This window comes from Globicephala melas, chromosome 10 (genome assembly GCF_963455315.2).
Source record: "Globicephala melas chromosome 10, mGloMel1.2, whole genome shotgun sequence".
In the NCBI taxonomy this organism is placed as follows: Eukaryota; Metazoa; Chordata; class Mammalia; order Artiodactyla; family Delphinidae; genus Globicephala; species Globicephala melas.
In genome coordinates, this window is record NC_083323.1 from 60,540,093 (window position 1) to 60,611,435 (window position 71,343).

Consider the following 71,343-nt stretch of genomic DNA (forward strand, 5'->3'; position numbering starts at 1 on the left):
ACCTCAGTGGGGATTCATCTCCCAGCCCAGCTCCCCCAAGTGCCTGGTGTTCTAACTCTAGGCAGGGAGAAGAATCCTTCTTGGGCATTAAGGGACTAGTTCTGTGAGCACCTTCACCCCATCCTCCATGGGAGGCTGGGTTCAACTCCTTCAGGCAACTGGGAGCCATTTGTAGCCTCCCAGAGGCTCTAGAAAGGATCCCACAGCCTCCTGGAGTGGCCTGCTCTCTGCCTGCCTTCCTGTGGGGGTGGTCCCATGTCCTTTCCTTTGGGATCCTGGGGACACAGTTGCTGAGAGTCCCAGCTCTAGCCCTGGCAGCTGTGTGAGGACCACAGCAAGTGCTGTCTCTGCTCCTTCCTCAGGCAAGTCTCTCTCCTCTTGGTGCCCCTTCCTTGCTGAAAGCTAAGGTGGGTGAGGAGGAATCATCTCTAACTCAGGTCCTCAAAACTCCCTCGTCCTAACACTTGACTAACACTGATGCTTCCCATTTCTCCCTTGGGGATATGTTTGGTCCCAGCAGCCTGAGGTGAGGCGGCGTGGAGGAGTGTCTGCGATGTGATTTGAGGAACCCCCTGGCCTTTCTGGATTGAGCACTGGGGCTCCGCGGGCTGGGAAGACTGGGGTGTCCATAGGCCTCTTGGGGCTTTTCTTGGACACTTACGTCTTCCTTTTTCTTTTTTTTCTGCTGCACTGTGTGGCATGAGGAATCTTAGTTCCCGGGAGCCTGGGCAGGGACCCTCTTCTGTCTTTGTATCCCCTTTGCCCAGCACAGGATCTCCACCGAGCAGACAGTCTGCCAGCGTATGACAAAAGATCAGGCTGCCTGCCCTATGCCACCCCAGGCTGTCACCTGTGCCCCTACACCCTGGACTTGCCAGGAGGCACTGAGGCCATGGGCCGGGAAGGTGGGACTGGAACAGGTCTGGGTACCCTCTTCCATAGCCCCTTGCCCAATGCCTGTGCCCTCACCACCGCACAGCCTGGGCCCTGGGGCCTTGGCTTACCAGAGGGGACTGGGACCAACCCCAGAACAGAGCCCCACTGATGGTGGCCACAAAGCCTGGGTGGGAGGAGGCCAGCCAGTCACTGCGTGGTGGCGGTGGCCATGGCAGCCCCTATCATCCTGTTCCAAGTCAGGAGCGCCCCAGGGGGGAGAAGGGGGTGGCATCCTGCCCCAGACAGTCTCGGCTAAGCCCCAGCTCTGGAGCTCAGGCAATAACTGGGAGCAGCCCCTCCCTCCCGCTATGGGAGAGGAGACTCCCCTGACCAACAGGGCCCCTCCCTCTCTCCAGGGGCGATGGGGCAGGAGTGTCTGTGGAGCCCAGGAGCCGGGAAAAGATAAAAAAGCCATCAGTGGCCCAGCAGCTCACCGTGCTCTTTCCCAGCTCTCCCGGCCTGCACTCCAGCCCTGCTGCAGCCATGAGGTCCTCCGCGTCTCAGCAGACGTACTCCACCAAAGGGGCCTTCAGCTCTAACTCTGCCAGCGGAGGCAGCGGCTCCCGGGCCCCCAGCAGCATCAGCTGGGTGACCGTGTCCCGGAGTGGTGGCAGCGGGGGGAGGGCCCACTGTGGCCCCAGCACGGGCGACTTTCGCAGCTGGAGCCTCTATAACTTGGGGGCCAGCAAGAGTATCTTGGTGAGCGTGGCTGGAGGGGCCTCATCTGGACAGGCCCTGGGAGGCTTCGGCCTTGGTGGTGGGGCCTACATGGGCCCGGGGGCTGGCAGGCAGACGTTCGGGCCTGCCTGTCCTCCTGGAGGCATCCAGCAGGTCACTGTCAACCAGAGCCTGCTGACCTGCCTCAATGTGGAGATCGACCCAGAGACCCAGCGGGTGCGCACCCAGGGGCGGGAGCAGATCAAGACCCTGAACAAGTTTGCCTCCTTCATCGACAAGGTGGGCCGAGGTGGAAGGAGGCAGGGAGGGGCCATGGAGTGCAAGCCAGGCCCCTAAGAGAGGGTGGGCTGGGCGGAGGCTGGTGCAGCCCATGTGCACTGGGGCCTGGAGTGGATGGAATGACCTTTGGAGCACTTCTGGCCTGAGCGTGGGACGCCTGGACCCGAATGGCTGGACCGTCTTTACTGTAGTTGATGGTGAATCTCGAGTCCACTCACGAGGACTGTTGGTCCAGCCTAGCTTGACCGTGTTGCAGCCTTTCTTATAGTCGTCATTAATGGGGTTACACGGCAGCCTTGTCCCCCAATTAAACAGTGGATTGTCCTCATTGCTCTTCTTAGTGGGGTGGCCCTCACTGCCTCTTGTTGTTTTATAGCTGGGAAAACGGGCTCAAGTGTCAAGTCTCCAAGGAACCCCATCTGTTGCCTGTTCTCTTGGTTTTGGAGGAGGTCTAAGGACAAAGATGTGATCAGGACACAATGGTGGGGGGGGTCCTAGGGGAAGTCCCCTTTTCCCTTCTCCAATTCTTCCTCGCTGTTCCAACCAAGGAGCTCAGTTTGGGGTGGAAAATGAGCATGGTGGTCACCAGGTCACCATGACCCGGGGATATGCAGTTTGATCTGTCCCAGATCGGGAGTGTCCTGACTCCTCCTCTGGCCCTCAGGCCAACTAGGGAAGCTCTTGTAGTAATCTCTGGCATTTCCAGGTCCACTTTGCTGCATTGTCTACCTCTACCCCGAGCCCCCCCAGGCAGTGGGACCATGATGAGGAAAATCCTGGTGGATGACCATACCTTGGTTCAGTGATTTGTGGGTTCCCAAAGGATATTCATGTCCCCTTTCTCATATGATACCCACAGTATCTCATGAGAAATCAGTCTAGTGATAGTGTGTTCCTTTTTTTTTTTTTGAAGGATTATTTACTTATTTATTTACTTATTTTTGGCTGCGTCTGGTCTTGGTTGTGGCATGTGGGCTTCTCTCTAGTTGTGGCGTGCGTTTTTTTTTTTCTCTCTCTAGTTGTGGCGCACAGGCTTAGCTGCCCTGCAGCATGTGGGATCTTAGTTCCTTGACAAGGGATCGAAACTGTGTCCCCTGCATTGGAAGGCAAATTCTTTACCACTGGACCACCAGGGAAGTCCCGTGTGTCCATTTTTAAGAAGAGAAAATTGAGGTCTGGAGAGGTTGAGTGATTTGCCCAGGATCATACAGGTACTTGGAGGCAGAGGTAGCCCTGGGACTCAAGTTCGTGGCATAAAGAGGTCTTTTCGTCACTGCTGCCTAGTGCCCTGGGGCCATGTGACTGTGGGCCTGGGGTGCTGTGGAGGTGGGATCTGGAGAGACCTGATGGCAAAGGGTGAGGCAAACTGTTCTGCCCACCTCCTCACCTTTTCCCCTAGTGACTTTTGTTTCTTTTGTGGGACTGTCCCAGAGGTCAAACAAGCAACACCTTCTCAGACTCTCAGAACCATGGTCTGGGAGCTGAGGCCTGACAGGTTGTCCGTGTCTGATATCCTGAAATCCTGGTTGGGCAGAGAACCCCCCTGGGGGCCCATTAAGTTCATGCCATGAGCACCCTTCTGAGTCTGTAGAAATAGGGCTGGACATCCATGTTTTAAAAATTAAAAAAATGTTGGGCTTCCCTGGTGGCGCAGTGGTTGAGAGTCTGCCTGCTGATGCAGGGGACACGGGTTCGTGCCCCGGTCCGGGAAGATCCCACATGCCGCGGAGAGGCTGGGCCCGTGAGCCATGGCCGCTGAGCCTGCATGTCCGGAGCCTGTGCTCCGCAACGGGAGAGGCCACGACAGTGAGAGGCCCGCGTACCGCAAAAAAAAATAAAATAAAAAAAATTTTAAAATGTCAAATTTACAGAAAAGTTGCAATAATGGTACAACATATTCCTATATTTCCTTTCACCCAGATTCACCAATTTTTAGCATTTTGTCACATTTGCTTTCTTTCTCTCTCTTTCTGTATGTATATTTGCATATATCCATATGTACCTATATATACACGTATACTATATATGTATCTGCATTAAAAATTTTGATTTTGATGCAGAATTGAGGCTCAGAAACATTGATCTAGTTTGATTTACCCAGGATAAGTGAGAAAGGGAGACCCAGGAAGAAGTGACTTGACTTCTTCCTGGTTCAGGAAGTAAATGACTGACTGAGCGGGGCTTTTTTTTTTTTTTTAAATTTATTTATTTATTTTGGCCACGTTGGGTCTTTGTTGCTGCATGTGGACTTTTTCTAGTTGCTCTGAGTGGGGGTTTCTCACTGCGGTGGCTTCTCTTGTTGTGGAGCACGGGCTCTAGGCACGCGGGCTTCAGTAGTTGTGGCTCGTGGGCTCTAGAGCACAGGCTCAGTAGTTGTGGCGCACGGGCTTAGTTGCTCCGCGGCGTGTGGGATCTTCTCAGACCAGGGCTCGAACCCATGTCCCCTGCATTGGCAGGTAGATTCTTAACCACTGTGCCACCAGGGAAGTCCCGGAGCTGGGCTTTTATGTTTATTAGCTCTTTAGAGTCCTTGTCATTGGATTGGACTGTCTTTTCCAGCAAAGATTGTTCACTCAGGAACTCCTCCCCACAGCAAGACAGAGGCCCTGCACTGCCCTGTGGTGTCCTGGTCAAGACAGATGGTGACGATGGGCCAGGTCCTTGGTCCCTCCTGGGGCTGGGACTGGCGCCAGCTACCCTTCTTGCTCTGGCTCAGGTGCGGTTCCTGGAGCAGCAGAACAAGGTGCTGGAGAACAAGTGGGCGATGCTACAGGAGCAGGGCCAGAAATTGGGCATCATCTGGAACAATCTGGAGCCCCTCTTTGAGTACTTCATCAACAACCTATGGGGGAAGCTGGACAACCTCCAGAGCGAGCAGGGGAGGCTGGACTCAGCTGAAGAACGTGCAGGATCTCGCTGAGGACTTCAAGAGCAAGTGAGGAGAGCTGGATAGGCTGGGGCCATGTGGGGATGGGGAAGGGTCAGCCTGGGAAATCTCCCCAGAGAGGGCCACCCTATTCTTGGGTCCAGGGACCCAGCTGGGGGAATGTCCAGACAGAGCTGCTTCCCTCGGGGGCTCAGGTCCTGGACCCATTGCCTCCCGGAGGATTGTCACACTGTGTACTGTTGTAAGATGAAAAAATATTATAAGGTAGGGAGAAAAGTGTAATGAACATTTATGTTCTCATTACCCAACTTTAATAATTGTCTACTCATAGCCAATTTTATTTTGTCTACACCCCTACTCACTCGCTTTTCCTCTTCCCTTATTGTCTTGAAGCAAATCTCAGCCATCATGTCATTTCATTCACAACTATTTTTACTGGATATATTCATATAGTTCATCTGCATAACGTGACTTAATAACACACAAACACAATGCCCTAAGAACACCTAAATCTTTACTTTTTTTTTTTTTTTTTTTTTTACGGTAGGTGGGCCTCTCACTGTTGTGGCCTCGCCCCGCTGCGGAGCACAGGCTCCGGACGCGCAGGCTCAGCGGCCGTGGCTCACGGGCCCAGCTGCTCCGCAGCATGTGGGATCCTCCCGGACCAGGGCACGAACCCGCATCCCCTGCGTCGGCAGGCGGACTCCCAACCACTGCGCCACCAGGGAAGCCCCCACCTAAATCTTTTGAAACAATAATCCTCAGTATCACCAACTATCCAATCAACAATTGAATTTCCAATTGTTCCATAAATGTCATAAATTTAAAAAATACAGTTTGCTTGAATCAAGATGCAAATAAGGTTCACATATTATGATTGGTTGGTCTGTATATTTATGAATTTAAGGTATAAACTTTCATATCTTTTCCCATTGCTTGACACTGGCAATTTCTAAACCTTAAATTCTCTGCAAAAACAGTTGGAGAGAAGTTGGTGTTTTCAATGACATCCTATTGTAGAAAGTGAACGCAAAGGTTAATCATTGTTGACACATCTTCAACCTGTTCCCATAAAGCCTCCCAAGGGCTCTGATCCAAAGAGATGGCTGCTCTCAATTGCCATATTATTGCACAAATACTGTGCTCATTTCCTCAAAGGAAGTGGGAGGAATGTTTAAAGACTGTATCCCTGTTTCTTCATTGGTTAGCTGCATTACAGAACTGCTCCCCAAAGGTGTTCTTGGCCATTGTGGGACCCATCAGGGCTTCCTTAAAGCCAACTGGGTTCAATGTCTTAAAAGGCAGAACTGGGGGGAGGCTGGGCTGAGTCTTCCCTGTGTAACAGGTATGAGGATGAAAGCAACAAGCACACTGCCGCAGAGAACGAGTTTGTGATGCTCAAGAAGGTGAACGAGGTGGCAGGGAGTGGGGGCAGGTGGTCTTCGGCTGCCAGGGTGCTGGGCTGACTCGGAGAGAGGTGAGAGCCCTGGGGGCTGAGCCAACCGCCCTGCTCTCTCTCTCGCCCCCAGGATGTGGGTGCTGCATACATGGGCCAAATGGATCTGCATGGCATGATAGACATCCTGATAGAGGAGATGGAGTTCTTGAGGCATCTTTATGAAGAAGTAAGGTAGCCAATGGACAAGGATACTTACATTCACATACAGCTTTGGGGATTCCCCCTGGAAGTCTGATCAGAATTCACTAGTGCAACTTAATTGATAGAATATAGCACCTGGACCTGGATCAGTACTCGCTTCCATGTTTATGTGCTTATGATGGGCCAGGAACTGAGCTAAGCTTTTTACATAATCCTCTCAACAACTCCATAATATAGGTTCTATTACTGTCTCCCTTTTATAGTCAGGGACACTGAGGCTCTGAGTAACTTGCCCATGGTCACACAGCTAGTTAGAGGCAGTTCTGAAATTAAAACCTGGTCCTTGGACTGTTATACTGTTCCCCTTGTTGCCCAGTTTGTAATGGAGCAAGGGATACAGGAGCAGAGATGGACAGAGAGTGGGGACTGAAATTCCATGTGAGAGCAGGAGGTGAGGTGTGGGTAGCAGGTAGATCACAGAATCTACGAGGGGTCCCAGGAAACAAGGGGGCTTTGAAGACCAAGGTAAGAGGGTTGAACCTGACATGAGTTGATGATAGACTCTTAGATTCAATAGGGAGCCCAAGGCCAACCTTATGCTCAGAATAAGAGCCCTTTCTCTAATATCCCTGACGGGGGCATGTAGCCTCTACTTGAATACTTCTAGAGGCAGGGAGCTCACTCTTTTTTAGGGCAGGCATTTCCATTGTTGAACAACCGTATTGGAAAGCTGACTTGAATCTTCTTCCCATGACTTCTGCTCTTGATTGGCCCTGATTCTGCCCTCTGGGCTGCACGTATCCAATTGTCTTCCCTGTGACACATGTCTGTCATATGACAACAATTTAGTGGTCGGGATGATTAGTGAACTGACATTTGTGGCATGTGAGAAAGTTGGGGAAACAGCATCCTTAGTCCAGAATCCAGAAAACAGAGAGGTGGGGAGGAAGGTTACAGATACAGACTTCTCTTCATGCAGCCTAATATTGTACTAGTTTATGTGTTATTTTTAGAAGCCATTTCACAATGTTTGCCCCTTAAAAGCTCCCTGGGTTTTTTTACGTGAACGCCTTCAAGTGAGACATGCATCCCCTGTCCTCCAACTTCCTGTATTTGGGCAGCTGAATTTTTGAAACTGAACGCAAGAGTTAATGATTCCCCTTTTTCCTGTGAAATGTTATTGTGGTTCCATCTCATCATTTTAGGTCACTGTGGGTGCTTTGAAACTTGATTCTCCTATCCATATATTGGAGGTGTCCAAATGGCTAAGTGGATATATTACTGACGCCCCAGCTTTGGGTTATCTGCAGACCTGATAAACTTTCAGTTTAGTTATTTTACAACCTTTCAGTATAAATCATTGATAAAACACATTAAGGCGGACAGAGCCAAGAAAAGAGTCCTCGTCCAAGAGCTAGATCTTCCTTGGTGCCTTCCCACCAGGCTGATCTCATCACTCCACTAATAAATAATTTGTGTCACTAATAAATAATTTGTGTTTCAAGAGGCTCAGTTATTTTAAAATCCAGTGAACCATGGCATCATCTGGCCCACATTTTTCTGTCTTATTTTTAAGAATGTCAGAAAAAAAGCATTTCCAAAGAGAGGGGAAAAAAAGCCGTCTTCCAAAGAAAGTCTTGGTCAAATAGCATCTGTGGCATCCTTGAGTAGTTTGGCAACACAGCCGTGGAATAAAATCTATTTGGTTTGACTTTTCCTTAGGGAAGTCTTGCTGGCTCCATGCCTCTCACACACATTTTAGAATTCATTCTAGAGGTTCATAGGAGATTGATATCAAGTTTAAGTTGGAGAAGTCTAAATCTCTCCCCTTTGAAAATGAGGACGTTTTCATGTCTCAGGCTCTGGAAACTCTTCTACTGTCTATATTTCTCATGGATCTCCAGGGGTGTTTATTTCCTTGGCCATGGCCATGGGGTCCTAGGATTTGCTCCTCTGGCTTGGACCCCTGAGATTCCCAGCAAGGCCAAGGTCTCTCATACCCTCAGTGTCTGTCTTGGCTTCCATTTCTTCTCAAGCATCCTGCCCTTTCCAGTTTGATGACTGTTTTCTTGATGGGAAAGAGCAAATGACATAGCAGTTGAGTTGTTGGCTTTGCCTGGGTCTTCTGTAGGGTTAGCCCAATGCTACCTCCCTGTTCTTCACACCTAGAGCTTATCTAATGACCCCTGTCCACTGGCCTTAGCGTTTTTCCAAGTACATCCTTGGCTGTGTTGTTCTCCTTCAAACATCTCTACACGCCTGTCGGGATGAGCTTGTTGGGGAGTGTTCTGTGCCATCATGCTGATCTCTTAGGTGCCTCCCCAGTTTCTTTTTTAGTGGGATCACCGATGGGCATTCACCATCCGGAGCTTCCTTATTCTCCTCTCTTAGGGTGGACTCTCCTTTAGGACAGGTCAAGGGTGCCTAGCTCCTCTTCTCTGAATGGGTAGGAACTAGCTTTCCTACTCTCTCAAAAAGCTTTCCCTTCCTTTGCTGTTCCCTGTTCATTTGACACATGTGGCTGAATACCTTCCACACGACCACAGAAGGACAGTCTGCCTTTGTGGGTTACCATGTGATGAGAGCCATGTTGGGACAGGGATAAGGTGCATGGGGCAGGCTGTGGCTGACCCTCCCTGGGAGGTCTGGGGGCATTTCAGAGGAGACAGCATTCGTGTTGGATTTTGAAGGAAGGGCGGGACTTCTGAAGGAGGAGCAGCGAGGGTCTGCCAGCCCGGGCCCCAGCCTGCGCCATGACGCGGAGGCACCGAAGAGCACGGTGTGTTTGGGGAGCAGCAGGTGACCTGGCATCAAGTGTGTGGGAGAAATGGATGAGGAGATGAACAGGGAAGGCGAGCTGGGACCAAGCCAGGGTCACTTCCTGTCAGAGTTCCCCATGTCTGTGGGCACCTCCTTGCGGGGGGGAAGAGTGAAGGCCAGAGCAGTCATTCCCTTGCTTGCATACCAGGCGTGATGGCTAACACTGCACTCGGTAATCGATTTCATGGTCTGGTTTTGGTCAAGCCAGATCTCAAGGAAATCCAGAAGGCCAGCCACCAATCCCTGGTGTGTTGTACAGGGCAGGAAAGTTACCTCGTGGCTTCCCTCTTGTCCGGGGGCTCCCTCCGGGATCCAGCTCCAGTACCCTCACTTCGCCCCTCTGGCTCCTTTTCCCATGCGTGGGTGCTCCCTCCCCTCAGGGCCCCAGATGTCTAAGGAGCTCACACCTTTAATCCACAGAGTTCTCTCTCCACTAGCATTAGCTCTTTCTTTGGAAAGCCTGAACTTTTTATCCTGTAGTCCTAGCAAGAACACCTTTATCCACTCTTGATGGTGTCTGGTAGATAGTGTTTGCCTCCTTGTCTTAAAAATTCCAAGTTAATTTTCCTCAGGACCACGCTCTGGCATGGGACTGTAGAGGGACCCTGAGCTGGGGAGGGTGACGGGTGATGCTGCAAGATGATGCTGGCAACGCACGACTGTGACAGAATGACTTTTTCTGTGGCACATGCCTCACGGGCATCCTGACTGACTTTTGGAGAAATCTGGGCAAATGATTCATTTTACTGAGCTCCCCCCATGGGCCACGTATGGATCTGAATCCTCAGATCAACTGCATGAGGAAGGTATTATCACGGCCATTTTACAGAAGAGGAGACTGAGGCCTCGTGAGGCTTAGTGATGACAGTGGTCCCACAGCTGGTAGATGTCAGACTGGGGACTTGAACTTAGCTTTGTCTGTCTTTAGAGCTCATGTCCTTTTTTTAAGAAAAAAATTTTAATTTTTTCTAGTACACTTTGGCCACGCCGCGTGGCATGTGGGATCGAACCTGTGCCCCCTGTTGTGGAAGCGCGAAGTCTTAGCCACTGGACCACCAGGGAAGTCCCTAGAGCTCAGGTCTTTTCACTAAACCATAAATATTTTAGTGATTGGATTTCTGCCCCCTCTCCCTCCCAACCCATTTCACCTTTTAAAAGAGAATCTAATTTGAGAATTTAAATCTATGTCCATACAGATGTCAGTTTTGGCTTTGCTAGTTCTTTCTTTCTTTTTTTATAATTTTATTTTTTAATTGAAGTATAGTTGATTTACAATATTGTGTTAGTTTCAAGTGTATAGTAAAGTGATTCGGGTATATATATATATATATATATATATATATTCTTTTTTCCCCGATTCTTTTCCATTGTAGTTTATTACAAGAGGTAGTTCTTTCTTTCTTTATGCCCATCTCCATCTTAGTCTGTATCATCTCAGGTTCTGGTGTCAAACTCCCTGTGTTTGAGACTGAGCTCCTTGCTTAATAGTTTGTGATTTTGGGCAAGTTGCTCTCTGTGCCATTGGGAAAGGGCAGGGAATGAGTTAGTACCTGTCAAGTGCCTAGCACAGTGCCTGATCACGGGGAACGTCGACTAATGTGGATTGTTCTTGCCATTCTTCTATCTACTGTAATCCCACTGGCAGCAGTGAAGGGCAGCGTGTGAGCAAAGTTGGAGACAAGACCAGAATATGTTGGAAGGTACTGACTTTGAGGCGGAAGATTTTCTTCCCTTTGGGAGCCACTGAGGAGCACTGAGTGGATGAGGGATTTGATCGGAGCTGGGGTTTGGGGCAGTTTGTCTGCAGCCCAGGGCAGGAAGGACCACGGGAAAGATAGAGGTAGAGCCCAACTGGGAGTCAACACAGTCATGACCTAGTGATAAGAGCTGGTCTCAAAGCCCAACATACCGTTCTCGGCATCTTTAAACGTCGTTTTAGGTGTGAGAGCTGATGGTCCTGGAAACACAGGGAGGGTCCAGAACATCAGCATGGACTGTAGATAATTAGTGTATTCCAGAGGAAAACACTTGGGCTTTGGACACTCACCTGACTGGTTCCAGGTTGGGCCCTGCTGGGTCAGACTGGATGACCTTGGATCTTGTGACCCTGGATGTGTCACTTCTTTTCTCCAAGGCTTGTTTCTCACCTGCCTATGTCAGGACCACTGTGAATGGTGATGCAAGTTGTTAAATGCCTGAGCAGAGAGTGGCGTTTGAATCAGGCCCATACTTGGCTGCCTCTGTCCAGAGGAGTGCTGTTTTCTAATTTGCACAGAAGCGCCCTGTGGGCCAGCTGTCTCACAGGGTGTTCTGAGAATTAAAGGTGAATGTGCTGGCTCAGGCCTGGTACCAGCTGGAGTCCAGTCAGCACACATTCCCTTTCCCCTTCTTTAAGCTCTTGGAAGCCTGCAAATCCACACAAAGAAAGATGTCTATAAAACTAGGAGCCCCATTCCAGCTGGAGAGATTGAGGCCTTTCCTGGCAGTTGTAGCTTCCTTCTAGGGCGGAGCCTGGGGGAGAGCACAGGCCTCCTGATGCCACCTGGGGACCCCTGGCCTGGAGCATGGGCACTGGTGACAGCTATTTCTGTTTTTGCAGGAGCTGAGTCAAGTGCAGACTCACATGTCTGACACCAGTGTCATCCTCTCCATGGACAACAATAGCAACCTTGACCTGGACAGCATCATCGCCGAGGTTAAGGTCCAGTATGAGAAGATTGCCCAGAAGAGCAGGGCTGAGGCCGAGGCCTGGTACCAGACCAAGGTGAGAGAATGGCCAGTCCAAGGATGTGGGCTAGGCCCGCACCAGGACCTTCCCCCATTGTGAGAGGCCTGGGCAACTGGGCTCCTCGGAGGTCCGGGGCCAAACACATCCAGCCTACACATCCTGCTGTAAGGGTGGGCCCAGGGGTCAGTGGTTACCCATGGGGGCCTGGAACGATCTGACAGCTCACTGTCATTTCTTTGCCTCCAGTACAAGGAGCTGCAGGTGACAGCTGGGAAGCATGGGGACAACCTGAGGGACACCACGAATGAGATCGCATAGGATCATAAGAGGCTTCTATGAACAACTATATGCAACAAACTGGACAACCTAGAAGAAATGGATAAATTCCTAGAAACATACCACTTACCAAGACTGAATCAGGAAGAAATCAGAAATCTGAACAGATCAATTACTAGTAAGGAGATTGAATCAGTAATCAAAAGTTTCCCAGAAAAGAAAATTCCAGGACCAGATGGCTTCACTGGTAAATTTTCACTGGTAAATTTAATGCCAATCCTTTTCAAACTTCTCCAAAACCCAAGAGGCAGGACAACTCCCAAACTCATTTTATGGGGTTAGCATCAAAGCCAGATAAGCACACTACAAGGAAAAAAACTACAGGCCAATATCCCTGATGAATATAGAGGCAAAAAAATTCCCAACAAAATACTAGAAAGCTGAATTCAGCAGCACATTAAAAGGACCATACACTGTGATCAAGTGGGACTCAACCCTGGGATGCAAGGTTGGTTTGACATACACAAATCAATAAATGTGATACATCACATTAATAGAATGAAAAATTAAAAAATCATGTGATTAAAAATCATATGATCATCTCAACAGATGTAGAAAAAGCATTTGATGAAATTCAACATCCATTCATGATAAAAACTATCAACAAAGTAGGTATAGAAGGAACATATCTCAGTATGTTCCTCAGTATAGTAAAGACGATGTATGACAAGCCCACAGAGAGCATTATACTTAGTGGTAAAAGGTCACAAGCTTTTCCTCCAAAATCAGGAACAAGGCAAGGGTGCCCACTTTCATAATTTCTACTCAGCTAGTACTGGAAGTCCTAGCCAGAGTATTCAGGCAAGAAAAAGAAATAAAAGGCATTAGAATTGGAAAGGAAGAAGTAAAATTTTCTCTATTTACAGATGACATGATTTTATATGTAGAAAATTCTAAAGACTCCACAAAAAAACTGTTAGCTCTAATCAATGAATTCAGTGAAGTGACAGGATACAAAAGCAACATACAAAAATCTATAGTGGAAAAAAAAAAAATCTATAGTGGGGCTTCCCTGGTGGTGCAGTTGTTGAGAGTCCGCCTGCCGATGCAGGGGACACGGGTTCGTGCCCCCGGTCCGGGAAGATCCCACATGTCATGGAGTGGCTGGGCCTGTGAGCCATGGCCGCAGAGCCTGCGTGTCCAGAACCTGTGCTCCACAATGGGAGAGGCCACAACATTGAAAGGCCCGCATACTGCAAAAAAAAAAAAAAAAAAAATTATAGTGTTTTTAAACATTATCAACAAATTATCTGAGAAAGAAATAAAGAAAATGATCCCATTTACAATAGCATCAAAAACAATAAAATGCTTAGGAATAAATTTAACCAAGGAGGTGACAGGTCTCTACATTGAAAACTGTAAGACATTCATGAAAGAAATTGAAGAAGACACAAATAAATGGAAAGATATCTGTGCTCATGGATTGGAAAAATTAATATTTAAAATATCCATACTATCCAAAACCATTTATAGATTCAATGAAATCCCTGTCAAGATTCCAATGATATTTGACATAGAAGTAGAAAAAACAATCTTAAAATTCCTTTGGAACCACAAAAGAACCCAAATAGCAAAAGAAATCCTGAGAAAGAAGAACAAAGCAGGAGGCATCACAAGTCCTGGTTTCAAACTATATTATAAAGCTATAATAATCAAAACGGTATGGTCCTGGCATAAAAACAGACACATAGACCAGTGGAATAGAACGGAGTGCCCAAAATACACCCATGCATGTATAATCAACTAATATTTGACAAGAGAGCCAAGAATATTCGATGTAGAAAAGACAGTCTTTTCAATAAATGGTGCTGGGAAAATTGGATATTCATATGTAAAAGAATAAAACTAGACCCCTATCCTACACCACTCACAAAATCAACTTGAAATTAATTGAAGACTTAAATGTAAGACCTGAAACCATAAAACTTCTAGAAGAAAACAGGAAAAACCTTCTTGACATGGGTCTTGGTAATAATTTTTGAGGTGTGTCACACCTAAAGCACAAGAGAGAAATTAAAAAATGAACAAGTGGATACATCAAACTAAAAAACTTCTGCATAGCAAAAGAAATGATCAGCAAAATGAAAGTTCCACCTATGGAATGAGAGAAAATATTTGCAAACCACATACCTGATAGGGGGTTAATATCCAAAATATATAAAGAACTCATACAACTCAATAGCAAAAACCTCCAAATAATCCGAAAAGGAAGAGGACCAAAAAAAACATCTTTTCCAAAGAAGATATTCAACAGGTACATGAAAAGGATGAAAAGGTGCTCAGCATCACTAATCATCAGGGAAATGCAAATTAAAGCCACAATGAGGTATCACCTCATGCTTGTTAGAATGACTATCATCAAAAAGACAAGAAGTAACAGATGCTAGTGAGGAAGTGGAGAAAAGGGAACCCTTGTGCACTGTTGGTGAGAATGGAAATTGGTGCAGCCGACTATGGAAAACAGTGTGGAGCTTCCTGAAAAAATTAAAAATAGAACTACCATAAGATCCAGCTATTTCACTTTTGAGTATTTATATGAAGGAAACAAGGTCACTATGTTGAAGGGATATCTGCAGTGCCATCTTCATTGCAGCATTAGTTACAATACATGGAAGACTTTGAAACAACCTAAGTGCCCACTGGCAGGTAAAGAAGATGTGGTTTATATAGAAAATGGAATATCATTCAGCCATAAGAAAGAAGGAAATCCTGCCAATGCTACAATATGGATGGACCTTGAGGGCATGATGCTAAATGAAATAACTCAGACAAAGAAAGACAAATACTGTATGATCTCACTTATATGTGGAATCTAAAAACAAAAACAAACCCAAACCCCCCCCCCCCCAAAACCTCATAGAAAGAGAGATCAGATTTGTGCTTACCAGAAGCAGGGTATAGGGAGTGGGGAAATTGGGTGAATGTGGTCAAAAGGTACAAACTACCAGTTATAGGATATGTTCTGGAAATGTGATATACAACTTGCTGACTATACTTAAAAATGCTGTATGGGATATTTGAAAGTTGCTTAGAGAGTTAATCCTAAAAGTTCTCACCACAAGGAAGAAAATTTTTTTTGTAGCTGTAAGAGGTAATGGACATTAACTAAACTTATTATGGTAATCATTTTGCAGTATATCCATATGTCAAGTCATTATGCTGTATACCTTAAACTTTTACAGTGTTTAATGTCAACTGCATCTCAATAAAACTGGAAAAAAATCCACATTTTAATTAGACTTTGTGGTTCACAAATATGTTACTTTGTCTATGACCTTCACAGCAGCCCCAGAATTTAGTAGGGGGCAAATGATGCCCCGTTTTGCAGGTGAGGCAATTAAGGCTCACCGAAGTTAACTTTCACACCTGCAGTGGTATAGCTGGTGAGTGGTAGCCAGGGCTGCCAATTTCAAGCTCTCCACCCTTTCTTCACAGTGGCAACCTCCGTCCTACCTCTGTTTCCGTCACTCGCCAAATCATATGGAGCCTTCCTCCACTGTGTCTCTAGGAGTCACCCCTGTCCCTCTTCATCTCCACACTTCCCTACTCTGAGCCTCAGTCAATTAATTACCCAAGTAATTCCCCAACTGACTGACTTCCCAGCCCTGTGCCCTGCCACACCCCAAACCCTGCTGCCAAATCAATGTGCCCCTCCCTTCTCTGGCAGCCTTAGAGTTCCTGATGGAAGGGACCCTTCTTGATGTCCCCTCCACTCTTAGCCTGGTCACTCAGTCTCCCTAAAAGAGACCAGACAAGCCCCACGAAACTTCCACCAGGGTCGTGGGAGTGCCAGCAGAGGGATTTTGAGCCAAACCCTAACCACAGCTTAGGAACACAAAGGTTAGCACTTAGCAAAATTAACTCCACCACCTAGGTGGTCCCCAGCTTGGGGAGGCAGTCATACTTTCAGTGAGCTTTCTCTTCTCAGGGGGATGGAGTATAGAGCACCCCTGATAGGAATAATAACTAGTATTTACTGAGTGCTCACTGCCTACTGTACTACTGTCAACTCTCTACCTGATTCACTCTTTACAGCAGCCTATGAGAGAAGTACTATTTTCATCCCCATCCTGCGGATGAGGAAACGGAGGCACGGAGTGATTAAGTAACTTGTCTAAGGTCACACAGTTAGTAAGTAGCTGAGTTGGGTATGCAATCCAAGAAGCTTGGTTCCAGAGCCCAACAACTGGGTTATGCTGTTTTATAGAAAAAGAAATTGAGAAGCAGGGATACTGGAGCTGGAGAGATATCTGAGGCAATCTAGTCCAAACGTTTCTTTCTCTCTCTCTCTCTCTCTCTCTTTTTTTTTTTTGGTCACACCACACAGCTTGTGGGATCTTGGTTCCCTGACCAGGGATTGAACCCGGGCCCCGGACAGTGAAAGCATGGAGTCCTAACCATTGGATTGCCAGGGAATTCCCCAAACGTTTCATTCTATAGGTGAGAAAATGAGCTGAGAGAGGGGAAGAACTTGCTAATGACAAAGTAGAACAAGAAACAAATTTTTTCAGGTGGTAATCAGATTTTTTAAAAAAATTGAAGTATAGTTAATTTACAATGCTGTGTTAGTTTCAAGTGTACAGCAAAGAGATTCAGTTTTATATATATATATATATCTTAACAGAGAAACAATTTTATTGAAATTATATTTACGGCTTAAAAAATAGAAACAGTTTTATCAAGTAGCAAAACTCAAAGATTATACTATGGACCATGAAGATCCACTAATGATGTGTATGTTACTTAGAAATACTTGTGTAAAGCTGGGAATGGCCTGGACACGGGGTTTCGATGCTGAATTCCTGGAGCCTCAGGACCCCAGGGGCTGCTCTCAGGGGGTCCAGGGAGAGGCCAGCATGTAAGAAGGTTCACGGTTCCCTCCTCTGCACCAATCAGAGCATCTCTTCTTTTACTTGGTTTTCAAATGGGGCTGTGCATATGTTTTTTGTTTTTGTTTTTGTTTTTGTTTTTGTTTTTTGCCGTACGCGGGCCTCTCACTGTTGTGGCCTCTCCCGCTGCGGAGCACAGGCTCCGGACGCGCAGGCTTAGCGGCCATGGCTTACGGGCCCAGCCGCTCCGCGGCATGTGGGATCTTCCCGGACTGGGGCACGAACCCGTGTCCCCTGCATCGGCAGGCGGACTCTAAACCACTGCGCCACCAGGGAAGCCCGTGTGCATATGTTTTGGATGACAAGAATGGTTTTGCTGTCAAAGCATGTTGGGTAACCCCTGCTGACACAGGTCCGGGAAGTGGGGGGAGACCAAGAATGCTCTCTACCCCTGGGAAAGGGGGGACCTTGTGTACAGACTCCCCCTTCCCGATTCTAAGGGCTCCCCACCCTCTCTCTGCCCTCACTGTCCCCTTGCCGAAATGCTGACTGGTCCTCTTCTGCAGAATCTCTGATCCCCAAGTTGGCTCTGGCTCCCCACAGAGTGACTCTGGGGCTGCTGAGGCTGGTTGACTGAATGGGGTGAGGGCACAACCCGGTCAGGACAGGCGGAGGTGCTTTCCCACACCACACACCAGGTTTGGGGCTAAAAGACTTGGGATCCCTGTAATCCCAGGACTGAATGCAAGGGCTTGCCTCCCTGACCCAGAAAACCCTAGGCAAACACACCCTCCGCTCCGCTCCACACCCCTGTCAGCGGCTCATCCTTCTTTGACAAGATGGGGAACGGCTGCCAGTTGAGGAAGGGTCACAGAGGTTAAGAGTGGAACTGTGGAGGTGGGGTGGGAACCTGCTTTTAGCTGTCACTGCCAGGGGGAGTCACCCAGGAGCTGGCCCAGGAGCTGGCCCAGGAGCTGCAGGAGGAAACCTTCCCTTTCTCAGGGATGGAAACTCTTCTTTGCCTCTCTCCCTCGAGGGTCAACGCTCTCTTGCACACTGAAGACATGCCTACCTTCAGTTTCTCAGGCTGCCGTTTGAGGATTTTGTGAACTTCTGGCAATTCTGACTTCATAATAGAGCCACAGAATATGGCTCTAGTCCAGAGCTTTCTTCCTGTTTGGTTTGGGTTTATTATTGGATTTGTCATTTAGTTAATTTGGACTTAGTTAGTTGGAGGACACAGAATTGGCCCCTCAGGACAGTGTCCTATATTATTGGATACTTGTAAGGACAGGGCCACATGATCCAAACAACCAGTCCTGTGGCAAAAGAAAGGACAGAACAAGCAGAGTGCTGGCCGAGACCGCGTGGCTACTCTGATGCACCATAAGCTACAAGTCTGTCTAAGTTGCTGTATAGTTGTTTTTCCTACAGATTCTGATATACAGCATTGTGGTGCAGAGGTTAAGGTCACAAGCTTTGATGTTAGACAGACAGGACTGGCCTCCTACCTCCACCACTTCCTAGCTATGTGATCTCAGGCAAGCTACATAACCTCTCTGAGCCTCAGCGGCTGTAGCTCTAAACTGAGCATAGCAACTCCTCTTTTTTGCAGGGTTGTTGTGAGGAAGGGAACCCCTACCTGAAAAGCACCCAGTGTCCAGCACGTGATGGCAGCTCTATACGAGAGTTCCTTCTACATGGAAAGCAAGGCGGGCTTTCCCTCATCTAAATTTTTATCTTAGGAATGGCGTCTGCCTCAACTTAGAGTTAGCTTGATGAGAAGTACATCAATTGGGGATCCTTGGTTTGGGTGCCCCACAGGCACAAAATAAGATTGATTGTATATTATAGATTATTTCCCTTAAAGTCCCTTCCACCCCTGCTGGCTTTCTGTTTTAGGCACTGGACACAACTTAAGGACACAGCATTTTCTCCTAGTATCGGGGTGTCACAGCTATAGACTACAAGACACAATGGACACATCACGAGATGCCTTGAGGCTGCACCCTGCAGATGCAAATCCTCCTCCTAGCCCATGAAAGTCCTCATCAACCCCCAGGGAGGGCAGAGTCTTTGCGAGCAGACTGATGTGGGTTCGGGTCCTGGCTCCACCACATGCTACTGTGTGACCCTGGGGGGCTACTTCTCCTCCCCGGGGCTTCCAAGTCATCATTTGTAAACACGGTTGTGATACTGACTGCAGAGAGCTTTTAGGACGATTACATGACCACATGTATATAGAGCATTCAGTACAGTGCCTGGCATGAAGTTGGCATTCAATAAATACTCATTGAAAGGATGAGAGGATGTTCAACCTTGTCCCTCGTAGCAGATAGTCCTGGCTCTAGAATGCTCACTTACTACAGGTGGACGGACCATCCCTTGGGCTCTCTCCCATGGACATTTGACAGGGCCCAGGGGGTCTCCTGTCCTCCCTGCTACAGCACTTCCACCCACTCTCCATTTACTTAGAGGCCACCTAGGCAGGGGCAGGGAGAGCCCAGCAAAGGCTGAAGTAGATGGGGACAGAGGGTGGGGTGCAGCTCAGAGGTAGAGGGAAGAGGAGGGCAGGGAGAGGCAATGAGGGTAGAGGTGGGGAGAGAGGAGCTGGCCAGAGGAGAGAGCTCCCAGCCAGTCCAGCCTCTCCTGCAGCCCGATCCCCAAGACCTGCATCCACTGACCACCCTCTTCTCACCCCATGGGCCCGCCCTGCTCTCTCTCTTTGCACGGGATGGCTTGATCATTTTTGGGGTGGCCAGCTTTCATTCGGTCAGAGTCAGCTCAGGCCTGTGGGAATTATGTAGGCCCTCATCACTGCTGTTCCCCAGATTCAGAATAGCAGTCTCATTAGGGATTGAGAAGAGGGGTGAGGTTTCATCTAATTTCTCCTCAGAAGTGGCAATGGCAAAGCCCGGGCAGGATAAGAATGAATGCCTACCGACCTACTACATACCAGGCACTGTAGATACCTCATCTCACGATCTATGAGGCAGGCGTCCCATATGATAGATGAGAGGATGTGTTGAATGGGTTCAGAGAGGTTAGGTGGCCTGCCCAAGACTGCACAGCCAGTTAGTGGCAACAGGTGGGATTTGAAGACAGATCTGTTGCACTCAGTGGGGAAGAATTTAAGTCTGAGCTTAAAACTAGGGTTTTGTATTTGAAAACATTGCTCTGGGCAGAGGCTCATAGGTTTCACCATTCTGCCAAAGGGGTCCCCAGCACCTTGGAACAAAAAGTTCCAAGCTCCTACCCTGAATGCCGGGAACATCATGGGAAAACAGAACATGACCTGTTCCGGTGGAGCCAAGAAAACAACTGGGCAGCAAACTGAGTAGCATGGCGCGCACAATAAGGACCCAGCCTGGAGAACGCTGACCTAGAATCCTGCCAACCCAGACTGGAAGCCCCGAGAAGGAATGCGAGTCTTGACGGCCCAAGGCAGAGTCAACTTTCTTCTGTCCCCAGCTCCATGCCTGGCACACAGTAGGTTCTCAATAACTGTGTGTCAAGTCGAGGTGAGTCTTGATCTAGGTTTGGAAGGCCAGAAGGCTGGAATATGGATTTCCCCTTTTGTGTGACTACATGGGGCCAAGTGCACATGGAAGAAGAGTAATGAAATTGACAAATGACTGTGCAGCCTCTGACGGTTTACAAAGCACTCATTCTTCTTAATCTCAGGATCTTGACAGAGGTGAAGGAAAATATTTGTAGTATTTTCAATTTATGGGTGAAGCAACTGAGCCCCAGAGAATGACTTGCTTCAGGTTTGCAGAGCATGCATGTGAAGTCAGGCCTGCAGGTTCCATATTCTGTGGAGTGAGCGACAGAGCGATGGGTTGTCTTGTCTGGAGCAGGGAGGCCCCTGGAGGCTGGTGAGATGGGAGTACAGTGGGTGGGGGGCCTGTGACCCAGGAGGCCCTGCATCACCGGTTCAGCTTCTCCCGGCGGAGAGCATGCCCTCCAAATGACTTCTGTAGGTGTGTTTGTGACATGTTCAGCAGGTGTAAGAAGGATGGGCCAGTGCCAAAGGCCAAGCCCAGAGGTGTTTCAGATTTTTCCCTTTATGCCCCTGCAACCAAGCCCTGCTCTCCTGCACATATAAGAGACCCAGGCTACGGCTGTGGCAGTCAGTGGCCTGGCCCTTCTCGCTTCTCCCTGACAGCTCTGAGCGTGTTCCTCTCTCTCCAGCCATGCTCATCAGACAGCAGTGTGTCCGAGGCGGGCCCCAGGGCTTTAGCTGTGGCTCAGCCATCGTAGGTGGAGGCAAGAAGCCTGCTTTCAGCTCTATCTCCATGTCTGGGGGCACAGGCTCCTGCTCTGGGGGCTTCAGTAGCAGAAGCCTTTGCAACCTCGGGGGAAACAAGAGCATCTCCATCGGCACGGCTGGCTGCTGGCGAGGCGCTGGGTTTGGGGCTGCTGGAGGTTTGGGGGCTGGCTGCTTTGGCCTTGGATTCGGTGGCTCCTTTGGTGGACGGGGCGGTGCTGGCTTCCCTGTCTGCCCTGCTGGAGGGATTCAGGAGGTCACCATCAACCAGAGCCTGCTGACGCCACTCCACATGGAGATTGACCCTGAGATCCAGAAGGTCCGGACCGAGGAGCGGGAGCAGATCAAGACCCTCAACGACAAGTTCGCCTCCTTCATTGACAAGGTGAGCCGGCCCCTTGGTCAGATAAGGTGGTAGAAGCCAGGGTTTCTGAGTCCTGGCATCTCAGACCTGAGCCTGCTGTGGACTTGGGAAAACTGTGAACTTCTCTGGGCCGCTGTTTCCCACCCGGTTGAGAAGAGTCATTACTCTTTCTCTTTTGTCCTGTGACTGGTGGGAAAACAGGCTGCTCAAAGCAGTTCAGTTCTTGGATTTCCTGACCTGCTATGTGTTACTGGGCAAATCATTCAGCTTTTCTGAGTCCAGTCACCCCAGCTATAAAGTGGGTTCCTTGTTTCCCTGCTTCTTCTCAGATTTTGGTTTCATAAATAATATGGCTAATAATTTAATAGTTAATTAATTATAGTGAATATAATAGCTTAACGACTGACACTTCTGTTGTCAGAGCAGAAGAAAACCAGGCTGGTTTCCCAAATGAGAAAGGGACTGACTCTAATGGCAGATTAGAGTTCCTGGTAGGACCTTGGAAGGTCATTGTGTTCATCCTCCTGATTCTGGGCAAAATTGCTCATTTCTGGGTCTGTTTGAAGAGGATAGGGGATGGCTCTCTGATTTTCCTTTTTGTAGTCCACTTCCCTACTCCATGCAAGGTTTGGAGGTTCAAGTCTTTTCTGCTGTATGCTGTGCTTCTGTATGATGGATGATAGCAAAGAGATTAGTTCCAGAGAGTTATTAATCCAAAGATGAATGACTGAATAGATGGCTGCAGCACGTTTGGCCCAGGGTGCCCTGGTTCTCTGTGCATCGAAGTCTTACTTCTCTTAGATGATGGGGCAAGAATGAGCAATCTGGGAGTAGATCGAGTGGGAATATTTGCTCTTCTTGCTAGTTTGAATTAACCCATAGCAGCTTAAAAGGGCTTTACTGTGACTCTAGGACCTATAGATGTGAAAGTAAGACCAAGGCTTGGGTGCTTCCTTGTCTAATCTCCCATCATCAGTTTAAGTTCAAACTGTGATCAGTCACCCTTACCAGCTTTTCTTACAATTCTGAAGCACCTAAAGTGGAAGTATCATGCCAAACCCTGGTTTATCTGGCTAGATCTCTTCCTAGAGGGAAAGTTCAGGGAAGTCCTCTTGCAGCAGTGAGTCTATGAGACTCAGAATATGTCTAGGGCTTGATCTTAAATATTTATACTCAGTTGTGCACAGGTTCACAGGGACACACCAGGTCCATTTAGAAGAAAGCTTGTTTAAGACATCTTCAGTGAATTTATCATTCCTTTGCCGTGGGTCAGGATCACTTTGAATGCAATAGCCCTTAGGCTGTGGTTGTATCTCCTAAGCTTGTTTTATTTTATTATTTCATAGAGGTTCAGTATTCTCAGCAACTCATCCCTTCTCAGTAACTCTGGATCCCTGTGGTCGGGAAGTTGTTTTTGCTGCACAGTCAGGCCCCGATGCTTGGGCTCTGCTCTGCTCTCCCCAACACACGTGGCCCACTTGCTGCTGTGGAGCGGGGCTGCCATGTTGACCCCAGCAGATAATGCCTGGAGTTGCAACGTGGTGGCCCTACTCGGATGGCTCTTGGGCTCCCTGGTTAGCTTGGATTGACGGGGATGGTGTTGGCTAGCCCTCCTGCCAGTGATTCAGGCCCTCATCTGTCAGTTGGTCCCTGTGTTAAATACAGGTGCGGTTCTTAGAGCAGCAGAACAAGGTTCTAGAGACCAAGTGGAACCTCCTTCAGCAGCAGGCGACAACCACATCCAGCAAAAACCTTGATCCCTTGTTTGAGGCCTACCTCAGTGCCCTGAGGAAGCAGCTGGATACCTTGACCAACAACAAAGGAGGCCTGCAGTATGAGTTGAAAATCATGCAGGACAGCGTGGAGGACTTCAAGGCCAAGTATTTGGGGAGGGGATGGGACAATCTGCCCAGCCATGCCCCAGGCCCCCCGGGTTCCTCTTCATCATTTAGAATCTCAGGCTCTGGAGAGACCCCAAAGGGTCAGGGAGGACCTCCAGTCTGTTCCCATGCTTCTACATGGTCACTTTTTTAATGGGGTGAGGTCTAGTAACCCTAAGTTGCCCCAAACAGAAAATGAGTGATGTATTCAGAGAGCTGGGCTTGCCATATACAAATAAGATAAAAAACCAAACAGATGGAAAGCAATACAGCAGGGTTAGAAGAATACAGGCTGTAGAGATAGATGGACTTGCTTGGCATACTGATTCCTTCACTTACTAGCTGTGTGATCTTGGGTGACTTGCTTAACCTCTCTGAACCTTAGTTTTCATCATCTTTAAAATGGGGATAATAGTTCTACTTTATAGGTTGTGAGAATTAAATGAAATTAAATGAGTTAGAGAGAGCTAGTAGCATAGTGCCGGACATAAAATGAACATTGAATGCAGAGTAACTCTTATTATGCTCACTATGGGATGGAGCTGAGAAAAATACCAGCTCCCTCTCTCAATTCACTCTCACACCAAAGAAAAAGAACTGGAGTATTGGCAACCCTCCTGAGAATTTAATCCACCCAGTGGCCAAAGGACAGCCCTTCTATGGAAATAAAGTCGACCAGATCATTGCTGGTTCTCCTCCTCACATCTTATCTCTTGCAAACAGTCTTTTTAAAATTTGGTTTTCACTTCTCTGAGTAAACTAGGGTCTAGACTGGTACCTCATATGCTGTAATTACTCAATAAATGTAGGTGGAATGAATATCTGTATGAACGTGGGAAAATGTAGCCAATTAGATGGATTTTTCCAGGTAGTTAGATGTTTGAAAACCAGCAGGAGAGAGTGAGAAACAGTAGCTCACTGTGGGCTTTTTTTTTTTTTTTTTTTGCGGTACACGGGCCTCTCACTGTTGTGGCCTCTCCCGTTGCGGAGCACAGGCTCCGGATGCGCAGGCTCAGCGGCCATGGCTCACGGGCCCAGCCGCTCCGCGGCATGTGGGATCTTCCCGGACCGGGGCACGAACCCGTGTCCCCTGCATCGGCAGGCGGACTCTCAACCACTGCACCACCAGGGAAGCCCTTGTCTTTTTTTTTTGCATCTTCCCATCCCTAGGTATGAAGATGAGATCAACAAGCGCACAGCTGCTGAAAATGACTTTGTGGTCTTAAAGAAGGTAAGGGTTGAAGGCGGGTAGGGATGTGCTCCCACTTCCCTCAGGAGTGGCCTTTGGCTTGAATCATGGGTTCGGTCCATCCCTCTCATCTCCACCCCACTTGGTACTATCCAGATCTCACTGAACTATGAATTAAGGCTGTGAAAAAAAAGCCCATTTGGGTAATTAACTTCCATGTCTGCAGGTGGCTTTAGGGGCAGAATAAGCCAAATGATTAGTCCCCCGCCACCTCACCTGGTGCTACCTTGTGTGTCACATAACACTCCCTGCCCCCTGTTGGAATGCCTGTACCTTGTCTCTTATCCTCCCCCTTCCTCTGCAGGACGTGGACGCCACCTACATGAACAAGGCGGAGTTGGAGGCCAAAGTGGAGGCCCGTAATGATGAGATCAACTTCCTGAGGGTCCTCTATGCTGCGGTGAGGACTCCATTCAGGGAAGGGACTCCTCCATCTGTGAGGCTGCTGGTCGGAACTGACAGTTCGTTGAAAGGACTCCAGCTCCCTTACTCCAGGGCCGTGGGCTCTCAGCAAGGTCATGGATAGAAAGGGTTGAAGTGAGAGATTCAACTGAGTGGTCTCAAAACCAGAGGTTGTCTTAGAAGATTAGGTCTAAAGATTGCATGGGATAGAAGTTATTGCTGTCTAGCATTTCTCTGGTGAAATAGATCCATTCCCTTCCCTTCCATGTAACATACTCAGGGCCCCCTGACCTGGAGGAGCTTAGGGAGCAGTAGGGACTACAAGCATTGCTTTTCTGACTTGAGATATCGCCAACCACTTGATTTCTACATAGAAATTTACCCCTCCTCCTTCTCTGTATGCAATGCCAAGTTGGCTTCCATCTGAGCCTGTGGCATGGCCATTTCCATGGTGATGGCAGGTCTCTGGTGTCAGAGATTAGGGAAGACTCTCCAGGAGGCCTGATGTGAGACATTTTCCCTGCAGGAGCTGTCCCAGATGCAGACCCATGTCAGCGACATGTCTGTGGTCCTGTCCATGGACAATAACCGCAACCTGGACCTGGACGGCATCATCGCCGAGGTCAAGGCCCAGTACGAGGACATCGCTCAGAGGAGCAAGGCCGAGGCCGAGGCCTTGTACCAGACCAAGGTGGGTGTCGGGGGTCTCTCAGGGGCCGAGAGTGGCTTCTGGGGCTCTGCTTTTGATGTCTGTGAGCAGATGAGCATCAGCTCGAGCCCAAGAGAAGTGAGGGGTAAAACTGGTTCTTCTGGGTGGCACTGATCCTGGTCTGCCTGGAGATAGCATGACATTTTGTATCATTCCTGCCACCTGTGGCTATTCTTGCTGAGTCCACTTGAGAATAGACTCTACCCAAACACCCCTGATTCCCTGTGTCTCCTGGGTCTCAGGTCCAGCAGCTCCAGGCCTCAGTCGAACAACATGGTGACAGCCTGAAGAGCACCAAGAAAGAGATTTCAGAGCTTAACAGGATGATCCAGAGGCTGCAGGCTGAGATCGAGAATGTCAAGAAGCAAGTATGTGTCACCTCTACCCGGCCTCGGTACAGGGCCAGGGGCCTGAGGCAGATGCCTCCACAGTAGACAAGCGGATAAGGCATCAGCCCAGAAGATCCTGAGCTAGTCTGCGGGGGATTTGTAGCTCTTTGCATAAGTCATACCCAGATCTTTTCAGCAATATCCTAGTTAACATGACACGATAACCTCAGCAGATAAGTTTTCCTGGCTCTTTTTCATTGGTTTTGCTCATTTTGTCTAATCAGTCTGGTGGGGGCATCGGTGGACCTTAGCTGGAGTGAATAAAATACATAAGAGTCAGGGAAGGTGGGGAGAAGGACAGACAGAATCCTGACATCCTAACCCAAGCAAAGCTGCTACGGGAGAGGGGACAGGTTTAGAGGTCTTGACAGCAGGACCCTGGTGATCGCCTGTCCCGCGCCCCTGTCTGCAGTGCCAGACCCTGCAGGCATCCATGGCTGGTGCAGAGCAGCGTGGGGAGGCGGCCCTGAAAGATGCCCACGGCAAGCGCACAGAGATGGAGGGCGCCCTGCAGAAGGCCAAGGAGGAGCTGGTCCGGATGCTGCAAGAGTACCAAGAGCTCATGAGTGTGAAGCTGGCCTTGGACATTGAGATCGCCACCTACCGCAAGCTGCTGGAGGGCGAGGAGTGCCGGTGAGGGGGGCTAAGGCAGGGTGGGAACAGGAGGAAGGAAGGGAGAGGGTCCAGAGCCATGGCCAGTCCGGGACACCTCTGCTGGACCACTTGCTTCTGTGCTGGTGTGTTATGAATCAGGACGGTGTTATATAACAGGTTCACATTCAGGCCTCAAATCTGGCTGCTGAAGGATGGGAGGGTGCTTGATACCTGCTTGTTGAACCAAGTGTGGCTCCAGGTTTGCTGAGGTTCACTGCTCTTTCTGTTGCCCACAGAATGTCTGGAGAATGCCAGAGTGCCGTGAGCATCTGTAAGTACCATCTGCCCCCGCTGTGGCCATTTGTTCACCCTGGTTTGGGGTGAGATTCCTGGTTTCCAGCACTGTTGGAACGACCATGTCCTTGTCTTTCTCCCGCAGCTGTAGCTGGGGGTGCTGCCAGTGCAGGAGGCGTTGGTGGAGGGTTAGGAAGCTGCTCCGGATTTGGCCTGGGTTCTGGCTCCGGAAGTGGTTTTGGGTTTGGTGGTAGTGTTGGTGTCGGCGGTAGTTCCAGCAGCAAGATCATCTCTACCACCACCCTGGCCAAGAGATCCCACCGATAGAGGAGGTGAGGTCCCTGCAGCCGCCTGAGGCCAGCCTGGTCCATTCCTGGTGTCTCTGCTTCCTTCACCTCCACCTCCACCCTCCCTTCCTGGGGCTTATCTTACCAATGCCACCTCAGTGCCAGGGCATGGACTCTGCTCTCTTGGAGTTTGGTAGCTTCTTCCTAATTTGGGCTTGCTGACCCAGCTGGCATGGGAGAGGTGTCAGCTGACTCTTCACCTCCCACGGACAGAGGAGAATCCAGCCAGGCGCTTCATCTCCAGAATTATTAGGGTCGCATATATCCCCACCCAGCCCAATGCCGCCTCCTACCAGATCCCGGATCTCCCTCTGCAGCAGGACCAAGCTCCTTCTCCATCACTTGGCAGCCTCTGACCCTGCAAGGTCAGGACAAGAGCCACTCAGTACCCTGTCCACCTCTTCTCCTTCCCTCTGTCCATCTTTGGGTGAATCTTCAATAAAAAGCTTTTGTCATTCACTTTGAGCAATCGTGTTTGTTCCTTGGGGAGAAGCCTCAAGAATTCAGGTGAAAGTGAAGGAGGCTGGGGCCTGAGGGGTCTGTCTGTCTGTCCAAATCAAGGTTATCAGCTAATTTCTCAGATCTCTACTTCTAAGTTGCCCAGATTATTAGGACAGAAGGGTCATGTGTGGAGCCTGAAGGCTGCCTACAGAACAGGAGCACAGTCTCAAAGCAACCAACAGTTATCCAAAGATCGCGCATCGCAGGCCGTCAGGGTGGGGCCGTCTCAGTGCTGAGACCCAGGAGTATCTGGCGGGAAGGGGTGCAAGTCTGGAGGTGTGGGGTATAGGGCAGGTATGGGGACAGGCAGTCAGAGGTCTCCACTGAATATAGAACAAGAGGTCAGGGAGCTTATGCTCAGCGTCTAGCAAGTCCCTGTCTTCACGAAACTCCAGGCATGGGCTTTCCCACCAAGCCAGCAAGGCTTTTGGGAACTTGTTCGCAGAATCAACAAGGTCACGACTGTCGGATGGAGAAATGAAAACATGTTGCTCTCACAGAGCTTTCGTGCTGAGCTCACTTGCCCTTGTCCTCAGGTGATTGTGTCCGAAGTTATGTCTAGTGGCTGTCCCTGAGTGGTGGGAGAGAGGGGGGTGTGAGGCAGGTCTTTGGGGGCACTGGAGGGTGTAGCTTCCTGTTTGGGGCCAGCCCTGGAGATTCCGGTTGGATATTCAGAGGCGGGGGTCTGGGTATAGCCTTTGTGGACATACTGTTTTTATACTGGACGGATTCCAAGATACCTGGAGCATCACAATCTTGCCTTCTTCGGAGGAAGTCCGCACAGCTCCCCTTGTGCAGTCTGACCTAAATCCCTCCTACTACGGTTGCAGACTGCACTCACTCCCCGGGCCGTCAGTTGGTGCCTCCCACCCTCGACTGCCATGGAGTGCATGCAGACTCCAATCCCTCCTCATGCTACCTCCCACGGGCCCTTACTATGTGCAGAACAAAGGGCACGCCGTTTGCCCAAGGCTGGTCTCTGCCCATGGGGCCTTCGCCGCATGCAGGCAGGCTCAGGGCAGCAGGGCAGAGCAGCGAAATGTTAACCTCAGGGGTCTGCGCTCCCAGGCAGGGGCCTCCTGCCAGAAGCAGCTGCTTCCTGCTCCCTGGGCTGGCCAGCTGGTCCTCCAAAAGCTAATCTCCCCATAGACCTGGGGCTCACCCCGTGTGGCAGAGCAGGAAGTCTTTGACTTCTTTCCATCACTGCACCCCTCCCCTGGGAGAATGCTGAATCGGCTCTTTTCCGAGTTTCTGGGGTGGGGAGGAGGAGTCAAGGGTTGGAAGCAGGGGAGGGGCTTCTCAAGTTCACCCACCGGGAAGTTGTAGGTCGCGACGGGCCACGCCGCCGAGAAGCCCAGAAGCCCAGAAGCCGGGCAGGTTACTGCCTTTTTTGTGCCCTCTGAGCGGGTGGAGTGCGGGAGCGGGGAGTAGCCAGCCTGAGTATCACTGTCGGGTCTCTCAGGGCCTCCTCAGTTGAATTTAATGACTTACACTCAAAGTTAGATGGTAGAAATAAAATTAAAGGTCCCTGCCATCCTGTCATTCTGAGCCTGATGGAAAAGACATAGAAACGTGTGATCACAGTACAGCGTGGTAAGACCTACAGACTGGTGTGCCAGGGGCTCTGGGCACAGAAGTGCACCCAAGCAGGGAATCAGAGAAGGCCTCCTGGAGGAAGTGACTCTGCCCTGAGTTGGAGCTGGTTAGGGAAAGAGGGAGGACGGGTGGGGGGATATTTTCCAGCTGGAGGGAGAGGCTCACGCAAAGAGTCAGAGACTTGAGAGCACATGGGCCCTTTATGGAACCTGGAACTGTTTGGCACAGGTGGAGAGCCAAGTAGGTGATGGGCAGGGGCAGTGAGAACTGAGTCTGAAGATCTTGGTGGATCTCAGATCTCAAAGCACCTTGATGCCAGGCTAGGAGTTTGAATCTGACCTTGACTTTGAAGGGCTATAGGCAGGGGAGTATCATAATCTAAGTTGTGTGTTGTAAAGCTGCCGTGTGGAGAGTATGGGAATTTCAACTGACCTTAAGGCCGAATCCAACCATCAGTGAGATCAACTGTGTTTAAGGCAAATAAATCAAGCCAATGAACGGATGGTTGAGTGGGAGGCAGGTGATAGGCCTGGCGAAGCTGGACAGATACCTACCTCTGCCACACTCCCCAGGCAAAGGCACATTCTGCCAGGCTGAGCTCGGCTCCTTGCTTTGACCCCTCTCCCCGTAGTTCCAGCAGCTGCAGCTGGCAGCTGGCTGGCCTGGGGATGACCTCAAACACACCAAGAACGAGATCTCAGAGCTGACCCGGCTCATCCAAAGGCTGCACTCGGAGATCGAGAGTGTGAAGAAGCCGGTGAAGGGGCTTTGGGGGTTCCTGGCTCAATCCCAAGGGAGGGGTGAACTGTCCATCATATACACTCCCCCATGCCCCTTCTCCTTCTCTGGGTCCTCCATCTCAGAAGCCCCTTCCTCAAATGGAGCCCCTGCTCTCATCGCCTGCACGTAGCTCCCACCTGAACTCTGCAACAATTGGAAGGGCCTTTTCAGAAAGCCAAGGGGCTGGGAATAACAAGCCCCCCAGTCCCAGGTTGACAGGACTCTATCGCCATGCATGGGGTTTTGCTCTAGGAAGTGGAGCAGGACAGGGCTTGGTCCAACCACAGTAAGCACTTGGGGCGAGGGGCGGGAAGGGAGGCTCAGGCTGCCTTAGAACTGAGGGGGCAATGCCACCTCCTGGCCCTCAGTGCTCCAGCCTGGCGATGGCCACTGCTGATGCCGAGCAGCGGGGCAACTGCGCCCTGAAGGATGCTTGAGTCAAGCTGGATGAGCTGGAGGCCACCCTGCTCCAGGTCAAGGAGGAGCTGGCCCGGATGATGCATGAGTACCAGGAACTTATGAGCACCAAGCTGGCCCTGGACATCGAGATCGCCACCTACCGCAAGCTGCTGGAGGGTGAGGAGTGCCAGTGGGTGATGGGAGGGGTCTTAGAATGTTCGGGCTGGAAGGACTTTTGGAATCCTCTGACTCAGTTTCCCAGATTGGGGGGCAGGCTGCTGGAGGGGCTGGAGATGTTTTTTTAGGTCACCCACAAACGTAGCCTTATACAGAATCTGGTCAGATAATAAGATGATGATTTCCTTTAGGGTTCTCTTTCCAGTCTTCAGACTGTGATGGGGAGAAAGTTTCAGTGTAGTGCTGTTGTATCTTTAACACTGCTGCTCTGACACTTGCAAATGTCCCAGTTAGTGAAGAGATGGTAGATCTCAGCTTCACAGTCTCTGGGCAGACAAAAATATCTAGCCAAAATTTTAAAAAATTGTTTCATTCATTATATTATTTTTACTGCTAGTGTTTTTGTCTTTTTTGGTCCAGCAATACTGGTTTTCTGTTTACCCTGGTGATATAAGACTTCCTTTTAAGAGAAATGCATTTTTTATTATAAAAGGCAGGATCAATGGAAAATACTAAATATATAAGAGTATGAGTTATACGTGGTCGTAGCAACAATTGGAAGGGTGGTACCTGAAGCATTGACATTTGAAAAACCCTGTTCTAACCTTGCACCATTTTATAAATGAGACCTAGAGAGGAGAAGTTATTGGTCCTAAAATCATACAGTTGGTTCCTTAGCGGCAACTCCTGATGCTAGCGTTTCTACACGTGTATTTATTCAGGCAGTAGCCCCACAGGGATGAAGAAATGGGCTGAAGAGAAGCATGGCAGGAGGGCCTCTAGGAGGTGGTGTTGCCATGGCGGGGGTGGGGGGCGCTCCAGGGTTGAAATTCGCACATCTCTGAAGGGGAAAGAGCAGATGAGGAGGGAAAGAGAGGTGGTTAGAGTCACACAGGTACACTTCATGCCACCTGGCCAGCTAGAGGGCTTGTGGAGGCTGCAGTAGCCTGGCTGATGATTCCAGGCTGGGGTGAGCATAACTTGGATTCCATGTAAAGGAGATTTACCTGTGCTTTTCTCCCTGTGCAGGATGTCTGGAGAATATACCAATTCTGTGAGCATATGTGAGTACTTCATTCCCTGAAAGAGTATTTTTAGCCCATTAATGAACACAAAGTAAGCAGTCCCCTACCACCAGGACCCCCTGGAAGAGCCTGGGCTCTGCCTGGTAGAGCATCATTGTCCTAATCGCCTCCTTTGATGAGACCTTCGGCCTCTTCCTCTGTGGCGTCAGCTTCCCATCACATTCTGACATTTCACACTGACCCCTTCCCCAGAAACCTCACCCATGCTAGGATGAGACTCTCAGTCCTACCCTCTTGTGTCACTCCCATCCCGGCTTTCCTACATGACGGAAGCTGTGAGTAGGAAGAGGGGCACCTCCTCAATCGGACTGGGACCTGCGCACGGAAACACTACGTGAGCCGGCAAAAACTCCCCTGGGACGAGCAATCAGGAACTGCTTTGAAAAAAATTAAGAATGTCTCCTTGAGTTAAATGCAAGACTTTTTGGCTTATGCGATACTTGGGCATCATCTGTTCTTTGGGGGAAGCCCCTGCTACTAGAATGAGGAGGTTCTGGGTTTGGGGGTCCCGCGGCATCTGGGCTGATCCTCCCAGTGCTTGAGCTGCCCAGGAATTGAGCATATATCACTAAACTCAAGTCCACTGTTGATGTGGAGTGTTTGTGTAAGAGGGACACATTAAAGCTAGTTGGGGCTGGGAGGTTGGAGAGGACTTCGGGTCAGCCCTGTCCTGGGACACACCCTTATCATCCCTCCCTCTGTCCTCCACAGCGGTCATCAGCAGCTCCATGGCCAGGACCGCAGGCGCAGGAGTTGGCTTTGGGTTCAGCGGTGCCAACACCTATGGCTATTGGCCCAGCTCTGTCGGCAGGGGCTATGGCATCCTGTCTGGGGGCTGTGTCACTGGCAGTGGGAATTGCAGCCCCCGCGGGTGGCCAAAACTAGGCTGGGGAGTGCACGTGAATTTAAGGATTGCTGGGGAAGCCCCCAGCTCTGAGCTTACCCACCAAGAAAACCACAAAATAAAGTGAAAGACAGCTGTCCAGACATCTTGCTCTGGTTTCTCCTGGACTCCCTGCTCCAGGAAATTCCTCCATCACATTTGTCATCATCCCTTCCTTGCTTTTCTTCTCCACTGACATGTCCTCTCTTGCAACTCTCTGCCTTAGTCCTTCTTAATTAAGAATAGGGATTCTAGCCCATCTTTCTGCTTTCACACCAAGAGGCCTCTTAACCCAGCCTCCCCTTCCTGCTGCATTGCCCAGGATAAAGACTTGACCCTTTCTCTGGCTGCATGCCCCCTTGCAGATGAAGGTTTTCTCTAAAGGGCATCCCAGGCCTCCTGTTGCTCCTTCCATGCCCCGGCTTAGGTAGTTATTCAGCCACATGCTCCATGGGTACAGGAGATTACAGGTCCACTGATAGACCTGCAAGGACTGTATCTTGCTAGAGCAACGTCAGCTCTGGGGAAACACCTGGTTATTTGTTGTATCTTGCATGGTCCCTGCAGACTATAGCTAGGAGCACCCCTGCAGACTGATCCCATCAATGAAGGGATCTGTGTTCTCAGCATGTACGTTTTTGTCCTGGTTCAGGCCTCTGTCCCTGCTTCCTCGTCTCACCAATAAACTTATACAACTCATGCAGGCCCAGGATGCTTTTCTCTCCTAAGGGAATCCTCATCTTAGGCCAAGTCTCTCCTGTAGGTAGAGGTCAATGACCTGGAGCCCAGGGCATCTGAGGCGCATCTCTCTTCCATAGAGACCCGAAGTATCCTTTGATCTGAGTGAAAGACATCCTTGCACGGATGGCAGGACCCCACCATCACCTCCGCTGGATTTTGTGATACTCAGGATTCATCTCTGTCTCCCATCCCCAGCAGATGCATCTTTTTTTTTTTTTTTGCGGTACGCGGGCCTCTCACTGTTGTGGCCTCTCCCGTTGTGGAGCACAGGCTCCGGACATGCAGACTCAGCGGCCATGGCTCACGGGCCCAGCCACACTGTAGCATGTGGGATCTTCCCGGACCAGGGCACGAACCCGTGTCCCCTGCATCGGCAGGCGGACTCTCAACCACTGTGCCACCAGGGAAGCCCCAGATGCACCTTTGAAGTCATGCTTTTCTCAGATGAATGCACCGGTGAATGGAAAACCTTTGAGAACGTTCAGATTCTCAGCAGAGAGAGGGAGTCAACATTTGTCTTGTGGCAAAATTTAAAACTGGCCAAGAGGCAGAAGAAGACCAGTTCCAGAAAACCTGGGGCTCGAGTTATAGCTGTTCCTTGTTCTCTGGGAAAAGGTCAAAGGTAGATTTTGTTTCAAGTAATGAGCCACGTTCTCTTGGTGCCTGGGGAAGGTTCACTGGGTTGAACATGGTTGTGGATGTATATGTACGAGTTGTGTTTTAAGCATGGGGGGCATCTCTGTTACACGCCACTCAGCTTCCAAACACTCTTGTGCTCAGAGCCTTCTTTTTTTTTTGGCTGCGTTGAGTCTTCATTGCTGCGCGCAGGATTTCTCTAGTTGCGACGACCAGGGGCTACCCTTTGCTGTGGTGTGTGGGCTTCTCATTGTGGTGGCTTCTCTTGTTGTGAAGCACGGGCTCTAGGCGTGCGGGCTTCAGTAGTTGTGGCTCACGGACTTAGTTGCCCTGTGGCGTGTGGGATCTTCCCGGACCAGGGCTCGAACCTGTGTCCCCTGCGTTGGCAGGCAGATTCTCAAACACTGCGCCACCAGGGAAGCCCCTCAGATGTACGTTTGAGACCTTTCTCATAGGTCTCTAGGCCATGACTATGCTGGCAGGACGCGACGGGAAGCAAAAAGCACGTGAGAGGCCAGCACACATTGAGGCTGGGGCTCACAGGTGCATCTGAACAGGGTCCCTGTGGGTCCAGAGTCCTACAGTTCAAGTCAATAGCCTTGAATTCAGACCCAGTCCCTGTGACTAAGTGGTGATCATGAGTGAAGCTCTCAACCCTTTTGAGAGTCATTTCTTTAGCTATAAAATAAGCAGAATTAACCCCCAGCTTGCTGTTAGGCTATGAGACAGCATGAAGATGTTCTGTGCAATTCCTGGTACAAAGTTCATGCTTAATAAATGTTAAATGGAAACAGAATCTTGTTCTTTTTTTTTTTTTTTTTTGCGGTACGCGGGCTTCTCACTGTTGTGGCCTCTCCCGTTGCAGAGCACAGGCTTCTGACGCGCAGGCTCAGCGGCCATGGCTCACGGGCCCAGCCGCTCCGTGGCATGTGGGATCTTCCCGGACCGGGGCACGAACCTGTGTCCCCTGCATCGGCAGGCGGACTCTCAACCACTGCGCCACCAGGGAAGCCCCAGAATCTTGTTCTTAATCTTTGTGGTTCAAAAACAAAATTAGCTCACTGAAAGGGGTGTTTAGCTGCTAGTAAAGCAATTCACAAAATCTAAGCTTTAAAGAAACCATCTTATAAACTACATGCAGTTTATTTATTGCCCAAAGGAGAACTGGCTGGCCAAATAACTAGTCTCAGGGAAGACACTCTTGGGGCCAGTAAAGAAATGGTGGTCAATTCAAGGAATATTTAGTAAGTAGCTATCATAGTGATAGCTATCATAGTGATAAGTAGCTATCATAGTGATATGGAAACAGGTCCATGCTCTTAATGGAGACATAACCACAAAAAATGTAACTATAACACAGGTGAGATATTGGCAACACAAGAAATGACAGAGTCAGCACAGAGGAGAGTGGGGAACTTCAGGGAGGTCAGGGAAGGCTGGCAGAGGAGGCAACATATGCAGAGTTTCGAGAGGATGGAGTTTACTAGGCAGTCAAGAGGAGGCAGTGGGCATGGTACCCAGAGGCACTAGCATGGTGTAAGTAGGTCATGGTTGCTGGAGTGTGAAGAGGAAGGCTGAGGAAGTTCTGCAGGTGGAGATGGAGGGGGCAGTGGCACCTGAAGCTGGGGAGGTTGGCAGCAGCCACATCAGAGGGGCCCTTTCAAGTCTGCTAAGGAGCTGGAATTTCATGCTGTAGAGCTCGTGGGAGAAGCCTACACATTGGATGTCGGATGGACCCAACTGGAGTCCTCCTCTGCCACTCAGTGTGACTTAGGCAAGCTACTTCTGCTCGATGACCCTCAGTTTCTTCATCTGTAAAAAGGAGTTAATAATAGTATTCCCTAAAGAAATTGCCATGAGAATTACATTTAATTAGAGAATGTAGGAGAATTATTTAATTTAGTGACTGGCACATAGTAGGTACTCAATAAATGGCTGCTATTAAACATTGTTAATATTATAGCTCTCTTTTTTTTTAAGCATCTTTATTGGAGTATAATTGCTTTACAATGTTGTGTTAGTTTCTGCTGTATAACAAAGTAAATCAGCTATATGCATACATATATCCCCATATCCCCTACCTATTGCCCCTCCCTCCCCCCCTCCCTATCCCACACCTCTAGGTGGTCACAAAGCACCGAGCTGATCTCCCTGTGTCATGCAACTGCTCCCCACTAGCTATCTATTTTACATTTGGTAGTGTATATATGTCAGTGCTACTCTCTCACTTCATCCCAGCTTACCCTTCTCCCTGCCCGTGTCCTCAAGTCCATTCTCTACCTCTGTGTCTTTATTCCTGTCCTGCCCCTAGGTTCATTATAACTTTTTTTTTTTTAAGATTCCATATATATGTGTTAGCATACGGTATTTGTTTTTCTCTTTCTGACTTACTTCACTCTGTATGACAGACTCTAGGTCAACCACCTCACTACAAATAACTCAATTCTGTTTCTTTTACGGCTGAGTAATATTCCATTGTATATATGTGCCACATCTTCTTTATCCATTCATCTGTCGATGGACACTTAGGTTGTTTCCATGTCCTGGCTATTGTAAATAGTGCTGCAGTGAGCATTGTGGTACATGTCTATTTTTGAATTATGGTTTTCTCAGGATATATGCCCAGTAGTGGGATTGCTGGGTCATACGGTAGTTCTATTTTTAGTCTTTTAAGGAACCTCCATACTATTCACCATAGTGGCTGTATCAATTTACATTCCCGCCAACAGTGCAAGAGGGTTCCCTTTTCTCCACACCCTCTCCAGCATTTATTGGTTGTAGATTTTTTGATGATGGCTATTCTGACTAATGTGAGGTGATACCTCATTGTAGTTTTGATTTGCATTTTTCTAATGATTAGTGATGTTGAGCATCATTTCATGTGCCTCTTGGCCATCTCTATGTCTTCCTTGGTGAAATGTCTATTTAGGTCTTCTGCCCATTTTTAAACTGGATTGTTTGTTTTTTGATACTGAGCTCCATGAGCTGTTTGTATATTTTGGAGATTAATCCTTTGTCTGTTGTTTCATTTGCAAATATTTTCTCCCATTCTGAGGATTGTCTTTTTGTCTTGTTTATGGTTTCCTTTGCTGTGCAAAAGCTTTTAAGTTTAATTAAGTCCAACTTGTTTAGTTTTGTTTTTATTTCTGTTACTCTAAGAGGTGGGTCAGAAAAGATCTTGCTGTGATTTATGTCAAAGAGCGTTTTACCTATGTTTTCTAAGAGTTTTATAGTGTCTGGCCTTACATTTAAGTCTTTAATCCATTTGGAGTTTATTTTTGTGTATGGTGTTAGGTCGTGTTCTAATTTCAGTCTTTTACATGTAGCGGTCCAATTTTCCCAGCACCACTTATTGAAGAGGCTGTCTTTTCTCCATTGTATATTCTTGCCTTCGTTATCAAAGATAAGGTGACCATATGTGTGTGGGTTTATCTCTGGGCTTTCTATCTATATTTCTGTTTTTGTGCCACTACCATACTGTCTTGATTACTGTAACTTTGTGGTATAGTTTGAAGTTGGGAAGCGTGATTCCTCCAACTCCATTTTTCTTTCTCAAGATTGCTTTGGCTATTTGGGGTCTTTTGTGTTTCCATACGAATTATAAAATTTTTTGTTCTAATTCTGTGAAGAATGCCATTGGTAATTTGATAGGGATTGCATTGAATCTGTAGATTGCTTTGGGTAGTATAGTCATTTTCACAATATTGATTGTTCCAATCCAAGAACATGGTATATTTCTCAATCTGTTTATGTCATCTTTGATTTCTTTCATCAGTGTCTTATAGTTTTCGGAGTACAAGTCTTTCAACTCCTTAGGCAGGTTTAGTCCTAGGTATTTTATTCTTTTTGTTGTGATGGTAAATGTGAGTGTTTCATTAATTTCTCTTTCTGATTTTTTGTTGTTGATGTATAGGAATGCCAGAGATTTCTGTGCAGTAATTTTGTATCCTGCAAACTTACCAAATTCATTGATTAGTTCTAGTAGTTTTCTGGTAGCACCTTTAGGATTTTCTATGTATAGTATCATGTCATCGGCAAACAGTGACAGTTTTACTTCTTCTTTTCCAATTTGTATTCTTTTTATTTCTTTTTCTTCTCCGATTGCGGTGGCTAGGATTTCCAAAACTATGTTGAATAAGAGTGGTGAGAGTGAACATCCTTGTCTTGTTCCTGATCTTGGTGGAAATGCTTTCAGTTTTTCACCATTGAGAATGATGTTTGCTGTGGGTTTGTCGTATATGGCCTTTATTATGTTGAGGTAGGTTCCCTCTATGCCCATTTTCTGGAGAGTTTTTATCATAAATGGGTGTTGAATTTTGTCAAAAGCTTTTCCTGCATCTATTGAGATGATCATATGGTTTTTATTCGTTAATTTGTTAATATGGTGTATCACATTGATTGCTTTCTTATACTGAAGAATCCTTGCATCCCTGGGATAAACCCCACTTGATCGTGGTGTATGATCCTTTCAATGTGCTGTTGGATTCTGTTTGCTATATTTTGTTGAGGATTTTTGCATCTATATTCATCAGTGATATTGGTCCATAATTTTCTTTTTTTGTGATATCTTTTTCTGCTTTTGGTATCAGGGTGATGGTGGCTTTGTAGAATGAATTTGGGAGTGTTTCTCCCTCTGTAATTTTTTGGAAGAGTTTGAGAAGGATCAGTATTAGCTCTTCTCTAAATGTTTGATAGAATTCACCTGTGAAGCCATCTGGTCCTGAACTTTTGTTTGTTGTAAGATTTTTAATTACAATTTCAATTTCATTACTTGTGATATGTCTGTTTATATTTTCTAATTCTTCCTGGTTCAGTCTTGGAACATTGTACCTTTCCAAGAATTTGTCCATTTCTTCGTGGTTGTCCATTTTATTGGCATATAGTTGTTTGTCGTAGTCTCTTATAATCCTTTGTATTTCTGCAGTGTCAGTTGTGATTTTTCCTTTTTCATTTCTAATTTTATTGATTTGTGTCCTCTCCCTTTTTTTCTTGATGAGTCTGGCTAAGGGTTTATCAATTTTGTTTATCTTCTCAAAGAACCAGCTTTTACTTTTATTAATCTTTGCTGTTGTTTCCTTTGTTTCTATTTCATTTATTTCTGCTCTGATCTTTATGATTTCTTTCCTTCTACTGACTTTGGGTTTTCTTTGTTCTCCTTTCTGTAGTTTTTCTTTTTTTTTTTTATACATAAGTTAACTCATTTAATGGACTTCCCTGGTGGCGCAGTTGTTGAGAGTCCGCCTGCCGATGCAGGGGACACGGGTTCGTGCCCCGGTCCGGGAAGATCCCACGTGCCGCGGAGCAGCTGGGCCCGTGAGCCATGGCCGCTGAGCCTGTGCGTCCAGAGCCTGTGTTCCGCAACGGGAGAGGCCACAACAGTGAGAGGCCCGCGTACCGCTAAAAAAAAAAAAAAAAAAAAAAGATATTTTTATTTTAGCCATTCTAACAGGTTGTATAATGGTATCTTGTGGCTTTACTTTCCATTTCGCTGATGGCTAATCATGATGAACAACTTTTTATGTGCTCATTTGTCACCCATATATTTTCTTTGGTTAAACATTTGTTCAATCCTTTAAAAAACAAAAAAACCAAAAACCCAAAGGCAGCTGTGGCAGTGAGTTCAAGGATCCCGCTGCCAGAAACCTCAGGCTGCAGGTGTGCAAGCAAAAAGGCCTCGAGATGAAGGGCAAGTGAAGGCTGGCTCTGTGAGCAGAAAGCTGCAGACCTCATCCATCTCCTCCCTGTGTCCTCATCTCCTCCCGCAGGTTCCCTTTGCAAGTCAGGAAATGCTTCCTCCGGAACCACAATCCCAGCCCATCCCCCCTCCCTGTTGTCCTCAGCAGGGCAATGCTCTGATGCAGGAAGTCCAGCCACGGACTCGCTCGGTGAGCCTCTCCTTGGTCACCTTTCACTGGGTCACTGCCCCAAATGCAGAGATAACACACATATCCAGGATGCTTCCCTACGACCAGGGGAAAGCTCATCTGTCCCTGTGCCTTTCTGGGCCTTCACAGCCAAGGAGCTCTCATTGTCCTCTTATTGGGATTGTGTCCAGGTCTCTGCTTCCCCCACAATAAACGATTGATATCATTTGATTCTGAGTGTTGAATATGTTGCCCGGGATGTCGACATCTGAGTTGCCCTGAACAGTTTTGCTCGGTCCAGCTCTTTCTTCCTTCTGGGTCCCTGCGCTGACATGGATCTTTGCCGTCTGGTCCTGGCCAGGTAGGCTTTGTGTGAGAGGTGCTCCGTATAAACAGCAGAGATTTGTTACTGATGCGCCTCTGGGCAGGCTTGGGGCTTCCAGTGCACTGGGGTACCTATTGCACACAATGGACCTGCCAGATGGGCACAGTCACCACCCCCCGACCGTTATAGAGAGGCTCAGGCCTCTGTGATCAAGGAACCAAATCACCCCCAGACTGTCAGGTGTTCGAGCTTCAGCGCGGCTTCCTGCTGCACTTCTCAAAAGCTTCCACAAGGCTTCCCTGGTGGTGCAGTTGTTGAGAGTCTGCCTGCCGATGCAGGGGACGTGGGTTCGTGCCCCGGTCCGGGAGGATCCAACATGCCGCGGAGCGGCTGGGCCCGTGAGCCATGGCCGCTGAGCCTGCACATCCGTAGCCTGTGCTCCGCAGCGGGAGAGGCCACAACAGTGAGAGGCCCGTGTACCGCAAAAAAAAAAAAAAAAAAAAAAAAGCTCCCACAGCGTCACCCGCAACTGCCTCTTGTTGCCAGAGAGTCACTCCTTCTTTCCTCCTCACTCCTGCCAACCCACCCCCAGTCCTACTCCCCCACTCCAGCCTTGCTTTCCTCTTCTTCCAGCCGATTCTTTTCCACCCTCACATTTGAGGCCAGCATGCACACTTGCTTACAGATGCATCTGTATCTACAGTGTCCGCAAAGCAGTGGCTCACTAGACAGAGCTTCGGTGAACCCGGCATTGTCAGGCACCGGGAATTGTGGAGTCAGCAAACGGGTGCACAGAGCCTGTCCTCAGAGAGCTCACAGTCTGGTGGGGAGAATAAAAATCAGCAACTAACAAACGCAGGATACGTTGTCAGGCAGTGATGACTGCTGTGAAGAAAAATTAAGTGGAATAAGAAGGGTGCCCTTTGAAGCACATGTGTGTTTCTGTTAGTGTTCTCTCAGAAGCAGCACAGTCGCCTTGATCAAGGTGCGGAAGGGCAGAGTCCTCCAGGGTGAGGCCACCTTCCGAGGATGAGTGTCAGTCGAGGGTGACTTTCAGGATGCCCATGACCCCTTCTCCTCCCTGTCATTCCCCAGCCTCACACTCCAGTCTTTCTTCCCAGAGGCCAGGACTCTTCACACCCCAGGACCATGGCAAATCTGACTTCCAATCTTGATGCCCATGACCCATTTCCTGAAAGCCCACTCATCCTTCGTGGCTCGGCTGAAATGCCACCTCCCATGGACATGCGTTTTCTGTTCCCTCCAGGTGGACTCCATCAAGTCATCAAGCATTAAATGAGAAGGAACATTAGAGCTGGTGGCAACAATTCCCCTGGTACCCCCACTATATAGGTCAGCAAATGGAGGCCTGGATGCCTAAGTGCTCTGCCCATGTTCACAGTGCTGGTGAGCAGCAGGTTGGGGACCGGAGCCCTGCACATCCACAGCACTGTTCCCGAACCCGTATTACAGTTGTTGCTTTATTTTCCTGGTGTCACGTTAGCTGCGCACATGTCTGTCCCCTCCCCCCCACCACTCACAACCCCGTGTTCTGTTCCCGGGCCCTCAGTCTGGCTCACGGTTGGCACTCAATGTAACATTTGCCACAGATATTCATGGCTCAGTCTCACCGACCCTCACTGGGGAGAACGAGCTCATGGAACACACATGTGTCCTGATGAGTTGGCGTGCAAGTGATGAAACACATTTGTGTTAATAAATTTGTGCTTTACATGCATCCACATGTAGGCAGTTTATAGAATTTATCAACCAAACGGAGACACCTTTATTCTGGACACATGCTAAGCTGGATCTGCAGACAGCAGGCATAAGCCAGGACTCTGTCAGGCACATGCTGTCGTAGGTCTAGTGTCCTGGCTGAGTGTCATATGCCTGGCTTCAAATCCTGGCTCTTCTAATGGCTAGTTGTGACTGGCTGCAAGATCCTGCCCTTACAAAATAGGGTCGATACAAGCTGGCCTTGACTGAGTGCTTTCTATGTGCCAGGTACTTCTCTCAGTACTTTATGTCTGGCAACGATGAATTCTCCCAACAACCTGGTAGGCATAGTTGTTATAAGGTGCAATTCTAATAATACAGATCTCACTCGTGAAGATATTGAGACTCAAAAGGGTAAAATAACCCACCCAACGTCCCACAGTTAGTAAGTGGCAGAGTTGGGAGTTGACCCACAGTCCAATCCCGGAGTCCATGCTTCCAGGCACGATACCTCCTTACCTGTCAAAGTTCTCACCGTAGAGAAGAGTTGAGAATATGAAAAGGGATAATGGAAGTAATACAGTGCCTGGAATATAATTTGCAGCCAATAGATGTTAGTTGTTATTATAATAATTACTATTAATGCATGTTCTTTGGGCCTTTTGTGTTTTGCCAGCTGTGCACTGGTTCCTGAGCAGTCAGTTCACAGCAGGACTGTGCCCGGAGACCTGGCTCAGGCGGGTTAAATGCAGGGCCAGGGCGAACACTGGCTCTCTTCACTGACACACGGTCCCATTCAGTCACCAACTGCTAATTTGCAAGCAGGAAGAGTAACTCCTCGGTGCCAGTATTTTTTTTTTTTTTTTTTTTTTTTTTGCGGTACGCGGGCCTCTCACTGTTGTGGCCTCTCCCGTTGCGGAGCACAGGCTCCGGACGCGCAGGCTCAGTGGCCATGGCTCACGGGCCCAGCCGCTCCGCGGCATGTGGGATCTTCCCGGACCGGGGCGCGAACCCGTCTCCCCTGCATCGGCAGGCGACTCTCAACCACTGCGCCACCGGGGAAGCCCCGGTGCTGGTATTTTTTTTTTTGTGCATACACTGCCCTCTGCCAGCAGCCCCGGGTACTGCACCTTCCAGCCCAGTGCCTTTGGAGGAAAGACTCTTCCCTAAAACGGAGAGGGTGTGGGATGATTTTGGACAGGCTCTGTGCCCACCGTGGAGCTGCCAGCTGGAGGAGATGCTGTTTCGCTCCCTGGCGTGCCCAGGCTGGCCCAGCCTCCTTGTTGCCCAGGCCCTGGCTTCTGTCTCCCCTCCCTCTCCTTTCCCATCTCTCCTCTCACAGGATTGGGGGTTAGGAACTGTGGTAGTGCTGGCATTGCTGCAGCCCAAACCCCTTTCAGGACCTTCCTTGACAGGCACCTGAAAATCTTGGTGCTAGTCAGGAAGTCCGGGGAGTGAGAGCCCCCGTCCCTCAGCAATACTGTCCTCTAGCCTCACCTGCACTGTAGGTAAGCTCCTGCCCTGGCTGCAAGGGGGACCCTCTGAGATCTCAATACCACACCCCGCCCCTGCCCCAGTGCAGTAGATGATCTGGGCATGGAGGCACTGGTGAGACACAGGCAAGGGGCTACAGAGGAAGGAAGGGATCACAGCTGAACACAGACAGCCTGGGAAGGCTTCCTGTAGAAGGTGAAGGGGACATGACTTGTTGGAGAACGGGAGTGTCTTAAGACGTTTTAGGTCTCATCTGGCAGCTGCTCTGAGGTTTGAGCTGCCCTTTGCCAGCTGCCTCTATTTCCCTCCCAGGGCCTCCACCACTCCTGCCATCTCAGGGCGACACCACTTGTAGGACTAACCCTCCATCCCTCAGCCCTTAGACTCACATCCGGCAAGTGCTGCACAGATCAGAGAGGCGCTGAGGGTCTCTCCTCTCCTGCACGCCAATTTCCACCGCCCTGGCCCTCCCTCCCTGCTTGGTGCACTTCCACACCACAGCCCCTTGTATATTTGGTCCCTCTTCGAGCACGCATAGACACGTGCTCATTGGCTCACAGATTCAAGTCTACGGAAGATACTCAAAATACTTAACTGGTATAATCAGGCACCAACTCATCAAAGTAGTTGTCAGCCACAGACAACCGAGACAGCCATGCCAGTCCCTGGGCACCATTCTGCTTAAGTTCGTGTTCACGACTACTCGCATGTAGATGTGGACCCCCACGTGGCCTCTGACACATATGGGAGAACATCTTTCAGCTGGTGAGCAGTGCTCATAATTCATATCATGATCCCGAGCCTGGGTCCAAGGAGCAGAGAGCATCACCTGGCCTCGGAGGGAACTGTTAGGCTGGAGGAAGGCACACAGCCCTTAGGCAATAGGGTTGTGTGAAGAAAGGTGCACCTGACCCAGGGAGGGCTTGGGGGAGGTTTCTTAGAGGAGGGGTGTCTTGGTTTGTCTTAAAGGATAGGACAAGCCTGCCCTGGTGGGCAGGAGGCTGGAAGAACAGCCCAGAGCATGTCATCAGGGAAAAGCATGATGCATGTGAGAAACATGCAATCATCTCATAAGCACACCTACCCAAGTCCCGAAGTTACAATTGTCTTCAAAAGAGTAAAGCAGGCTGAGAAGGGGAGTGGGGGGGGGGGAGGGCGGGGTCAGTTCCGCTGCCTAGAGAGTCTGGGACAGGAAGAAGAGTGAGGGAAAAGTGAGTGCTGGTGAGCTCAGTGTTTCACACCGTGCAGGCGCCTGCACTGGACATTTGCACATGAGAAAGCCAGGACAGTGTAGAGGCTATGAGCACAGATGGTAGCCAGGCTGCCTGGGCTGAACCGTGGCTCAAATCCTGGCTCAGCTACTGACTAGCTGTGCAACCACCAGTAAGTTACTTAACTTCCTGGTGCCTCAGTATCTTCATCTGTAAAATGGGGATAACAACAGTACCTGCCTCACAGGGCCGCTGTGAGCATTAAATGAGTTAATATATGTGTAGTGCTTAGAGCAGTGCCCAGCAGAGCTCACACTGTGTGTTAGCTATTATCATTACCATCATCATTATTATTTACAAGGTGCCTCCCATACACCTCTGGGAGTAGGTGGAGCAGGTATTAGCACCCCCCTTTTTAGGGATGCGGAAACATAGGCTTAGGAAGTTGGGAGACCTGCCCGTGGTCACATGGCAGGACCAAGACCTGGGTCCTCAGAGTCCTGAGTCCACACACTTTGCCAGAGGCTTGGGGTGGGGCTGGAGGAAGGAGATGGCTAGCAAAACTAAAAGGAGATGGTCCCGGCCACGGAGCTGAGCAAGGAGGAAGCGAGGGGGATGGGGCTGCCCAGGAAGGCACCTCTCTGGTAGCCAAACAGCAGGATGGGAGCAGAGCTGAGTGTCTGGCAGGACAGTCCTCCTTGGACTTTATATCCCAGCTCCTCTGGGGTGAGCTGACCTTCAGCTTTGCCAGCTGCAAACCTGCTGAACAGCTGTCCTGCCCCCAGATGTGTGGCTCTGATTGTGGCCAAGTCCCCCAGGGACTGTGCTCCAACCAGCTAGCATGGGGCTGTGTAGTCTTTCCCGAGAGAAGGTAGGTCAATCTCTACTGGCAGAGGCTTGTCAGGGTTACTGGCAGGAGCTCCAAAGAGAAGACAGACCCTTGCTTCTTACTCCTGAAGGCCAGCTTGGTGCTATTGCTAAGCCTGGGTCCATGCAGGCTGTGCACAGGGAAAGCCAGTGAGAGGGAGTCTGCCCCTGATTGGTCAGGGAAGCTGTCCTCCTCCCATCAATTTTAAGCTGATTTCTCCGCTAGTCATTTGACAGGTGGATTGGGAGCATCAGTGTGTGGTCATTCACAGGCGGCTTGGCCACGGGCATTAGTTTTGGTGGGCTAAGGACTCTCTTGAGAAGCAGAAGAGTGTGGTGGGGAAGAGGTCTCCACAGCGTTGTGAAGTCAGACCTGGCTTCCACCTTGGCCCCATCACTTACCAGCTGTGTGACTTTGTGTGGCTAAGCCAGCTATGTGGACACGTGGAGAGTCATTCATCCTGTCTATGCCTCTGTTTCTTCATCTCTACAATGGAGATACTAACCTACCTCTTGGGGTCATTGAAGGATTCACGAAAGAAAATGCATGTGAAGATGTTGGCACGATGACTGACACATACTAAGTGCTCCCCAAATGGCGGTTATTGTTATTGTCGTTTTTATCTCTGAGAGCTAGGGTAGGGGTGTTGAGAAGGAGAAGAATCAAAGGTCTGGAAGAGGCCTCAAGGGATCATCCAGTCCAGATAGGCCCTGACTTTCCATAGATAAGAAATGATTGCTCCCATTTTGCGGTCGGCAAAAGCATGGAAGTAATGCCGTGCCCAAGATCATCTCCAGGGTAGGGAAGGTGAGGTTGGATGACCAGCCTCCTGCCTCCAGACCTAGTACTGGGGACTGGAGGGCTATGCTGGTCACATGACAGTGAGGCACCAAGGACAAGTCAGCCCAGGACAAATCCTATGTTGTGATGGTCAGTGGCCATCAGAGTCTCACCTCCCCACAGCTCTGGACCCTGGCTCGGAGGATTCCTTGCTGCCTCTGCTCTCTTCAGGGGCTGGCACCTTCTCTGTGGCTTCTTACCTCTAAGCCTTTTACCTCTAGGAGATCAAACTGTTCTGAAATTTGAGGTCTGGGGGGATGGGAGTGGACTGACTTTTGGCTGGGCTGATCAAACCTCATTAAGGAGTAAAGTCTGGAGACATGGAGAGAAAGACAAACATGAAGACAGTCACCTCTGTGAAAATTGTGGTCTGCCTGGGGTGAGAGGGAAACAGGCTCAAAAGCCTGGAGGGTTCCTAAATAATTTTATTCTCTAGAGGAGTATAATCCCATAACCCCAGGCAGCCGGAGAAGATGGGTGCATCCTATCGGTCATCCAGATGTGGAGTTCAGATGTGTATTGTGGTGTCCTGGGTGTAGGGTTTTCTCTTTGGTCAATGCTTAGTCTTATGAGTGGACATGAAAAAGTCAGGACTGGTTAAACCAAACCAAATGCTGGAAGATCTGCTGGACGCAAGCTGTTTGGTGACCAATCCCATCTCAATACTGAATACCAGACAGTTTTCTAATGTCCTGTGCTTCTGACTTTAAGGGACACAACCTTGTTTAAACAGTAGCTGCACTCATGTACGATTAAGGGAAGTCACGTTAAAGAAAAGTCCCAAACCAAACAAGAGAGGTGTATGCAGACCCACCAGCTCTGGTCAGTTTCCCGGCCCAGTGAGGACACAGTGGCGTGGGGAGCTCCGTCTGTCCATCTGGCTCCGTAAGCCATGCTTGCTCTAGGGAAGATGGTTCTGAGGAGCAGGACAAAGGGAGGAGGAGGAGGCATGAGCAGAGATGCAGTTGGAGGCTGATGCAGGAATTTAGAACACCCAGAAGTCCTTGGTCCGTTGAGCCTCACTGAGCTTGAGATGTTAGAAAATGAAGAGCAGACTCCCTTCTTTAGAGTGGTCAACCTTTTCAAAGATGAACCTTGCCTGACTCTGTTCCAGTACTTTCAAGCTCACCCCTGCCCTGGGCTGGTTTGGCCACAGCGGGTTCAGAGCGATCTGATGCATGAGTTATGGGGACACATATCTGTGTTCAGTTCTGGGCTCTGCCACTTATTAAACTATTGGACCTTGGAAAGAAGCCCAACTTCTCTATGCCTCAGTTTTCTTTACACAAAATAGGGTTAATGATGCACCCACCTCATGCAGATGTTGTGAGGCGTAAAGGAGAAGATGCAGGGGAGCGCTTTGCAAAGCTCCCTGGGAGTGACAGGTGTGACTGTTTTCGTGGTGGCTCAACACTTCTGGGTGTTGGGCTCCAGGTGTGGATCCTGGAGCAGCAGAACCAGGTGCTGGGGACCAAGTGGGAGCTGCTGCAGCAGCTGGACCTGAACAACTGTAAGAACAACCTGGAGCCCATCCTCGAGGGCTGCACCTGCGCAAGCAGCTGGAGACGCTGTCCGGGGGCCGGATGAGTCTGGACTCGGACCTGAGGAATGTGTGGGATGTGGTGGAGGACTACAAGAAGAGGTGAGCTGGGAGGGGACCCCCTGTAGCTACATGACTGTCCCTGTCCCTTTTGAGTTTGTTAAGCAGGAGTGGGCAGCTACCCCAGCTTAACATTTTTGGAGGTGGAGGGAGGCAGTGTTCCTTGTCATCCCAAGCAGAATCACCCCCAAGAAAAAGGAAACTTGCTCTCCTCCTCCAGCCTGGCACTTAGGACGATGTGAGATTTCCTACAGGACATTCATGCCACACGCTCCTTCCTCATTTTTAAAAATTAATTTATTTATTTTATATTTATTTTTGGCTGTATTGGGTCTTCGTTTCTGTGCGAGGGCTTTCTCCAGTTGCGGAGAGTGAGGGCCACTCTTCATCGCAGTGCGCGGGCCTCTCACTGCCACGGCCTCTCCCGTTGCGGAGCACAGGCTCCAGACGCGCAGGCTCAGTAGTTCTGGCTCATGGGCCCAGCCGCTCAGCGGCATGTGGGATCTTCCCAGACCAGGGCACGAACCCGTGTCCCCTGCACTGGCAGGCGGATTCCTAAACACTGCGCCACCAGGGAAGCCCTCCTTCCTCATTTTTGAAGCTGGATCTTCAATAATCTTCCAAAATTGGTGATCACATCTCCTCCTCCAGGAAGGCTTCCTTGCCTGGCTGGGCCTACTGGCCCTGGACTCTGCAGCCCTGCAGCATCTGTGCCCTTGCTCAGGGTCTTCCCTGGGCAAACGAGGGTTCTCAGTGAGACATATTAACTGACAGAGCACTGGCATTCCTGCAGGTATGAGGAAGAAATCGACAGGCGGACAGCAGCAGAGAATGAGTTTGTGCTTCTCAGAAAGGTGAGGGGTAGGCAGGTCTTGGATCTGGGGCTGGCCTGGGACCTGGAGGAGCTGAGTCTGCCAGTGTGCTCTGCTTTCAAAGAAAGTGAACTGATTCAGAAATAGCGAGGGGAAGGCAGGGGAAAACCGCGATGCAAGAGTATCCAGAGAAGGGAATAAAACCGGCAGAGTGGATGATGGCATTCTTGAGTGTTTAATGGGGTCGGGGTTTGTCCACAGTGAAGAACAGTGGAGGGTGACACACAGGGGCTCTCCCTGCAGTTGCGGGCCTGGCTAGGATGTCACAGTGATGACTGACAGCAGCCTCGATGGGTTCCCTTCCTTAGAGGGGCACCCCATCCCTACTGCCGAGGGAGCCCATTCTCAGGATGGGGCAGGGCTGGGCCTTTTGCTCCTTCCTCCCCTTTCCCACGAACCTCCCAAAGAGAAGAGGTGGCTATTTCCCCATGCAGGGGACCCAGGCTGGGGTGTGTGTTGCCTTCTGGGCTGCACTGGCAGTGATTTGGGGATGGCTGGGATATCTTTCAGAAAGGGGTTGCAGCTTATGCCAATAAGGTGGAGCTGCAGTCCAAGGTGGACTCCATGGACCAGGAGATCATGTTCTTCCAGTGTCTCTATGAAGCCGTAAGTCCGTCTCTTCATTCCACCCCTCCGAGGGCTGCCAGCGGGTAAAACTCTATTCTGGGGCCGGGAGGGGCACACAGGCCCCAGCTCTCAACCACTCATCTCCATTTCAGCCCTCAGAGCCTCCTCATCTCCTCTCTGGGTGGGAAGGAAATGGTCCTGGCCTTATCTCCATAGCAGCAGGACTCTGTCTGGGGCCTGGAGGGAACTCGCTTTGCCCAGAGAGCAACAGCCTTGGTTTGGAGCCTCTAAATTGGCATCACCAGGATTTGCTTACCTTGGGAGGGAGGTTGTTGGCCTCCATCAGTCAAGTCCTGAGACCATCACTGTTTCCCCTTCAAGGGATCGCTCAGATCCAGTCCCACATCAGTGACATGTCTGTCATCCTGCCCATGGACAACAACCGCGACCTGAACCTGGACAGCATCATTGATGAAGTTCGTGCCCAGTACGAGGAGATCACCCTGCAGAGCAAGGCTGAGGCCAAGGCGCTATACCAGACCAAGGTGAGCTGGGCTGAGGCCGGCCCGGGGAGGGTGACCCCAGTAGGCATGAGGGCTGGGCCGGAATGTCTAGTTAAATGTCCAGCGTGGCCTGCTCCCATGACATCACCAACCCCAAGCCACCATGTACTCCCACGACATGCTCATCACCCCCATCCATGGCTCCGCCCTTTGGGTCCCCAGTTCCAGGAACAGCAGCTGGCAGCTGGCCAGCATGGGGACGACCTCAAAAACACCAAGAATGAGATCTCAGAGCTCACCCGGCTCATCCAGAGAATCCACTCAGAGATTGAGAATGTGAAGAAGCAGGTGAGGTGGCTGGTTGCCTTTGCACGGGGTGGACAGGCACAGTTGGAGGGGGATGAGTGGGCCGAGAGTGTCAGCCTCCCAAATCTCTGCCCAGGGGAGGAAAGGGACCAAAGAGGTGACTGTGTCAAACCCTTAGAACAGGTGTCCCTGGGGCATCTCATCTGCAACTCGCCCCAAGGACTCCTGATTTGAAGACCCCTCCCCTAGGAAGACTTCTCTCACCCGACAGGGTGGGCTAGGACCACATCCCTCTGCCCCTCCTGCCCTGATCAATGTGCTCTCCTGGCACTTGTGTCTCCCCTGTACTTGTCAGGCTTCTGTAATTGCCAGACACCTGCATGTCCCTTCTTCCACTGGACCAGAGGGAGGCAGAGAGCTGGCTACTTTGCTCCTGTTATTTGCCCAGCGTCTAGTACAGTGCCTGGCACAGAGTAGCTGCTTAATAAACATTTGTTGATTCAGGGATTGAGGAGAAGGGGGTTCAGAGAGCACCCCTTCAAATCTGTGGATATCTATTAAGGCCTTACTCGGAGTACTGCTCCTGGGAACATAGGGAGCAGTCTCAGTTCTAGTAGGTGGGGAGACAAGATTCTCATATACATTAACAATAGCAGCATCTCTTGTCATTTTATCACACTGAATCCTTCCAAAGACCCTGTGAGGCAAGCCTTACCTGTTGTTACAGATGAGGAAACGGGTTCAGAGAGGTTAAGAGTGTTGCACTGTGGTAAGTGGTGGAGTTGTGATCTGAACCAAGGTCTCCTGACTCCTGGTCCAGTCCTCTTTCCACTCTCCCATGGGTTTTAACACTTAGTAGCTCTGGGACATTGGGCAAGTTACTTGTCTGCACTGCACAGGGTGTTGTGAGGACTGGATGAGTCAAGTTATATAAAAGCCGTGTGTAGGGCTGAGCACAGTGCCGGGCATATGGTAAGCATTTGGGAAATTGTTTGTCCTGGGGTATCTCCTTCCCCATTCCCTCATCTGTGACTCCATGCACCTGAGCAGCCACTGTTGTGGTACCTGCAATACCATATTCCAGTGATCTGTCCTCCTAGACTTTAAACAACTCAAGAGCAGAAGGCTGAGCTTACTCTTACTCATTTTGTATCCTCAGAGCAGGGTGGCCAAATAAATGACTTTGAAAGGTACTCAGTGGCACTGAATTAGCCATCAACTCAGGGGGGCAGGATGCACTATTTTTCATCACCACCAGTGTCTAAACAGAGTGGAGATAAAGCTAAGAAAGGACTTGCCGACCCCAGAAGGGGCTCCAACTAGAAGAGGAACAGGGAGTCTGAAGGGTGGAGGTGGGCATCTCTGGTCCAGAACCTCAAAGAATGAGTGGGACTTGGATGTGGATGATTCCAGTGAGCACTTCCAGTTTCCAACCTCTGTAATTCCCCATTTAGGCTTCCAACCTGGAGACGGCCATCGTTGTTGCTAAGCAGCGTGGGGACAACACCCTGAAGGATGCCTGGGCCAAGCTGGATGAGCTCCTCCAAAGACAAGCTGGCCAGGATGATGCACGAGTACCAGGGACTCATGAGCCTGAAGCTAGCCCTGGACATGGAGATTGCCACCTACCGCAAGCTGCTGGAGAGCAAGGAGTGCCGGTGAGGGAGCGATGCTCTGGCAGGAAGGCCACAGGGGTTTGGGAAGGACCAAAGGAGAAAGCCTAACACATCTTAATCCAGAAGAGATGAATTCTTGGGGAAAGAAGGGGTGGTGATGCTAAGAATAATAATAGAATTAATAATACTACACAGACACGAGTGCTTACTTCATACCAGGCACTGTGCTACGTTGATTGGTTCATTCAGTCCTCACCACTTCCCTGTCTGTACCTGGGTATACTACCCAACCCCCACCCCAAAAAAAAACATTACTCTGTTAGGCCTTCTTGTTCTCTCTTCCTTAATTGTCCAGGTAAAAGATAAGCTTGTGAGTGCTGTCCCAGGGCAGCCACTCCAGCATCACCAATGCCCTTGGGAGAAGGAAAGCCTCGATGCCTGGGAGGCTGACCCTTGGGAGGTGTGCATGCCATCCCCACAAGTACTCCTCATGAGAGCTACTGTTTGATGGATTTTTGCCTGGTTACCCCAAAGATTCAGGGGTGGCCCCCATAGCTTCTGGAGCTCTGCTTGTGCCAAAGGAGCCCTGGTATTTCCATAGGTGCCTACTGAGTTCAGAAACCCACATTAGGCCAGTGGGGGCACTAGCTTTGAGGTTAATAACTTGTGGGTTGAATGACTGTTTGTTCTTATTTTATTTCTCCCCTAACAGGATGTCATGAGAATTTCCCTCCCCTGTCAGCATCTGTAAGTACTTGTGTTCTTGGACATAGAATTGTAGAATGTGTGGACTTGAAAGGGCCTTAGTTATACCCTGTGTGTGGAGATGAGGAATCTAAGGACCAGAGAGGGGAAAACTTTGCCTGAGATCACACAGCCAGATGGCAGGGCATGTCCAGCAATCAGGCCTTCTGACTCCCAGCCCAGCACTCCTTCCTTTTTATCATTCTGTCTCCCTGTTCTGAGGGCAGCTAGGAAGGTTATCACCATGGTGATGGGGAACCAAAGGACACAGTGCAGGAAGGTGAGTATGGGTGTGTGTGAGGCCTGGGGAGCCAGGTTGCAAGTTATGATGAGACCTGGGCTGGGGAATTGGTAAATGGGGGACCTCGGAGGTCAAGCTGAAAGTGTTAGATCTCTGGATTTCTCATCAGGGCTAAGAGTTAAATCATAGCTTCCAAAAGATGCCATCTGGAGGACAGACGGTAGAGGTTGGAAGCTGGGAAGTTTAGAAAAAAGACTAATAGAAGAGGCAGAGTGTTCAGAATGACAGGTGGGTCCATTGGTACCTGGACCAAAGAGGTGGACCTCTGAAAGTTAAGAATCAGCTAGATTGGATGTAAGCTGGGCAAGTCAAGGGCAACGCATGGAGGAAGCTGTCTCTGAGATATTTTCCCCAGTGGGGACGGGGTTGGCTGTGACTGGGTCCCCCACCAAACCCATTGTTCCAAGAAGAGCCCTACCTGTCCTGGGGAAAGGCGGCCTCGTCCGGTCCCACTCCCAGCTGTGCTTGTGGGGTGTTGACCCTGCTCTCCCCCTGCAGCCACCATTAGCAGCACCAGCGTCAGCAGTGGCTATGGCTTCTGGCCCAACTCGGTCAGCGGAGGCTATGTGGTCAACGGCAGCAGCTGCATCTCTGGAGTGTGCAGCATCCGTAGCAGGGAGGGCCAGAACCAGAGCAGCACCACTGACTACAAGGATGCCCTGGGGAAGGGCTCCAGCCCGAGTGCCCCCTCCAAGAAAGCCAGTCCATAGAGAGGGCTGTCCTCCCGCCACCTCTTCGTCCTAGCTCTGGCTCCCACGTGCAATCTCCCTAGCCTGCTCTCAGCGCCACTCCCACCCGGCTGGCCCTGCTTTTGTACCTCCAGTGCTGGACTTGGCCACCCACCTGTGTCTTCCTGAACCTGGACAGGTGTGGATGACTAAGCCTGGTGAAATTCGTCCCCGCACACGCTTGGGGTTCGCCTCCTTGGCTGTGGTCCCCGAGCCATGCCACCAGCTCCCAGTCTTCGATCCTCTGCACAGCCTCTGGCTCAGTCACTAATTACTCTCTCTGGCCCCGTGGGTCTCAGACTGAGGCCCCCTCTCACACTGGGGCCTTTGTCCCAGCTCCTACTAACTACCTGTGGTAGGAGTGGCTCTGTGTTCAGGAAAAGGCAAATGAAAGACAAACGACCAAGCGAGGCCATCCCCGCCCCTCCCTGGCTGGCTCATGACTCATTCTGAGTTGACCAAGTACAACTCAGGGTCTCTTTCTTCATTCTCCTGCACGCACAAGCAGGGAAGAGGAGGCCTGTTCATTTCTCCTTTCTTCTTAAAGGCCCTCCCTCTGCATCCTCAATAAACAGCAATGATCTGATGCCTTGGCCTCTTGAGTAGTTAAGGTGTGCACAAGGACCTCAGTCCAGATGCTCATGTGAGCAGACACCACAAACCCACACGGACACACTACACCACTCCATATCGCCTGTGCAGCCTGTATTTCCAGGTTAATCTTCTCTGTAGAGCAGAAAAAAGAAGACGTTCTCAGACCACACATAGCAGAGGGGCTGGAAGCACTTCTGGGGCTGCAGGGAGGTGAAGCGCGGAGAGTTTGGGAAGAGGGCAGGAGAAGGCGTGGGGAGAAGAAAGGAAACCATAGAGAGGGGGTGTGTACAGCCTGGTTTGTTGTTTTCAACAAAAGTGTTATATGTGACCACTGGCAGAAACGGTCCTGCTCCTGACAGGGGTCCTGGCCTCTTCTGGAGAACTGGATCTTTCCTAGAGGGAAGGTAGGGGCTTGGTGGACAGGTATCTGCCTTTGTTCAGCCTGTTCCTCACTCTCACCGTCCTGGCCTTCCAGGGGGGGCGTGTCTCCAAGGAAGGGTGAAGCTGGTGGGAACCACACATGCTGGCCCCACTGTTAGAAAATCTAAGATAGGGAACCAGAGTTCTGCGAACCTGAGCCTGGACTGAGGGGGAGTGAGATGGGGGAGGGGCAGATTGTGAAATTTAGTGACTATGCAGTTGGTACCTCTCCAGACACCTGTTCACCCTGGAACTACTGTTGGGGTGGCCAGTCCTGCCCTGTGGTGAGGAGGGCTGGAAGGAGGAGAGATGGACAGATTCTCCAGTGACCAGCAAGAGCAAGCAAAACTCAGCTGGGAAGTCTTTGGGAGTCCAAAGGGTTTGCAGAGATGGAGGTGGAGGGATTGGAGGATGGGATGGAAGGGCTGCGCTGAAGGATTGAACCTGAGAGTAGTGGTTGGGGCTTAAGACAAGGCTGCAGGGCCAGGCTTGAGCAACCCACTCCAGGAGGCGACCATCAGCTGCCCTCAACCAGGAAGTCAACACCACCATTCAGTAGGTGTCGGTAGAGGAGGGCAAGCAGATCAAGACTCAGAAGCAAGTTTTGCTTCCCCGGTTGACAGGGTGAGGCCAGTGTCTGTCCTAACCTGTACACAAACACTAACCTCTACCCTAACATGTAAACTAACCAAAACCCGTTGTTGTACCCTAAGCTGAACCCTAAACCATACCCATTCCCTAACCCTAAACCTAATCCTAACCCTTACACTAACCCGAAACTTAATCCTAACCTGTACACTAACACTAACCCGTACCCTACCACGTGCCCTAACCCTAACCCGTTGTCGCACTCTAACCTGTACCCTAAACCGTACCCGTTCCCTAACGCTAACCCTAAACCTAACCTTAACTGTAAACCTTACCCTAAACTGTACCCTATTCCTAATGCATACACTAACACTAACCCGTACCCTAACACGTACCCTAACCCGTTGTCATACACTAACCTGTACCCTAAACCATACCCATTCCTAATCCTAACACTAATCCTAACCCTAACACTTACCCTAACACGTACCCTAATCCTAACCTGTATAATGAAACTAACCCATACCCTAACACGTACCCTAACCTTAACCCGTTGTCATACACTAACCTGTACCCTAAACGTACCCATTCCCTAAACCTAACCCTAACTCTAAACGTAACACGTACCCTAACCCGTACACTAATCCTAACCTGTACACTAACACTAAACCGTACCCTAACACGTACCTTAAACAAAAATTGTTGTCGTACGCTAAACTGTACCCTAAAACATACACGTTCCAAAACACTAACCCTAAATTTAATCCTTACCCTAACCTGTACCCTAATCCTAACCTGTACACTAACACAAAATCGTACCCTAACGTATACTCTAACATTATTCAGTTGACGTACACTAACCTGTACCCTAAACCGTAACCGTTGCCTAACCCTAACCTTAACCCTAACCCTAAATTTAACCCTAACCTGTAACCTAATCCTAACCCATACATTAACACTAACCTGTACCATAACACGTAACCTAACCATAACCCATTGTCGTACCCTAGCCTGTACCCTAAAAAGTACCCATTACCTAACCGTAAGCCTAACACTAACCCTAACCCTTACCCTAAACCATACCCTAATCCTAACACGTACATTAGCACTAACATGAACCCTAACACATACTCTAACACTAACCCATGGTCATACATTAACATGTACCCTAAACAGTACCCGTTCCCTAACCCTAACCCTAACCCTAACACTTACCCTAAACCAGACACTAATCCTAACCCGTACACTAACACTAATCCGTACCCTAACACGTATCCTAAACCTAACTCGCTGTCGTACACTAAACTGTACCCTAAACCATACCCATTCCTAATACTAACACTAATCCTAACCGTAACACTTACCCTAAACCGTACCTTAATCCTAACCCGTATAATAACACTAACCTGTACACTAACACATACCCTAACCTTAACCCGCTGTCATACCCTAACCTGTACCCTAAAGCGTTCCCACTCCCTAACCTAATCCTAACTCTAACCCTAAAACTGACCCTAACCGTACAATAAACCAAAAATGTACACTAACACTAATCGGTAACCTAACAGGTACCCTAAACCTAATTCATTGTCGTACACTAACCTGAACCCTAAATCGTACCCGTACCCTAACCCTAACCATAACCCTAACCCTAATCCTAACACGTACCCGAAGCCTTACCCTAACCCGTACCCTAATCCTAACCCGTACACTAACACTAAACCGTACTCTAACACGTACACTCACCCTAAACCGTTGTCGTACCATAACCTGTACTCTAAATCATACCAGTTCCCTAATCCAAAGCCTAACCCTAACCATAACCCTAACCCTTATACGAAGCCTTACCCTAACCTGTACCCGAATGCTAACCCGTACACTAACACTATCCCTTACCCTAACATGTACGCTAACCCTAAAATGTTGTGGTACCCTAACCTGTACCCTGAACCATACCCGTTCCCTAACCGTAACCGTAACCCTAACACTAACACTTACCTGAAGCCTTACCCTAACCTGTAACCTAATCCTAAACCGAACACTAACACTAACCCGTACCCTAACACATATGCTAAACCTAAACCATTGTCATACCCTAACCTGTACCCTGAAGCGTACCCGTTACCTAACCCCAACCTTAACCCTTACCCTAACACTAACCCGAACACTAACCCTATCCCGTACACTAACATCAACCCATACCCTGACACGTACGCTAAACCTAAACCATTGTAATACACTAACCTGTGCAACAAACTGTACCCTTTCCCTAAACCTAACGCTAACCCTAACCATAACCCTAACACTTACCTGAAGCCTTACCATAAAACATCGCCGAATCCTAACCTGTATGCTAACAGTAACCCATACCCTATCACGTACGCTCACCCTAAACCGTTGTCGTACCCTAACCTGTACCCTAAACCGTCCCTGTCCCCTAAACCTAACGCTAATCCTAACCCTTACCAGAAGCCTTACCCAAACCCGTCACCAAATCCTAACCCATACGCTAACACTAACCCTTACCCTAACACGTACGCTAACCAGAAACTGTTGTCGTACCCTAACCTGTACTCTAAACCATCCCAGTCCCCTTACCCTAAACCTAACACTAACCCTTACCCAAAGCCTTACCCGAACCCGTCGCCTAAACCTAACCCTTACGCTAACACTAACCAGTACCCTAACACATACCCTCACCGTAAAACGTTGTCGTACCCTAACCTGAACCCTAAATTGTCCCCGTCCCCTAACTCTAACCCTAACCCTAACCCTAACACTAACAGTTACCTGAAGCCTTACCCTAACCCGACCCATAATCCTAACCCGAACACTGACACTAACACGTACCGTAACATGTACGCTCACCCTAAAACGTTGTCGTACCATAACCAGTACCCTAAAAAGTCCCCATACACTAACTCTACCCCTAAGTCTAACCCTATTGCTAACACTTACCTGAAGCCTTACCCTAACCTGTCCCCTAATCCTAAACAGTACGATAACACTAACCCATGCCCTCACACGTAAGCTCACCCTAAACCGTCGTACCCTAACCTGTCCCCTTAACCGTCCCAGTCCCCTAACCCTAACCCTAACCCTAACCCTAAACCTTACCCGAAGCCTTACACTAACCCGTCCCCTAATCCTAACCCGTACGGTAACACTAACCCGTGCCCTCACACGTACGCTCACCCTAAACTGTTGTCGTACACTAACCTGTCCCCTAAACCGTCCCCATACCCTAACCCTAACCCTAACCCTTACCCGAAGCCTTACCCTAACCCGTCCCCTAATCCTAACCCGTATGTTAACACTAACCCGTGCCCTCACACGTACGCTCACCCTAAACCGTTGTCGTACCCTAACCTGTCCCCTAAACCGTCCCCGTCCCCTAACCCTAACCCTAACCCTAACCCTAACCCTTACCCGAAGCCTTACACTAACCCGTCCCCTAATCCTAACCCGTACGCTAACACTAACCCGTGCCCTCACACGTACGCTCACCCTAAACCGTTGTCGTACACTAACCTGTCCCCTAAACCATCCCCGTCCCCGAACCCTAAACCTAACCTTTACCCTAACCCTAACACTTACCCAAAGACTTACCTTAACCCGTTCCCTAATCCTAACCCGTACGCTAACACTAAACCATGCCCTCACATGTACGCTCACCCTAAACAGTTGTCGTACCCTAACCTGTCCCCTAAACCGTCTCCGTCCCCTAACCCTAAACCTAACCCTAACCCTAACCCTAACCCTAACCCTTACCCGAAGCCTTACCCTAACCCGTCTCTTAATCCTAACCCGTACGCTAACACTAACCCATGCCCTCACACGTACGTCACCCTAAACCGTTGTCGTACGCTAACCTGTACCCTAAACCGTCCACATCCCCTAACCCTAACCCTAACCCTAACCCTAACCCTTACCCGAAGCCTTACCCTAACCCGTCCCCTAATCCTAACACGTACGCTAACACTAACCCGTGCCCTCACACGTACTCTCACCCTAAACCGTTGTCATAACCTAACCTGTCCCCTAAACCGTCCGTGTCCCCTAACCCTAACTCTAACCCTAACCTAAACCTAGCCCTTACCCGAAATCTTACCCTAACCCGTCCCCTAATCCTAACCCATACGCTAACACTAACCCGTGCCCTCACACGTACGCTCACTCTAAACCGCTGTTGTACCCTAACCTGTCCCCTAAACCGTCCCCGTCCCCTAACCCTAATCCTAACCCTAACCCTAACCCTTACCCGAAGCCTTACCCTAACCCTTCCCCAATCCTAACCCGTACGCTAACACTAACCCGTGCCTTCACACGTACGCTCACCCTAAACCGTTGTCGTACCCTAACCTGTCCCCTAAACCGTCCCTGTCGCCGTCCTCTAACCCTAACCCTAACCCTAACCCTAACCCTAACCCTAACCCTTACCCGAAACCTTACCATAACCCGTCCCCTTATCCTAACCCATATGCTAACACTAACCAGTGCCCTCACACGTACGCTCACCCTAAACCGTTGTTGTACCTTAATCTGTCCCCTAAACCGTCCTCGTCCCCTAACCCTAACCCTAAACCTAACCCTAAGCGTTACCCGAAGCCTTACCCTAACCCGTCCCCTAATCCTAATACGTACGCTAACACTAACCCGTGCCCTCACAGATATGCTCACCCTAAACCGTTGTCGTAGACTAACCTGTCCCCTAAGCCGTCCCCGTCCCCTAACCCTAACCCTAACCCTAAACCTAACCCTTACCCGAAGCCTTACCCTAACCCGTCTCTTAATCCTAACCCGTACGCTAACACTAACCCATGCCCTCACACGTACGTCACCCTAAACCGTTGTCGTACGCTAACCTGTACCCTAAACCGTCCACATCCCCTAACCCTAACCCTAACCCTAACCCTAACCCTTACCCGAAGCCTTACCCTAACCCGTCCCCTAATCCTAACACGTACGCTAACACTAACCCGTGCCCTCACACGTACTCTCACCCTAAACCGTTGTCATAACCTAACCTGTCCCCTAAACCGTCCGTGTCCCCTAACCCTAACTCTAACCCTAACCTAAACCTAGCCCTTACCCGAAATCTTACCCTAACCCGTCCCCTAATCCTAACCCATACGCTAACACTAACCCGTGCCCTCACACGTACGCTCACTCTAAACCGCTGTTGTACCCTAACCTGTCCCCTAAACCGTCCCCGTCCCCTAACCCTAATCCTAACCCTAACCCTAACCCTTACCCGAAGCCTTACCCTAACCCTGCCCCAATCCTAACCCGTATGCTAACACTAACCCGTGCCCTCACACATACGCTCACCCTAAACCGTTGTCATACCCTAACCTGTCCCCTAAACCGTCCCCGTCCCCTAACCCTAACCCTAACCCTAAACCTAACTCTTACCCGAAGCCTTACCTTAATCCGTCCCCTAATCCTAACCCGTACGCTAAGACTAACCCGTGCCCTCACACGTACGCTCACCCTAAACCGTTTTCGTACTCTAACCTGTCCCCTAAACAGTCCCCATCCCCTAACCCTAACCCTAACCCTTACCCAAAGCCTTACCCTATCCCCTCCCCTAATCCTAACCCGTACGCTAACACTAACTTGTGCCCTCAAATGTACGCTCACCCTAAACCGTTGTCGTACTCTAACCTGTCCCCTAAACCGTCCCCGTCTGCTAACCCTAACCCTAACCCTAACCCTAACCCTAACCCTTACCCGAAGCCTTACCCTAACCCGTGACCTAATCCTAACCGGTACGCTAACACTAACACGTACCCTCACACGTACGCTCACCGTAAACCGTTGTCGTACCCTAACCTGTCCCCTAAACCGTCCCCGTCCCCGTCCCAACCCTAACCCTAACCCTAACCCTGAGCCTTACCTGAAGCCTTACCCTAACCCGTCCCCTAATCCTAACCCGTATGCAAACACTAACCCATTCCCTCACACGTACGCGCACCCTAAACCGTTGTCGTACCATAAACTGTCCCCTAAACCGTCCTCGTCCACGTCCCCTAACCCTAACCCTAACCATAACCCTTACCCGATGCCTTACCCTAACCCGTCCCCTAATGCTAAGCTGTACGTTAACCCTAACCCGTGCCCTCAATGTACGCTCACCATAAAGCGTTGTCTTACCCTAACCTGTCCCCTAAACCGTCCCCGTCCCCATCCCCTAACCCTAACCCTAACCCTAACGCTAAACCTAACCCTAACCCGTACGCTAACACTACCCCGTGCCCTCACACGTACGCTCACCCTAAACCGTTGTCGTACCCTAACCTGTCCCCTGAACCGTCCCCGTCCCCTAACCCGAACACTAACCCTAACCGTAACCCTTTCCCGAAGCCTTACCCTAACCCGTCCCCTAATCCTAACCCGTACGCTAACACTAACCCATGTCCTCACACTTACGCTCACCATTAACCGTTGTCGTACACTAACCTGTCCCCTAAACCATCCCCATCCCCTAACCCTAACCCTAACCGTAACCCTAACACTTACCCGAAGCATTACCCTAACCCGTCCCCTAACCCTAAGCCGTACGCTAACACTACTCAGTGCCCTCACACGTACGCTCACCCTAAACCGTTGTCGTACGCTAACCTGTACCCTAAACCGTCCCCGTCCCCAAACCCTAAACCTAACGTTTACCCTAATCCTGACACTTACCCAAAGCCTTACCTTAACCTGTTCCCTAATCCTAACCCGTACGCTAACACTAAACCATGCCCTCACACGTACGCTCACCTTGAACCACTGTCGTACACTAACCTGTACCCTAAACCGTCCAAGTCCACCAACCCTAACCCTAACCCTAAACCTAACCCTTACCCGAAGCCTTACCCTAACCCGTCCCCTAATCCTAACCCGTACACTAACACTAACCCGTGCCCTCACACGTACGCTCACCCTAAAAGGTTGTCGTACCCTAAGCTGTACCCTAAACCGTCCCCGTCCCCGTCCCATAACCCTAACCCTAACCCTAACCCTAACCCTTACCCGAAGCCTTACCCGAAGCCTTACCCTAACCCATCCCCTAATCCTAACCCTTACGCTAACACTAACCCGTGCCCTCACACGTACGCCCAACCTAAACTGTTGTCGTACCCTAACGTGTACCCTAAACCATCCCCATCCACTAACCCTAACCCTAACCCTAACCCTATCCCTTACCCGAAGCCTTACCCTAACCCGTCCCCTAATCCTAACCCATACACTAACACTAACCCATGCCCTCACACGTACGCTCACACTAAACGGTTGTCGTACCCTAACCTGTACCCTAAACCGTCCACGTCCCCTAACCCTAACCCTATCCCTAACCCTAACCCTTACCTGAAGCCTTCCCCTAATCCTAACCCGTACGGTAACACTAACCCGTGCCCTCACACGTACGGTCACCCTAAACCGTTTTCGTACCCTAACCTGTACCCTAAACTGTCCCCGTCTGCTAACCCTAACCCTAACCCTAACCCTATCCCTAACCCTTACCCGAAGCCTTACCCTAACCTGTCCCCTAATCCTAACCCGTACGCTAACACTAACCCGTGCCCTCACACATACGCTCACCCTAAACCGTTGTCGTACCCTACCCTGTACCCTAAACCGTCCCCATCCCCTAACCCTAACCCTAACCCTAACCCTAACCCTTACCCGAAGCCTTACCCTAACCCGTCCCGTAATCCTAACTCGTATGCTAACACTAACCAATGCCCTCACACGTACACTCACCCTAAACCATTGTCGTACCCTAACTTGTCCCCTCAGCCATACCTGTTCCCTAACCCTAACCCTAACACTAACCCAAACCCTATCCCTAACCTGAAGCATTACTCTAACACGTACCCTAAACCTAACCCACACACTAACACTAACCCATACCCTAACACGTACGCTAACTGTAAACCATTGTTATACCCTAACCTATACCCTAAATCGTACCCGTTCCCTAACCCTAACCCTAACCATATCCCTTACCTGAAGCCTTACCCTAACCCGTACCCTAATCCTAAACTTTGCATTAACACTAACCCGTACGCTTACACGTACACTAACCCTAAACCGTTGTCGTACCCGAAACTGTACCCCATACCGTACCCATTACAAACCCTAACCCTAACCCTGACATGAAACCCTACCCGAATCCTTACCCTAACCCGTACCCTAATCCTAACCCGTATACTAACACTAACAAGTACCCTGCAACGTACGCTAAACCTAAATTGTTGTCGCACACTAAACTGTACCCTAAACCGTACCCATTCCGTAGGCCAAACCCTAAAGCTTACCTTAACCCTATCCCTTACCAGAAGCCTTACCCTAACCCGTACCCTAATCTTAACGCATACAATAACAGTAAACATCACCCTAACACTTACACTAACCCTAAATCATTTTCGTACCCTAAACTGTACCCTAAACCGTACGTGTTCCCTAAACTTAACCATAACCCTAATCCTAACCCTAACCATTACCAGAACCCTTACCCTAACCTGTACCCTAATCCTAACACTTAAACTAACACTAACCTGTACCCTAACACGTACGCTAACCAAAACCATTGTTGTTCTCTAACCTGATCCCTAAGCCGTACCCATTCCCGAAACCTAACCCTAACCCTAACCCTAACACTAACCCTAACCCAATCCCTTACCCGAAGCCTTACACTAACCCGTACCCTAATCCTAACCCGTACACTAACACTAACCTGTACTGTAACACATACACTAACCCTAACACATTGTCGTACCCTAATCTGTACCTTAAACCATACCTGTTCCCTAACCCTAACCATAACCCTAACCCTAAACATTACCCAAAGCTTTACCCTCACCCGTACCCTAATCCTAACCCATACACTAAAACTAACCCGTACCCTAACACGTACACTAACACTAAACCATTGTCGTACCCTAACCTGTACCCTAAACCGTACCCATTCCCTAACCCTAACCCTAACACTAACCCTAACCCTAACACTTACCCGAAACCTTATCCTAACCCGTACCTTAATCCTAACCTGTACACTAACAATAACCCGTACCCTAACACATATGCTAACCCCAAACCGTTGGCGTACCCTAACCTGTACCCTAAACCATATCCGTTTTCTAACCTTAACACTAACCGTAACCCTAACCCTTAACTTAAGTCTTATGCTAACCCGTACCCTAAACCTAACCCGTACACTAACACTAACACGTACCCTAACACGTACACTCACCATAAACATTTGTAGTACCCTAACCTGTACCCTAAACCATATCCATTCCCTAACCCTATCCCTAACCCTAACCCGAATCATTACCCTAACATATACCCTAATCCTAACCCATACACTAACACTAGCCCATACCCTACCACTTACACTAATGCTAAATCCTTGTAGTACCCTAACCTGTACCCTAAACTGTAACTATTCCCTAATCCTAACCTTAACCCTAACTTTTACCCTAACCCGAACCTAATCCTAACGCGTACAGTAACACTAACACTTATCCTAACACGTACGCTACCCCTAAACGTTTTCATACCCTAACCTCTACCCTAAGCTGTACTCGTTCCCTAACACTAACCCTAACCCTAACCCTTACCCAAAGCCTTATCCTTACCCATACCCTAATCCTAACCCATACACTAACACTAACCCGTACCCTAAGACATACGCTAAACCTAGACCTTTGTCATACACCATCCTGTACCCTAAACCGTATCAGTTCCCAAACCCTAACCCTAACCCTAACCCTTACCCGAAGCCTTACCTTAACCCGAACCCTAATCCTAACCCGTACAGTAACACTAACCCTTATCCTAACACGTACGCTAACCCTATACCATTGTCATACACTAACCTGTACGCTAAGCCATACCCTTTCCCTAATCGTAACACTAACCCTAACCCTAACCCTTACCTGAAGCCTTACTCTAACCCGTACTCTAATCCTAACCCGTACACTAATGCTAAACTGTACCCTAACACGTACGCTAAGCCTATACCTTTGTCATACCGTAACCTGTACCCTAAACCGTACCCGTTCCCTAACCCTAACTCTAACCCTAACCCTAACCCTTACCCAAAACCTCACCCTCACCCGTACCCTAATCCTAACCCATCCACTAACAATAACCCATACCCTAACACGTACACTAACCCTAAATCATTGTCATACCCTATACTGTACCCTAAACCGTACCCGTTCCCTAACCCTAAACCTAACCCTAACCCTAACCCTTACCTGAAGCCTTACCCTAACCTGTACCCTAATCCTAACCTGTACACTAACACTAACCCATACCCTAACACTTACACTAACGCTAAATCATTGTCATACCCTAACCTGTACCCTAAACTGTAACTGTTCCCTAATCCTCACCCTAACCCTAACCTTTACCCTAACCCAAACCTAATCCTAACCCGTACAGTAACACTAACACTTATCCTAACACGTATGCTACCCCTAAACCGTTGTCGTACCCTAACCTCTACCCTGACCCGTACCGGTTCCCTAACACTAACCCTAACCCTAACCCTAGCCATTACCCGAAGCCTTATCCTTACCCGTACCCTATTCCTTACCCATACACTAACACTAACCAGTACCCTAACATGTACGCTAACCCTAAACCTTTGTCGTACCCTATCCTGTACCCTAAACCATAACCGTTCCCTAACCCCAACCCTAACCCTAACCCTAACCCTTACCCGAAGCCTTACCTTAACCCGAACCCTAATCCTAACCCGTACAGTAACACTAACACTTATCCTAACACGTATGTTAACCCTCTACCGTTGTCGTATCCTAACCTGTACGCTAAGCCGTACCCTTTCCCTAACCCTAACCCTAACGCTAACCCTAACCTAACCCTAACCCTAACCGTAAACCTCACCCTAACCCGTACCTTAATCCTAACCTGTACAGGAACAGTAACCCGTACCCTAACACGTACCCAACACTAACACATTGTTTTACCCTAACCTGAATCCTAAAGCATACCCGCTCCCTAACCCTAACCCTAACCCTATCCCTTACCCTAAACTGTACCCTAATCCTAACACGTACACTAACACTATCCCATACCGTAACATGTACCATAACCCTAACCCATTTTCGTACCCTAACCTGTACCCTAAACCATACTTCTTACCTAACCATAACCCTACCCATAACCCTAACACTTACCCTAACACATGCACTAATCCTAACCCATACACTAACACTAACCTGGAACCTATCACATACCGTAACTGTAACTCGTTCTCATATCCTAATCTTAAACCTAAACTGTATCCATTCCCTAACCCTAATCCTCACCCTAATCCTGACCCTAAACCTTACCCTAACCCATACCCTAATCCTTACCTTTATACTAACAGTAACCCGTACACTAACCTATACCCTTAGACTAACCCGTTGTCATACTCTAACCTGTACCCTTCACCGTAACCATTCCCAAACCCTAACCCTAACCCTAACACTTACCGTAACACTAACCCTAATCCAAAACCATACACTAACACTAACCTGTACCCTAACACGTACCCTAACCCTAACTCTTTGTCGTACTCTAAACTGTACCCTAAACCGTACCCGTTCCCTAACCCTACACCCAACCCTAACACTTACCCTAAACCGTACCCTAATCCTACACCATAGACAAACACTAACCCGTACCCTAACACCTACCCTAAACTTAACCCGTTGTCGTACCCTAACCTGAACCCTAAACCGTACTCGTTCCCTAACCCTAAACCTTACCCTAACCCGTACCCTAATACTAACCTGTACACTAACACTAACCTGTACCTTAACATGTGCCCTAACCCTAACCCATTGTCATACCCTAACCTGTACCCTAAACCATACCCATTCCCTAACCCTGACCTTAACCCTTACCCTATCTCGTACCCTTACCCTAAACTGTACAGTAACTCTAAACCCATTGTCGTACCCTAACTTGTACCCTAAACCCTACCTGTTTAGGTACGGTTAGCCGGTGTGTGTGTGTGTGTGTGTGTGTGTGTGTGTGTGTGTGTGTTTCCAGAACTGGTTTGAGACCCTGCCATTTCTTCAGCAAAGGATGCACACACACCTGCTGCCCCTGCCACCCTGTTCCCTTTGCAGCAGTAAGGACTGAGGTGGGATATCAGAAAGAACTTCCCAGTTGAGAGGTTTAAAAGAAATGCTAGATTCTCAAATATGGGGATCGAGGGTGCTTCTCTAGATGCTGCCATTTTATCACCCATATTGTGGTTGGTGGTTGTGGTGGAATTAAGAACTCTCCCACAGCCCTTTCTGCCTCAGGGCTCCCAGCTGTCTCCTGGGTGTGAAGGTGATTCTGGGTACTGCGTCTCTTTTTTAGAACAGCAGATCAAGGTGCTGGAGACTGAGTGGAGCTTCCTGCAGGAGACAGTCAAGAGCCCCACACTGAAGCCCACAGTTGGGACCTGAGTTAGCTTGGTAGGTCTGAGGGTGAGAGGGCTGGGCTGGATGTGCATTACAGACCAGACAGGACTTGGTGGACAGTTTGGGAAAAAAGACAGTGCTCTGGGGAAGGGACTAAGGAAAATGACTAGCAAGCAGGGTAGCCACTATGTTACATGAGTCTACGTGGTCATCGGATTGTGGTTGCCAAGAGCAATATGGGCTGAAAAATAACCTGGGAACTTTTTTAAAATGCTGATGTCTGAGCCGCTATTCTAAACCTATTAAGTCAGGCTACTGGGATGAGGCCAAAGTTTCACTGTTATCTTTTGAAAGTTAGTGATGTGGTTCAAGGGAGTGGCCATAGCTAAGAACTATAGGCCTAGGGTGTGGCTTTAACCATCCAGAAGGGAAGAAGGGTGTGATTGATTAGTAATGCCTGCCATGGCTGCAGGTGGAGTGAGTCACAGCACACGATGCCCTCTCTCATTGGTGCCCACCTGTCGCTTCACAGTTTACCAAATACTTTCACACCCACTGTCTGAACAGCACTGAGTGTGAGGGAATGCTTCTGTTGTCATTTTACAGAAAAAAAAATTGAGGCTCAGATCCCCTGTCTATCAACAACCACCCTGGGCTGGAGAAGACCCTGAAGGTACCCTGTCCCTTGCCTGCCTAATTTTAGAGGGCTGAGGGGAGAGTGGGATCAGGGCTTTGGCTCCAGTGCATGAATCTGGATACTTTGTCCTTGGCAGTGCTGCCACGTGCCTGCTCCTCCCTCCTGGCAGGTTCCAGGAGGAGATCAACCTCAGGGTCAATGTGGAAGAGGGCACGGTGCTGCCCTGACTCCTCCCATGGTCCTAATGTGGTGGCCCTTCTGTGCTACATAGCAGGAACCTCTCTATTTCACCAGTGAACTGAGACACAGGGAGCGGCAGGGGCCTCGTCTAAGGTGAACTAGGTTGTCAGGGGCAGAGCCAGGCTCAGACCCCAAAGCCCGGTGCTCTTTCCATCACATCCATGGCAGGATGGCATTGATCTCCAACATGGGTGAGGGGGGTGTTCCCTTCAGGTTGGCGGGTTAGGGACCTGGGTAGCCTCGGGAGCAGAGGGGATGCTGGACAGTCATAGAGAGGTGAGCACTTTACAGCCTTCAGTGGCGTCCGTGGGTGGAGGAGTGCAGGTGGGTCTGCGGCAACTCAGGGAGGCTCGGGAGTGGGCAGCCAAGGGAGAGGCAGGGCAGAGGCTGTCTGGGGAAGCAGGAAGTACATCACGTGTAGCAAGTCGGCTCTTCCCCACTCAAGCCTCTGCTCCCTGAAGCCCAGGAGGAGCAGAGGGAAGGAACAGGGTTTCTGGAGACATTCAAGGCAAGGAAAAGAGGTGTGGGCTCACTGTAATAGAGATGAGGCCCATGTGGAGGGGCCTTCAGGGAGCTGGAGGCTCAGACGGAAGGGCTGTGAGGAGAGCTGCTTCCCAGGGGGTCCCATCGGGGCTGGCCCTGCGGGTCAGAGTTGTAACTGAGTCGGTTGACATGGGGCTAAAGGTGCCCTTGGAGTTAACATGGCCTGGTTTTCCTCAGCTACTGAGCTGTTTCCATTTCCCCCACCCCCAGGACCACATTTCATGTCCGTTTCCCACTTACACACCCCAAAACTGAACCTCAGAAGGGGTAAGTGATGGAGCCTGGCCCAGGCCACTGACTCCAAATTCATTGCTCCTGAAGGGTTCCTACCTGTCATAACAATTCCTGCTGGATCCCCAAATCCATCTGGTGTGGGGACCAACAGGGTAAAGACTTGGTTATGTGCCTTCAGAGTATGAAGTGTGCCCTAAGTCAGGGAGTCCCTCATGCTACTGTGTCATGAGAGCTGGCCTGCTGGTCTGGAGCTGAGCTTCCCACCGCCTTGCAGGAGGGGACCAACAGGCCTGGGCCTCAGACACATCCATGTTCCTGTCCACGGGCATCAAGCGGCTCTTGGACCGGGCTGCATCATCCCAGTAGGAGAATATGGTCGGGGTGGGGGGTGCAGGAGGGAGGCCCGGGCCCTGGAAGACCAGGGGGCCCTGCAGTGCTCTGCAGCTGGGCTCCCTCTGTCTTCTGAGAGCTCCAGGTCAAAGGTCTGTAGTGCTGAAATCCAGGTTTAAATGACATCAGGCAGGAAGGTTAATAAAAATTGGGCAGGGAGATTCACAGAAATAGGATCTCCTTTGACCTTCAGAGTGGGTTCCTATAATTTCGGCTTGGGGTGAATTCCTGGGGTGTTTGCTATAGGTATTGAGTCCCTGGAGCCACGATAAAGTGACACTAAGGGATGGGAAGTGAGGAAGCCAAGGACAAGAACGAAGTGGGGGAATCATGCCGTGAGGACTGTTATGAACCATACTCAAGATGGAATGGGCTGCTTTAAGACATAGGGTGTTCACCATTATTAGAGATGTTCAAGAACAGACTCAACAACTCTTGATCGGTTTTATAGGGGACTTAAGAATTGGATGGACAGTTTGACTAGACCAATGCTTGTCAGACTTTCTTTTGCATATCAATCTTCTGGGGATCTTGCTGAAATGCACCTTATGCTTCAGTAGGCCCAGCTGGGGCCTAGGAGTCTGCATTTCTACAGAGCTTGCAGGTGTAGCTCATGCTACTGATCCTTGGACATCTCTTCCAACCTGAGAGCTTTAAATTCCCTAATAACTGAACTGTTTCTGCCTGAATTTGGCTACTAAGTCCCAGAAGGAGATTTCATGGAGAGAGCCAAGCCCAGAGTAAAGGGATGAAGGGCATTTGTATCTAGAGTAATGTTTTCTGATTTGGGCTTTCTTTTCCTTTTGGTTTCATCATTGGAACTTTGTTAAGTTTCTGTATGGTGGGACAAGCCCATCTGGGCAGTTGGGTATTTTCCCGAGGTGCTGGGACTCTTCTCAGGGAGAGGAGGGAGGGGAAGAATCAACAGGGACCACGTTGGAATCTGCCCACCATAGTGACTGTGGGTAGGGGATGGATAAGAGTCTAGGGAGACATTGAGGTTTCTAGCTTAGGTGACTGGGCAGTAACACCATTTACAGGGAAAGGGAATATAGGAAGAAGATTAGGTTCTGAAAGGAAGACGTGGAGTTCAGGCTTGGAGAAGCTGAGTTGTACCTGTAGTACAGTCAAATGGAGATGTCCAGTAAGTGACTGAATTAAAAAGGGTCAGGCCTGGGATTCAGATTTGGAAGCATCAGAATTTGGGGACAGAGAGGACACCCAGAGAGATAATTAGGGGGTCTATAACAGAGGCCTGGGGCAAAGGGGGAAGATCCAGCAAAGGAGACTGAGGAGGAGTGATTGGAGAGATAGGCGGAGAACAG

The 71,343-nt window shown here is 49.5% G+C and overlaps 3 protein-coding genes across 3 annotated transcripts; all 3 read left to right on the plus strand.

Annotated features, from left to right (window-relative positions):
- Positions 1 to 1,419: 1,419 nt before the first annotated feature.
- Positions 1,420 to 12,246, plus strand: KRT79 (keratin 79). The gene is given in 7 exon segments (XM_030866916.1): positions 1,420 to 1,893; positions 4,610 to 4,785; positions 4,787 to 4,828; positions 6,126 to 6,186; positions 6,310 to 6,405; positions 11,800 to 11,964; positions 12,175 to 12,246. Coding segments are annotated over 7 exon segments (1,086 nt in total).
- Positions 12,247 to 21,289: 9,043 nt separating this feature from the next.
- On the plus strand, positions 21,290 to 27,571 carry KRT4 (keratin 4). Its single transcript, XM_030866915.2, has 9 exons — positions 21,290 to 21,748; positions 23,393 to 23,607; positions 24,778 to 24,838; positions 25,161 to 25,256; positions 25,785 to 25,949; positions 26,210 to 26,335; positions 26,769 to 26,989; positions 27,247 to 27,281; positions 27,390 to 27,571. Exons 1-9 carry the CDS (start codon positions 21,290 to 21,292, stop codon positions 27,569 to 27,571), a joined length of 1,560 nt encoding a protein of 519 aa, XP_030722775.1.
- Positions 27,572 to 29,093: 1,522 nt separating this feature from the next.
- Positions 29,094 to 53,929, plus strand: LOC115858777 (keratin, type II cytoskeletal 71-like). The gene is given in 13 exon segments (XM_030866954.1): positions 29,094 to 29,099; positions 30,320 to 30,445; positions 30,942 to 31,061; positions 48,145 to 48,253; positions 48,256 to 48,352; positions 49,104 to 49,164; positions 49,693 to 49,792; positions 50,131 to 50,294; positions 50,475 to 50,600; positions 52,013 to 52,098; positions 52,100 to 52,216; positions 52,887 to 52,921; positions 53,718 to 53,929. Coding segments are annotated over 13 exon segments (1,359 nt in total).
- The last annotated feature ends 17,414 nt before the right edge of the window (positions 53,930 to 71,343 follow it).

Coding starts and splice junctions, on each gene's coding strand:
- KRT4 (XM_030866915.2), top strand. CDS start 21,290: ATGCTCATCAGACAGCAGTGTGTCCGAGGCGGGCCCCAGGGCTTTAGC. Junction 25,257..25,784: donor TGAGGGTCCTCTATGCTGCG/GTGAGGACTCCA, acceptor TTTTCCCTGCAG/GAGCTGTCCCAGATGCAGAC. Junction 26,990..27,246: donor CTGGAGGGCGAGGAGTGCCG/GTGAGGGGGGCT, acceptor TGTTGCCCACAG/AATGTCTGGAGAATGCCAGA.